This window comes from Henckelia pumila, chromosome 2 (genome assembly GCF_033568475.1).
Source record: "Henckelia pumila isolate YLH828 chromosome 2, ASM3356847v2, whole genome shotgun sequence".
Classification (NCBI taxonomy): Eukaryota; Viridiplantae; Streptophyta; class Magnoliopsida; order Lamiales; family Gesneriaceae; genus Henckelia; species Henckelia pumila.
In genome coordinates, this window is record NC_133121.1 from 34971623 (window position 1) to 35043711 (window position 72089).

At 37.2% G+C, this 72089-nt stretch overlaps 5 protein-coding genes across 12 annotated transcripts; 3 read left to right on the forward strand and 2 right to left on the reverse strand.

Moving 5' to 3' along the window:
- Positions 1–18888: 18888 nt before the first annotated feature.
- LOC140880615 (inactive protein kinase SELMODRAFT_444075-like) lies at positions 18889–24310 on the forward strand. Of its 5 annotated transcripts, none has more exons than XM_073285204.1 (10): positions 18889–19063; positions 19630–20662; positions 21221–21375; positions 21494–21588; positions 21669–22711; positions 22796–22956; positions 23053–23129; positions 23208–23355; positions 23434–23583; positions 24042–24310. In XM_073285204.1, exons 2-10 carry the CDS (start codon positions 20479–20481, stop codon positions 24270–24272), a joined length of 2244 nt encoding a protein of 747 aa, XP_073141305.1. In that variant the 5' UTR covers positions 18889–19063; positions 19630–20478; the 3' UTR covers positions 24273–24310. The 5 variants fall into 5 exon arrangements, with proteins under 5 accessions (XP_073141305.1, XP_073141310.1, XP_073141307.1 ...); XM_073285209.1 differs by having other exon boundaries at positions 21678–22711; XM_073285206.1 differs by lacking the exon at positions 18889–19063 and adding an exon at positions 19127–19250.
- A 147-nt stretch (positions 24311–24457) lies between these two features.
- LOC140880616 (polyadenylate-binding protein 2) lies at positions 24458–28847 on the reverse strand. Its single transcript, XM_073285210.1, has 10 exons — positions 28515–28847; positions 28291–28353; positions 26470–26551; positions 26259–26333; positions 25865–25937; positions 25705–25750; positions 25177–25274; positions 24946–25015; positions 24745–24827; positions 24458–24644 (listed from the first exon to the last, which is right to left on the reverse strand). Exons 1-10 carry the CDS (start codon positions 28719–28721, stop codon positions 24614–24616), a joined length of 828 nt encoding a protein of 275 aa, XP_073141311.1. The 5' UTR covers positions 28722–28847; the 3' UTR covers positions 24458–24613.
- Positions 28848–31687: 2840 nt separating this feature from the next.
- LOC140881913 (phospholipase D alpha 4) lies at positions 31688–34897 on the forward strand. Its single transcript, XM_073287589.1, has 4 exons — positions 31688–31849; positions 32290–32838; positions 32935–34132; positions 34449–34897. Exons 1-4 carry the CDS (start codon positions 31763–31765, stop codon positions 34880–34882), a joined length of 2268 nt encoding a protein of 755 aa, XP_073143690.1. The 5' UTR covers positions 31688–31762; the 3' UTR covers positions 34883–34897.
- On the reverse strand, positions 32108–45836 carry LOC140881914 (protein FLX-like 3). Of its 4 annotated transcripts, XM_073287591.1 has the most exons (8): positions 45701–45836; positions 42433–42967; positions 42165–42310; positions 40636–40718; positions 40350–40533; positions 36803–36856; positions 35063–35187; positions 32108–32531 (listed from the first exon to the last, which is right to left on the reverse strand). In XM_073287591.1, the coding sequence occupies exons 2-5, from the start codon at positions 42954–42956 to the stop codon at positions 40450–40452; spliced, it is 837 nt and encodes a 278-aa protein (XP_073143692.1). In that variant the 5' UTR covers positions 42957–42967; positions 45701–45836; the 3' UTR covers positions 32108–32531; positions 35063–35187; positions 36803–36856; positions 40350–40449. The 4 variants fall into 4 exon arrangements, with proteins under 4 accessions (XP_073143692.1, XP_073143691.1, XP_073143694.1 ...); XM_073287590.1 differs by lacking the exon at positions 32108–32531 and having other exon boundaries at positions 34995–35187; XM_073287593.1 differs by lacking the exon at positions 32108–32531 and having other exon boundaries at positions 34995–35187; positions 45647–45761.
- A 10479-nt stretch (positions 45837–56315) lies between these two features.
- LOC140877488 (uncharacterized) lies at positions 56316–61654 on the forward strand. The gene is made up of 7 exons (XM_073281023.1): positions 56316–56591; positions 56754–57636; positions 57745–58603; positions 58692–58800; positions 58905–59387; positions 61297–61410; positions 61535–61654. The coding sequence occupies exons 1-7, from the start codon at positions 56316–56318 to the stop codon at positions 61652–61654; spliced, it is 2844 nt and encodes a 947-aa protein (XP_073137124.1).
- Positions 61655–72089: the final 10435 nt, after the last annotated feature.

Below are 72089 nucleotides of genomic sequence, written 5' to 3' on the forward strand. Positions count from 1 at the left end.
ACGACGCCAAAATTTGATAGCGCTTATCGCGTACGCCCAAATTACCCGACTCAATCAGATAAACAAATAATTCAGTAGCGTGAGTAGGGATCGTTCCCACGAGAAAAGGTAAATTTAAAAGTGTTCTTTAAAATAAAAGGGGGTTTTGGAGTTGAGATTAACTACTAAAAATCTTAGCAATTAAATAATTAAATTATCACTATAACGCAAGATTAAAAATTAACTGAGGAAATCAATAAGAAATAAGACTTGGTATCGGTCGACTACACCCTTGATATTCATTCATTCAATCATCGATTCACTAAAATAATAATTAATCTTATCAAATATTCATCATCGGAAATTTAATTCCTGTTTTCCTTAATTTTAGTTAACTAGACAACAGCAGTCTAAGTTAACCCTTACCCCATAAACTAACCCAATACCAGCGATCAGATTTAAATTCACGGTAGCATTCAAACTAGTAAAACTGACAAAACTAGACAACACAAACACCAGCGGTTGTATTTAGCCTAGTCAATTATTATCCCTAAGAAATAATAAATTCAACAGCAAAAAATATTACACGCAGTTGCTTCCCAAATTAGAGGTTTCAAACAATTACGGATTTGAATTCTAATTTAGCTTTTGTTTGTATAATGAAATCCTAAGATGGCCAATCTAAAAATCTCATACACAAGCATATCAATCAATTCAGAATAATTCTTGATACTTGATAAAAATCAAACATTGCAAATCAAAATCTCATGAATAAACTAAATCAAGGGTTTTGTCTTCCTCAACCAAGTACTAAAGTTTAGCCAACAATACTCATGAATTTTCTACAAAAAATCATGAGAGAAAATAAAAATAAGAAAAGATAGATGAAAACCTAGCCGTCCACAGAGAGTTCTTCCCGTTCTAAGCGTGTAGAATGGTCTGGAAAAATCCCTAAAACCGACTTAAAAATCAAAAAAAAAATCTAGAGCCTTAATTAAAAGAGTTTCCAAAATTACAATTTTTTCCGCAACAGACTCGCGCGCTCGATCCGGGAAAATGCTAGGATCGAGCGCGCACAAAATAGCAAACTTCTGCCTCGAAAATTCCTTCAGCTCGCTCGATCCGGGACTTCCACCTGATCGAGCGCGCGACCTTGAGCATCCTACTTCCTTCAGACTTCCTTGGCCGCGCTCGATCCTACAACTTTCCCGGATCGAGCGCGCTACTTGTTGATGAAAATTTTGACATCTCCTATTTCCTTCGACGCATGGACGCGTTCTAATTTCTTTAACCAACAAAATATCAATTCCTAGACAATAAACCAATAAAACATTAGGAAGCTAAATGCACGACATAAAATAAAACTAGACTAAAACATAAATAATGACACAAAATGCATGCAAAACACTAATCAAAACGACACTAAAAATGCAAACAAAACACTACTATCAAAGTCTCTTATGCTTCAGAGAGTATCTGGAATCTTTCCTTGTTTTCGATGGTTATTCAGGGGGAGGCTACCTCAGTCTAGTAATTTGCAGCAGCCTCAGTAAGGGTATATCGATATTGGGAATATCTTGTGAAGATTTAGTTGATACTAAGATTTAGTATCTAAGGGAATTTTTTATCATCTGATTTATTCAGTGATGTATATATCGAGAAATTCTGTGGTCAGAACATTCTTGGAAGGAATTTCTTTGACAGTTAATTGTTCTGAGAAAATAATTTCTTTGGCCTTTGAATTGGGATTTTGGGATTTTTAATCCAAGTGCTTTAATTGTAGCGGTATTCAATAGGATTAATTGATAGATGTTTTCAGACTCGGGATTTGAGTTGTGCTTTATGAAAGTTTTTCTTGACCAATGATTTTGGTCCAGATAGGAATGTTTCTCGGTAATGATGGAATTCATCAGAGACTCAAGAATGAGTTATGCCAGGGTGCTGATGACTGTCGGGTTCCGAGATGGTATAGTAAGTGCGACCTTATGCCATTGTACTCTGGAAAGATTGTTCTGTTCGAGTTTTACATTATAGGAAGACTTACCTCAGTTTCGATGTATGCACAGTCATAACAATGGGTATAACTACCAGGAGAATTTTTAGATTTTATTTGAGTCTTCTTTAGATTATTCTTGGTGTCGGGTTTGTACCGAAGGATGAGAAGAGTTATCGTCTGACTTCGTCATAAATACAGATTTTTAATTTCTGTTGATAAAATAGTCTTGGAAAGAATTCCTTGACAACTGTTTATTCTGGACGGATAGTTTTCGCACGTGATACTGGGGGAGAACCAAGAGGTTTGACCAGTATTGTCTGATTCTATCAAGAATACAAATAGTGATCAAGGACATGATCATCATGATGAATTGAGATTCTAAGTTATGGATTTACTTAGATAAGTTTTCCTGTAAGAATTGGAATATGATTTTTGGGTTGTCAAGTAAAAACAATTTTTCATCAGAACACCGAGATGAATTATATTGGGAGACGTGAACTGTGATCAAGACTAGGCATGGTAAAGTATGTTTCCAATACTCTGGAAGTTTTTTGTAGTTCTTAAGGTTATGGAAAAAGGTACTCAGTCTAGAGATAATTACAACAGTTACGTTAAGAATAACCTATTGTCAGTGGTATTGAATTTTATTGTTGGTGGATAGAACCATGTTAGGATAAGTGTTTCTTGACTAGGAAAATTTTGCACTGTAAGATTTTGGATCTATCAGATGATCGATCCAGTTAGTGGATGACGGAATGTCATGAACCTGCTAGGTTACAGCAAGAATTTGACAGTATGAGAATCCACTGGGATGATGAAAGAGTGAGCACTTAGTGTTCATGTTTGATTGGAATAGTACAATTGCAAGTAGTTAGATTGGTGCAAGGTTAGTGTCCAGTAACTACTCGTGACTATCGTCTAAATTAGTCAGAGATAAACACTATAGATTCCAAGATGAATATTAGATATTGTAAGATCGAGTATTTGATTCGAGACAGTGATTAAAATGTGATAGGGTTGTGAGGATGGTTTAATTCTAATAATTACATCTACATGAGTAGATTGGTGTCATCAAGTTTTTAAGATCTAGCATCATGATTAAGAGATATATGTAGTTTTGAGATATGATGATACAAGTGACAGTCCAATCTCTAGAGATTTGACTCAGGATCTGAGTATCAGATTAAAAGTGTAGTGACCCGTATCCGAAATTATTAATTAATGATAATTAATCAAGTGATCATGTTTAGATTAAGCAAAACATGATTAAAAAAATTTCAGATGGATTAACATAGTCCTGAAGTGGATCAAGAACACTCGAAATAGTCGAGAAGGTTCCAAGGGATCGGACGATCCGAACCAGGTTTGGATGATCCGAATAAGGAACGGAGCCAAGTTACTTGGATCGGAAGCTCTGAAGAGTTCGGACGGTCCAAACTCAGATCGGAGGCTCCGATCTTGTATTTCTAGCTGTCCGAGAATAATAGGTCATTGATGACATCACCAATGGGACTTTGGACGCTTCGAATGTGGATTTGAGGCTCCGAAATTGTGTCGGCAGGCGTCCTCTAGAATCTAGACACGTGGTTGGCTAAGGGAGTTCGGACGGAGGTTCGGACACTCCGATCAGGATCGAAGGATCCGAATTGCGGATCGGATGGTCCGATCGTTGTTTATACAAAGGGCGGCCGAGATCATTTCTCCTCGCACCTTTTCCTCTCTTCTCTCTCGTTCCTTAGCCCTTTCTAGTCAGAACTAGGGATTTCTAGGCATCCTATTGGGAATCCGGAAGTAGCAGAGCGATCCCGGCGTCGTAGCGGAGCTGTGCCTAAGTTTTGAGACAGTCGCCATCAGCGGGCTGACGACGGATGTAGGTATAGTTATGGTCTCCTTAAAATTATTTAGGAATATCTATTAGCTTAGTTAAGGCTTTTATAGCTTAAATAATGATGCATGGGTATTTGCATTGTAGAGCTGATGATACGCTTGTGAGCCTAGAGTGGGACTGCTAGGTCTACCTGTAGTAAGGTACGTAAGTACTGGCTGAGATAGTCAGCGGGTATGCATGCTTATGTGTTGCATTTATGTGCTATGTTTTGCATGGATTATTATGCGTCATGTTCACATCATATTGAGCATGTACATCTTTTGAGATGATCTATGTAGGGCCGCTCAGCCATGTTCGGACGATTGATGTCAAGCACCCCGCGATCGACGGGTTAGCCGGCACTGACATCTGTAGGACACGGTCCACGTTCGGTAGGAATGAGTAGTGTACTCAGTGGTTTGATTCTCGGGTTGTACCACTCATGTCCTAGGCGTCATTCTGAGCACTTGTATACAGTTATCCTAGATATGGATACCCTATCATTTGCATGCATTATGTTTGTATGTTTACCCGTACTTTCTTATTGAGCGTAGTCGCTCACGTATAGTATTTTTGTACACCCCATTTGACTGGGCAGATGCAGATACTGGTGTACCCAGTAGCTTGGACTGGCCAGTAACCGTGGAGGCAGCAGGATTGGTTGTAGTTTTTATTTGTCTTTAGGCTTAATAATTCGATTGGGTTGTATATCGAATTTGTTTAGTTGGTTGTATTCTACCGACCCACTTTTATTTAAGTCTTTCGTAGCTATTTATTTTAAATGCATGCTTAATTATTCTCTAACTCTGATTAGGTAGTGGATCCGGGTTGGGTCGCTATATTTATTGGTATCATAGCAGTATGCAAGAGACTTGGGATATAATACTGAGACTTTGGGTTATCCTTGTAGGATTGGTGATACCTAACAAAGGAATATTTTGTTCTTCATTGCCGGGATTTGTGGCAGAAGTATTTTTTATAAGGAATGCAACAGTGATTAGAACACCAGTAGTAGCATATCGATAGATAGGCTGACTACTCTGGGCGGTTCATCATTTGAAGCATTGGACAGCTGATCGAACAACATATGGATTCCAGTCGGAGAAAACTGGAATAGAAGAATGATTATCGCGCATCAAATACATCTAAGGACTTTTTGGAACGAATGGTGTGTAAAAACCCATGTGGTTTCAGTCCGAAGAGATCCTCCAATCGTAGTTGGAGAGATTGTCATATAGACCTTCACTAGGGAATGCCTCGAGTGGCTAAAGCATTATTCGGTTCGAGCGTAAGGTCATTAAATTCATACATGACATGATCCTACATGTATGCTTGTATCGATGCATTCGGTAGGCACACGGGAAACTTCATGTTCAAAAGCAAGAGGTGGATGCAAGAAGAACTCTGACGTTAGATCATGAGCAGAAGAGGTCGGCTGACATGCACTGATGCAGAGCATAGCTGGTTAGAAAGCACGTACCATTTCTCCGGATGTCTTTGCAGGAAGACGAGTATAGAGATTTGGTCAGGAGTACGCTAACATTGATGCGTGTGTCGATGAGAAGCTTCATGCTCAAGAAACGAAGATGAGTACGATGATTTTAAATACTGTATTTTTTATAATTGTAAACAGTATTTCAGTGGTAATGAATCATCAGAATCTGGTTGTATCATTTCAAGTTATTGGTTGTACATTTTCGTTGTATTGAAATACTGAATTTGTATTATTTGGGATTGTAATAACGAATTGTACATAAACTTGAAACAATGATACATGCATTACTTGAGATTTGTCCAACGCTTCGTGAATAACTGCAAGTGATCTTGCTAAGTTTGGGTTGGTGTTAGTTGATTAGTGTTCAAATATTGTAACTCATAGGTTTTGAGTAAAGCCGATTGTAACTGTTTGTCATGTGGTTAGTCTAGGTGTTATTAGTCTAGGTGTTATTCCTAGGATTGACCTAGTAAGTTGTTAGACTATGCATAGTGTCAGTAATGAGGTGATTCCTCGGGAGGCATGGGAATATTGTTCAAAATTGTTTTATTTAGAACGTTTGGTTTTGTTCTAGGTTGTTTCCTTAGAAAAATAGTTGTTTTACCTCTTTAGGTTGAGACCTTGTGATGATGGGTTTTCATTAGGGTGCCAGGTCGAGTAATACCAAGAGTTGTGGACTATGACCATGATTAGATGTGAGGTACCCACCTATGCCGGTGTACCTGGAAGCCTTTGCGCTTCAGGGGGTGGTGGTGGGAAGGCTACTCAATCTAGAGTTTTGGTAACAGTCACGACGGGATAAGACCTTGGATTAGATACCCAGTTTGGTATCAGGATATATATATCATCTGACTTGTGTCAGAGATGTTTGTTTGAGTGTTCTGCTGTGAGAACCAGTCTTGGAAGGATTTCCTTGACGATTGAATGTTCTGAGCAGGTAGGTTTTGACCTTTGAGATACTGTTATACTAGTCGATCTAGTCGGTAGTCGAATTTCTACCAATGATGATTGGGAATATCATTTGACTAAGTATCATATTAGATTATACGATTGGGCTTCCTTTCCATAGGGTTATCCAGGATATGGGATTGTAGGCTTTGACCTAGAGATGGGTATTGCCCAGTGATTATAGTTTTCTTTGGTAGTGGATTATATCAAGGGATGAGTACTGTATAGGATTATTTGAGACGAGAGGAGAGAGTGGCCTATGCCAGAGTACCCTTGGTGGTTGTTCCAAGTGGACATCTGGTAGGCTACCTCAGTCTTGAATTTTTGTACAGTATTAGCGAGGGATATAATCAGGAGCGTGTCCGAAGATTGTGGGAATCTTTGGGATTCATTAGTTATAGTTTTTGGACTTGACGAGCCATGGCGTTCATCCTAAATGGACGAGGAAAGGGATAGTGAGTTCAGTTATTGCGCTAAGTATTGTCTGATATTTTCAAAATTAAGCGTAGGATTTTCCATGAGATGGAAATAATCTAGGTTGATAGATCGCGAAAGTTCTTGGGGCTAACTCTCCTTGGTGATCGCTTTGAGTAAACAAGGTAGCGATTGGTAGTTCTTGGATAGCGCAGGACTTGTGCCAATAGACTACTTTTAAACTTTTATCTGACACCGTCAGAAATGGATGTAATATATCCGTTGCAGTTATTTCAATTCCAAATTTTTGGAATAGTTCACTTGTGGAAGTTGAGTCAAGGTTATAAATCGGACCATGTAAGTTTCTACAATTAGTGGTTGTCTGATTTGACTACCATTTACCAGCTAAGTGCGAGCCACGTTAGATCGACGAGTAAGTTCAACCAGTGATGGTTTGGATGTAGTAGATCGAGAGGTATTCGAGATAGTACTTTGACTTAGTGTGCTTAAGAAATTGGTAGTTTCCAAGGATAGTATTTCTTTGTTAGGAAGAAGCCGAAATTGATCTAAGCTATTGCTTAAGTATTAGCAATAGTATACTCAGGATTGAGTAAGGATAGGGTCGAGTGTTGCTCCATGGCGGTGATGGATAGCAAAATGGTAAGGACTATCAACCGAACAATTGATGAAGTGTTCCTATGATGACGTCTAAGGATACCGTTGTGTTTGGGCCTAACAAGTATTGGGCAACGCTAATAGACATTACCGAGTAAACATCGATGATCGAGTGAAGAGATGTGACAATATCTAAGATCTAGTTCTCGGGATCTAGCAGAGTGTTGTCACTAATCTTCCAGCGTGCGATGTCATTGAGATGATTGAATTGGTCGATGATTGACTTAGCCGTCAACAAGATTGCCGTCGGACTTGAAGACTTCGTAGGATCGCGATGAAGTAATTTTGTTCCTTCCAGCTAGTAAATCACATCTGTGCGGACTATTTTCCAAGAATATTGTGTTTTAGCAAAAAGGAAATAGTCAAGAGTGTGATGTGTGACAAGTTACTTCAAGTGTGGAGTATTTTCAAGGGTAATTCGGTGACCAATATCTTGTGACAATTCCAAGGGATGCCGTGTTCGTTGGAATTAATTGGTCAGATCTCGCAAGGATAGAAATAACGATGATGATTGTCATCAGGGACTCCGAGGTGAGTTATACCAGGTGCAAATGACTGTCGAGTTTCGAGACAGGTAGGAAGCGTTTCATATTCTAGTGCACTGTGGAATGTCCCAGTAGAGAATTTTGGTGGAAGCTTGCCTTAGTCTTGATGTGTGTACAGTGATTGCAAGTATATATAAATATCACGAGGATATCCAATGATAACTAAATCCTGAAGAGAGATTTGACTAGCCTACCGATTGAAATTCATAGGTAAGTAACCTATGGTCGAGACGATGTAGTACATCAGATATGTTACTCTTACCAATGAGGCGTATGCGTATAGCTTTGCAGACCACGGATTAAGGGAGGATTTCGTGACATGATTGTCATGTGACGAGTCATCATGACACAGTGTTGAGTTATAATGTGGAATGTACTAGATATGATGGTTTGAGTTCCCAGTATTGCTTGGAAAGCTTGTTATGCTTCAGGAGAGCGTGAGAAGGGTAGCCAGTCTAGAAATTGCGTTAAGAATTTACGTTGGAATATAGCTTTGTGTCAACTAGATTCTCTTGAGGAGAGATTCATGATATGCTGTGTCAGGAGTAGTGTTGGGATTAGTGTTAGCTCGAAAGAAGAATCTCGAGGAGATGCGCCTTGAGAACAAAAGATGTATCAGTGATATGATACATTAGTGCCAAGGAAATTTGACTTTCGTCAAGTAGCGCAGTGGCTTTATGTTTCTGCGAAAGCAATCTAAGGAGTTTAGGGATTTCTAATGCGGTTCAGCATTGATAAAGTTTGCAGGGATTGTGACAAGAGTCTAGATTGTCGAAAGTCATTTCGACCATTTGTTCCAAATCAAAATTTCCCATAAATGTGACAATAAGATGTTGAGATACATTCTCACGTATTTCTTAGATTTCGGGATGAAATCTTTTAAGGGGGCAGAATGTAGTGACCCGTATCCAGAATTATTAATCAAGTGATCATGTTTAGATTAAGCAAAACATGATTAAAGAAATTCCAGATGGATTAACGGAGTCCTGAAGTGGATCCAGAACACTCGAAATAGTCGAGAAGGTTCCGAGGGATCAGATGATCCGAACAAGGAATGGAGCCAAGTTACTTGGATCGGAAGCTCTGAAGAGTTCGGATGGTCCAAACTCAGATCGGGGGCTCCGATCTTGTATTTCCAGTTGTCCAGGAATAATACGTCATTGATGACATCAACAATGGAACTTCGGACACTCCGAATGTGGATCGGAGGCTCCGAACTTATGTCGGCAGGCGTCCTCTAGAAGCTAGACACGTGGTTGGCTGAGGGAGTTCGGACGGAGGGTTCAGACGCTCCGATCAAGATCGGAGGATCCGAACTGCAGATCGGACGGTCCGATCGTTCTCTATATAAAGGGCGGCCGAGATCATTTCTCCTCGCACATTTTCCTCTCTTCTCTCTCGTTCCTTAGCCCTTTCTAGTCAGATCTAGGGATTTCTAGGCGTCTTATTGGGAATCCGAAAGTATCGGAGCGATCCCAACGTCGTAGCAGAGCTGTGCCTAAGTTTTGAGGCAGTCGCCATCAACGGGCTGACGACGGACGTAGGTATAACTATGATCTCCTTAAAATTATTTAGGAGTATCTATTAGCTTAGTTAAGGCTTTTAGAGCATAAATAATGATGCATGTGTATTTGCATTATATAGCTGATGATACGCTAGTGAACCTAGAATGGGACTGCTAGGACTGCCTGTAGTAAGGTACGTAAGTACTGACTGAGATAGCCAGCGGGCATGCATGCTTATATGTTGCATTTATGTGCTATGTTTTGCATGGATTATTATGCGTCATGTTCACATCATATTGAGCATGTACATCTTTTGAGATGAGCCATGTAGGGCCGCTCAGCCCTGTTCGGACGGTTGATGTCGAGCGCCCCGCGACCGACGGGTTAGCTGGCACTGGCATCTATAGGACACGGTCCACGTCCGATAGAAATGAGTAGTGTACTTTGTAGCGAACATATTCTTGGGTCTGAGCCTTCGACATCAGCAGACGGACGACGGACACAAATATAATTCTAGAATCTTAGTAGCCATTGGGAGTAGCTATTAGTCTATTTAAGGCTTTTAGATAAGTTATAGTGATATGTTATTCACTTGAATTGTAGGCTTGGACTGTAGATAGTTGTAAAGCTAGACTAGTAATTGAGGTACGTAAGTACAAATTGTGATAGCTAGCTGAGTATGCATGTTTATGTATTGCATTATTTTATGTCATATTATGCATGATTATATTGTTCATGTTTTTGTATGCGGCATTGGCATATCATGTTGAGCCCGTTATCCTTTCGAGATAACTAGATGTTTCTAGGGTCGCTCAGTATTACTGTTTTCTTGTACGATTGGGTACCATGTGATACCCACTGGACCAATGGGTCAACGTATGTGGTTTATCTAGGATAGTGATAGTCCAAGATCGGGTTCAATATGTGTGAAACACACTGAATCTTCGAAGAAGCGTGCGTATATTGGAGGTGCCTATGTTCTGAGCATGATATTCCAGATCTTGATCCTAGTGTACCAGAGCATTCATATTCCATGTTTCATGCATCACTTAAACCTGTATACTCATATTTATGTTCTGAACGTTAGCGCTCATGTTCTTGTTTTTATCTCAAACACCCCATTTGACGAGCAGGTTTGCAGAGGACTAGGAGCAAGATCAGTGGTTGGTCAGGTGACCAAGGCTTGGTATCAAGGGTCACCGGTGGATTCTAGTTTAAGTTGTTTCGGTACACACTTTAAGTTTTATCGCATGCTTAAAGAATCTGGTTATTAGGTGATTCTGGAGAGGGTAACTACAATAATTCTCAAACTTCTGATGTTGAGTATATGATAAGAAAAATACGATTCACTATAAAACCTGTAAAGCTATGTGCAAACCGAAATGCATGGGTGGATTGGGTTTCTACACCTTGAAACTTTCAACAAGGTGTTTTTGGCTTGGAAGATTTGGTGCATCCTTGTCAACCTATAGTCACAGTTAGCACATGTCCTCAAATCTCGGTATTTTATCCATCAAGATGTCATGGATGCCCTTGGAAGTAACCTTTTTTACATTTGAAAATAACTCTTACGGATTCATTCCCTCTTAGATAAAGGAAAATGTTGGCATGTGGAGGATGAGGCCAAGATTGCCAAATCTAGAGAATTCTGGGCGCCTGGCTCGATGGCACAGGTAACTTCTCAACTGGAGCGTGAGAACTATAAAACAGTTAGTACCCTTATTGAGGATGGTAAGTGGAACACATTGACGATGCATTAGATATACTCGCCTCATCTAGTAAAGGAGATACTAGTCATTCCCACCGCTACTACGCAGCAACATGAGGACTTCCGATTCTGGTCTTTCGATCCAAATGGACATTACTCAGTGAGAGATGGGTACAAAGCAGAATTTGGATTCTACGAACCACCCTAGTACATTGCGGCAATCATTCAAAATGCTGGTGGTAATTTCTTTGGGCTCTTTCGATCCCACTGAAAGTAAGGATATTTTGGTAGAGAGTATTACATAAGATAATTCCTACAGAAGTTAATTTAAAGGCTCACCATGTTCCGATAACTGGTAGTAGTACATTGTGTAGGTTTAGCTTTGACTCGACCACCATTCCTCGCTCTTGTTCGGGGTTGTTAAACCCTTCTGGAAAGGGACTCACTTTTAGATGATCTTAAGATAAGTACGACATTTAGATTCTTATATATATTTATCTGGATAAAGGAAAATCTAAGTATAATAAAGTTTGAGCTCTTTGCGATATGTACCTGGGCAGCTTGGAACAAAATAGTCGGGCTTGTACATGATATGGATTGCAAACTTCATGAAATTAGTGCAGATTGGAGTGAGTTCTGAAAGAATTTCAAGATGCACAATTAGAATTAATATAAGGATTTGGTAGCAGAATTTGTGTAGTGACCCTTACCCGGATCACCTACTAAACAGAACTTAGGCATGCAATTAACTTAATAAAACAGATATCAGAATAAAACTGCGGAAACCAATAACATTATACAATCCCAAGTAAAGGAATCTGTAATTATCCAATATTATACAACCAAATCGAATAGCTGTATAAACCCAAAACAACAGTAATAAAACCTAGACGAAGCTCCAGCTGGCCAACCACTGACTAGCCCCTCCTGGATCCACCCTCCTCGTCCAATCGCAAACCTGCCCCATGGAATAGGGTGTCCAGAAAATATAAAGTACGAGACGTGAGCATAAAACGCTCAGTACGAGAGTATGAGTATACATGCATGCAAAGTGAACTCCCTATAGACTCGAGGTCAAGGATCAGATAACAGAGACAGACCGGGCCCTGGTATGTAGCACGCTGTGCCGTCGCTTCAGGAGGTGGCTCCCATACCGAGATAACCGTGGAAACGCCGGACCCAAATCGATGGAAGTCCATCCACTAACAGGATAGGGTACAACCCTACTACAGACATCTCGAAGGAGATACAGCAAGATGCAAATGAATGCAGCATAATATCATGGCATATAAATCATGCAGTCACATAATACATGCATACTCAGTCAGGATATCTCGAACAGTACTTCCGTACCTCAAAACAGTGCAAGCTCTACCAACTCTAGGTCCACGCCTATAGTCTGCTCTACACTGCCAAATGATACTACTATCATCAAAGTGCTCTAAAAGCCTTAACTAAGCTATTGCATACTCCTAAATATTTATAGGAAGCAAAAGCTATACCTTCGTCCGTCGTTAGCCCTTTGATGTCGATGCCTCCAGAACTTGGGCACAACTCCGCTACGACTACCGAACGTCTAGACGACTCCCGGTTCAAGCCTAGGAAGGCTAGAACAACTCGAATATGACTAGAAATAGAGAGGAAATCCGGAATTGGTCAAGGAGAAATGAAGCCTCGGCCTTCTATTTATAGACAACGATCGGAGCTTCCGATCCCTGATCGGAACGTCCGAACCTCGATCGGAACGTCCGATCCTGTCATCGGAGCTTCCGAAGATCCTGATCTGCCACGTGTCAAAATATCACTTGATGACTCCGGATAGGGGTGATCGGAACGTCCGATCCTGATCGGAGCTTCCGATCCAGCCACACGTCATGGATGACGTAATATCATCGGTGCCTCCGATCCTTATCGGAGCTTCCGATCGTCCCTTCGGAGCTTCCGATCCGTCCGATGCCCAATTCAATTAATTAGCATTAATCCTTTAATTACTCAATTAGGGCACGGGCTACTACATTCTCCCCCACTTAAGATATTTCATCCTCGAAATCAGATCTTAAGTACCGAATGCAAATACAGAAATCAGAAACATTCTTTATTCAATCAAACGTTTACAGAGTTTGCAACTGAATACAACTTAAAGAATGAAATCAAAACAACTCAGGATGGTCTTTACGCATCCTGTCCTCAAGCTCCCAAGTAGCTTCCTCAGTGCCTCGGCGCTGCCACTGAACTAAAACCAAAGGAATGACTTTGTTCCGTAAAACCTTATCCTTATAATCAAGGATGCGAAGAGGTTTCTCAACATAAGTCAAATCCTTGTCTACCTGAACCTCAGACCGATGCAGAATATGAGATTCATCCGCCACATACCGTCGCAATAGAGATACGTGGAACACGTCGTGAATACTGGATAGATGCGGTGGCAAAGCTAGTCGATAAGCCAAATCGCCAATGCTCTCCAAGACCTCAAACGGACCGATAAATCTGGGAGACAACTTGCCCTTAAGGCCAAATCTGAGAATCTTGCGGAAAGGTGACACTCTCAGAAACACTTTCTCCCCGACCTCGAACTGCAAAGGCCTACGCTTGATATTAGCATAACTGGTCTGACGATCCTGGGCAGTCTTAATCCGTTTCTTGATCTGATCAACAATGTCTATTGCCTGCTGGATAAACTCCGGTCCTTCAGCCTGTCTCTCCCCCACTTCTTCCCAGAAGAGTGGAGTACGACAACGTCGCCCATACAACGCTTCAAAAGGTGCCATCCCAATACTAGTGTGATAGCTGTTGTTGTAAGCGAACTCGATCAACGGCAAATGATCCTGCCAGGCTGAACCAAAATCCAAGACGCACGCTCTAAGCATATCCTCTAACGTACGGATAGTGCGCTCTGACTGACCATCAGTCTCCGGATGATAGGCTGTACTCAAACTGAGAGTAGTACCCATCGCACGCTGAACACTCCCCCAGAACCTAGAAGTAAACCTGGGGTCCCGATCGCTGACAATGCTCACAGGCACTCCATGAAGTCGAACGATCTCCTGAATGTACATCCGTGCCATGCGATCCACAGAGTACTCTCGGCTATAGGCAATGAAATGCGCTGACTTGGTGAGTCGGTCCACCACAACCCAGATAGCATCACAGTTCCTCGGGGATACCAGCAAATGGGTCACAAAGTCCATAGTGATAAACTCCCATTTCCATTCAGGAATAGGCAGACTGTGAAGCAATCCTCCAGGTCGTCGGTGCTCTGCCTTGACCTGTTGACACACCAAACATCTCGAAACAAACTGATAAACACTGCGTTTCATTCCCTTCCACCAGAAACGAGTACGTAGATCCTTGTACATCTTGTTGCTCCCAGGATGAATACTCAACTTAGTGCGATGTGCCTGAGATAAAATCTCCTCTCGCAACTCTTCATCCTGTGGAATCACAAGCCTACCAGACAAACACAGAAAGCCATCTGACTGATAATGAAATCCAGACGAGCTACCCTCGTTAGCTAGACGAGCTAAACGCTGGGTCTTTGAATCAGACATCTGAGCATCTCGGATCCGCGAATACAAGGCTGGCTCAGATAATACCATAAATGTAGTGACCCTTACCCGGATCACCTACTAAACAGAACTTAGGCATGCAATTAACTTAATAAAACAGATATCAGAATAAAACTGCGGAAACCGATAACATTATACAATCCCAAGTAAAGGAATCTGTAATTATCCAATATTATACAACCAAATCGAATAGCTGTATAAACCCAAAACAACAGTAATAAAACCTAGACGAAGCTCCAGCTGGCCAACCACTGACTAGCCCCTCCTGGATCCACCCTCCTCGTCCAATCGCAAACCTGCCCCATGGAATAGGGTGTCCAGAAAATACAGAGTACGAGACGTGAGCATAAAACGCTCAGTACGAGAGTATGAGTATACATGCATGCAAAGTGAACTCCCTATAGACTCGAGGTCAAGGATCAGATAACAGAGACAGACCGGGCCCTGGTATGTAGCACGCTGTGCCGTCGCTTTAGGAGGTGGCTCCCATACCGAGATAACCGTGGAAACGCCGGACCCAAATCGATGAAAGTCCATCCACTAACAGGATAGGGTACAACCCTACTACAGACATCTCGAAGGAGATACAGCAAGATGCAAATGAATGCAGCATAATATCATGGCATATAAATCATGCAGTCACATAATACATGCATACTCAGTCAGGATATCTCGAACAGTACTTCCGTACCTCAAAACAGTGCAAGCTCTACCAACTCTAGGTCCACGCCTATAGTCTGCTCTACACTGCCAAATGATACTACTATCATCAAAGTGCTCTAAAAGCCTTAACTAAGCTATTGCATACTCCTAAATATTTATAGGAAGCAAAAGCTATACCTTCGTCCGTCGTTAGCCCTTTGATGTCGATGCCTCCAGAACTTGGGCACAACTCCGCTACGACTACCGAACGTCTAGACGACTCCCGGTTCAAGCCTAGAAAGGCTAGAACAACTCGAATATGACTAGAAATAGAGAGGAAATCCGGAATTGGTCAAGGAGAAATGAAGCCTCGGCCTTCTATTTATAGACAACGATCGGAGCTTCCGATCCCTGATCGGAACGTCCGAACCTCGATCGGAACGTCCGATCCTGTCATCGGAGCTTTCGAAGATCCTGATCTGCCACGTGTCAAAATATCACTTGATGACTCCGGATAGGGGTGATCGGAACGTCCGATCCTGATCGGAGCTTCCGATCCAGCCACACGTCATGGATGACGTAATATCATCGGTGCCTCCGATCCTTATCGGAGCTTCCGATCCCGATCGGAGCTTCCGATCGTCCCTTCGGAGCTTCCGATCCGTCCGATGCCCAATTCAATTAATTAGCATTAATCCTTTAATTACTCAATTAGGGCACGGGCTACTACAATTTGTTCTTCTCTGTGGAGTTGTTTTGCACCTCCACCTAACCAACTACGAATGGATATCGATGCAAGCTTCAATGAGAGCAATAATGCCTATGAAATTGGAGTAGTGGTAAGAAACCAGAGGTCCAACCAGTGTTGGCTTTTGTATAGAAGATTGACAAACCCCTATCAGTTGTCTTAATTGAGCTAGTTGCAATCGAATTCGGCGTGCAGATTACTCGGAGATGTAGCCAACTAATCCATCAAGTCACTTGAGATTCTCTCCTTGCAGTGCAAGCAATCACAAGGTTAGAAGGTGATATTAGCCATGTTGGTATATACTCTTGTGATAGATGTTTGACAGTTATTGAATCATCATAGCAGCATGATACCGAGTCATGTTGAAAGATCAGCTAATGCAACAACTTACATGATTGTCTCTTTTGTTCCGCGCCATCGTAATACCAGTTTCATGAAAAGTTGTGATGCATTTTTGAGTTTTCTGCATCCAAATGGCTACTAATTTGATGGTTTTTGTCAGTTATTTTGAACTAAGAGACACACCACATGATGAAATATTTTGTCCCTTCAGAAAAACAACTTAAATATGAGAATTAACCATCCATTTAAACATAGATTCTTAGAATTTTTCACAGCATTCTCTGAATACATCTTGCTTGTTCTTCTTTATTTTACCAAAGAGAGTTTACAATATTTCTGGTTAAGAAATTTGTGATTTACAGTACTGTAAGAACAAGTTGAAGTTGTTGTATCTTGGGAGAAGATTTTCGAATACCGTTAGCACCAAGAGCGGAACAAAATCTTCTTAAGAAAATCGTATTCAACACGAGCTTCAACTAATGAATTCATTTATGTTTCTCTGCCATATTCAAGTTTCCTAACATCCATATTCCACAAGATATGTGTGATCGTTTCACAAGAGACCTACTTTAGATCTGATGATCAACATTGTCTCGAAAACATTGTTTTAGTATGTGATCCAGTATAAACTCGATATACTTGACGATAATTGATTTTTAATGAACGTAAAACTCCTATCTAGGATCTCATCAACGAGGTAAAGGTTGCCCTTGGCTTTATCAAAATTCGAATACTCTTCAAGCTCATTAAAAAACCTTAATTTGGGAAAACTATATAAATTAGTTTCATAAAGTTATGGCTCCTATTAATACTGCTAGCAAGTTTTACCATACTATCTCCCACAGGTTGTGATACTACTCGGATTCAAGTTTTATTGCTTATACGGTAAAGGTTATTGTTGTAATGATCAGCTATATCAATCCTCGTGCTATTCTCTACATCTCGATTATATAAACAATATTTTTTTTGTTTGTCCAAATATATAGGCATATTTAGTAATATTTTCTTACAATCATTTGCTAATGTACCATTAACTAAAAATTGTGCAACCATTTTTTGAAGACATCAAATAGAGATAAAATAAAAATTTTGTACATAATTTATTTTCCAATGATTTCTCTTAATCCGTGTGAAAAAAAGACTATATAATCGGGATGGAGAGAATATTTCAAACCTTGATAAAAAAAAGAAAAAGAAAAAGATGAATTGATTTATCTCTAACTCGAGTATTGTGAATTTGATGAAGCAGAGAACTCATCAAGGTGTGGTGTGCTTAAATTGAGGGATTCGAATCCGTAGATTCCAAATCCACATGAAATTGTTATGGACGAATATCAGATTCATGAATTGATTAACTTTTTTTTTTTTTTGAATCAAATTAATTAATCTTTTGAAACATAATGATAATTGTGATTGCAAATGCATTCTTAAATGTTGTTGAACTTGTTAATTTTTTTAACTCAAAAGTTAGTTTTTCACATAAATGAGCTTTGACCAAATATTTTATTTTTGACCAAAATTTATGAAACCTGTTTGTAGGTAGGGATGTCAATTTTTCCCCTGGTTTCAAGTACCCGCGGGGAAAACCCGAAACAGGGTGGGTATGAAGGAGTATTTTTGGGTATGAAATCGGGTTCGAAGATTTTTAAAAATCCTCGAAACATATTGGGGCGGGTATGAGGATGTTATCCTCATCCCCGAACCCGCTCTGATAATAATAATAATAATAATATATAAATATTTTAATTATCAAATTTTATTAAATCTAAAATATTATTAAAAATTAAAATTAAAAGTATTATTATTATTTCGTTTATATATATTTTTATACATTATATATAATACATTCGTTTATGATAGCGTAGTTTTTATAACATAAAAATATTATTTGAATCTCATTCATATTACGTACATATATAAAGTATTTATATTAGTCTAAATATATATATATATATATATATATATATATATATATTATTTATTTTGATAAATTTAGAAACAATATATAATCTTAATAAATTTTTGATACATATTATTTTCTTTCAAATAATAATTTTGATTTATAAAAATATTTTGTATTTATAATATTTTTATTAATTTTAAAAGTTAATATTATAATAAAAAATTTGACCCAAAATATTTTAGTTATTTTATTATAAAATTGAATAATTATTTTTATATTCTTATATAATAAAATTTATTAATTCATATATATACATATATTCGGGTACGGGATGGATATGGGGAATCCCCCATAAGAATTAATGAGATCGGGGAGGGTAGATCGGATTTGAATTCGAAAAGTATTTTGATATTTTTTTTAAAAATAAACATAATTTTATGAGTTTAGAATTTTTTTTTACAAGCGATTAAAAAGGGGATAAATTTATTTACTATTAAGAAAAAACCCAAGATCTCTTATAAATCCAAGATGAATACTTACCGTTCCAAGAAAAAAACAACAAATGCAAAGTGGAAGGCGACGTTTTCTGGAGACTGTAAAAATCAGCAGAAAGAGAGACAGTGGTGAAAGAAACTTGAGACCTTCATTTACATGTGCACAGATTTTGGGAGTATCATCTCTTTCTACTGCATCTTTACATGTAAAACGCAAATATGTCACTGTTACAAATGTGAGCGCATCATTGCTCTTTACCGAGTTGTCCCCACCCTTGTTTACGCTATGCGGATGTCTGCCTTTTATTTTTGTGCTAAGAATTTTGGCGTAAAAAAGGCGATCTTTTTTTGTTTTTTGATCTGGGTTTTGTGTATTTGATGTTATCAGTATCACATTACATCAACAGGGATCGAGTCGTTGAGGTTGTTCAAATTTGAAAGCTCTGTCCATTCCATGCCATATCTCATTTCATCCCCTCTCTTTCGAGCAAACACACAAATTGTGTGAGCCATGACTTGGGAAAATGTTGCTATATTTTTCTTGAGATGTCATGTTCTTGTTATTTAGGTGTATCTTTTGAGTAAGTGGCAAGAAAAGAAAAAAATTTATGACAAGTATTGAGATTCAAAGACAGCTAAAACACAGTATTCTCCTTTATGAATCTTGATTGCTTATGTGTGTAAATACATGCATGTTTTATATTGTGTGTCTGGGTTTTCTACTGTTTTCTCGTTTCTTTCTTTCTTTTTTTATTTTTGTGTTTATTGTGCTGATTGGTTTGTGGGGTTTTTTTTTTTTCAGGAGTGAAACTGTTGGAGATCTGGGCTTTGTGAGACAAGATTGAGAAGTCATATCTGAAGCAAAGATACTCAACTCTCCTGTCATTTCAATGATTATTTTGATTCCCTTTTGTTTGTGACGTTGGATGGATGTCAATATCTTTTCAGTGTGAGAAGCCAAAAGTAAAGAAACAAAAGCATTATCCGATTTTGGAGTAAAAAAATCTAAATTTTCGAAGGAATCATAGTTCCACGTTTACCAAGCTTCCGATTAACCCAAGCCCTTCACAATTCTACCCCATTCTTTTTTACTTGTCTGATTTGAAAGCAGCCCATTGTTTGCTGGCATTTGAATGGTGGTGGTGGAGCATTGAGTCGGAAGTGTTTCTCTGTCTTTTTTGTGGTACCTAATCATGTGCCAAACAGTGACTTTTCGTTCTTGAAATGAAATCTCTCTGCAAGAGATCAGTGCGAATTGGCATCTTGATACCATTTTTGGAACCTGAATTTGTACTCATCTCTGGTTAATATCATCACCCCCTCTCTTTGATTTCAGTGCTTTGACTCAAAAACTTTTATAAATTAAACTGCAAGTGAAATCTTGATTTCTTCGTAAAAAAATCTTGTTCTTGGTTGAAAGGGTCATCTTATCTTATTTCCATTAAATATCCCCTTTATTTAAAAAGCTCGAGTTCAGCAAAGTCTTAGGTGCAAGGTGTTCGGGAAAAACTTTAGTAGTAGTGTGACAGAAGGCAAAATAATGCTTAGAATATACTAGACTTGTGGCAGTTCGTGGAAGGAGAAAATAGTGTGCTGTCTTCTCTTGGAAATTTTTGAAAAACGAAAGTTGGCATAATTTTCAAGTGGGAAAATGAGTAAAGACTTGAAAAAAGGGGGGAAGCAAGAAAAGAGTTGCGATGTGGCTGAAAAGGTAGTAGTGGCTGTTAAAGCATCGAAGGAGATTCCCAAGACTGCTCTTGTTTGGGCTCTGACTCATGTTGTTCAGCCTGGGGACTGCATTACTCTTGTTGTGGTCGTCTCTCCACATCATTCTGGTAACATTTTTGTGACCATCTTTTTTGAAATCTTGCCATTTTTAATGAGAATGTAGCCTTCTTTTCGATTGAATTTTTCTTAGAGAATACAATTGAAATTTTCTTAGTGGCACACTAGGATTTGATTGAGTTTTTCGACTTGATAAAGCATGAGTATGTCGCTAGATCAAGAACTAGCAGTTTAGAAATAATGGTTTCATGTTTGTAGCTAATTTGAACACGCTGCATACTGCAATCTTCTGGTTTGTATTTTATTTGTTTCTGGATTTCCCTTACTCCTTCGTGCCAGTACATTGCTCCTTTTTGGCTGGATTTAGTCAGCGAAACTGCTCGATCTATTTTGCTGTGTTGGAATTGATGCGTTTAGAAAAGTCTAAGCAGACGCTGAATTCATCTTCTGTACTGCTTCTAGTTTTTTTGTCCAGCTTGGTGTTTTTTGCAGCTATTCTGAAGAATAGAGCTGTCTTGGTTTTTGAGTTCTCTGCTGTTTCTTTTATTCGGTATAATGAGTCAAATTCAAATATCATAAAATTTGAAATTTTTGCTCACCAAAATCAGGTAGAAAATTATGGGGCTTCCCAAGATTTGCTGGAGACTGTGCTAATGGTCATAGGAGGTCACACACTGGCACAAGCGCAGAACAGAAGTCTGACTTAACAGATTATTGCTCTCAAATGATTCTTCAGCTTCATGATGTTTATGACCCTAACAAAGTGAGTAAAACAAGTTTTGCATCTGGGAATTTTGTCGAGCAGGACCGACTTAAATGTTTTGCATATTCAATGCGTTATACCATGATCTGATGTTTACTTTGGTTGATAATGATTTCAGATCAATGTGAAGATTAAAGTCGTATCGGGGACACCATGTGGAGCTGTGGCAGCCGAGGCAAAGAAGAATCAAGCTAATTGGGTTGTTTTGGACAAGTAATAGCTACGGTCCTCAGTTTAAGGTATCTAAAACTAGTTGTAAAAAACTCCCTAAAATTAAATTCCTGTTTTTGAAGCTCTTTTAGACACCTCAAACACGAAGGAAAGCGCTGCATGGAAGAGCTGCATTGCAATATTGTAGTAATGAAGCGGTCCCAACCGAAGGTTCTTCGTCTGAACTTAGTTGGATCACCTAAAAAGCTACCAGAAGTGAACTCTGACAAAGATCAATCGTCTAAGAAACAAGAAAACAAGAATGATCCTCTGAATACAATTGATTCTTTTAACACAAATGATTCTTCTTCTTCGGCTCATGGCCCAGTAGTTACACCATCAAGTAGTCCCGAGACATTTACTGCCACTGAAGCTGGAACTTCATCAGTTTCAAGTTCTGATCCTGGAACGTCACCTTTCTTCGTTGCTGACATAAAGGATGGCCTGAAAAAAGCGGAGATATTAGTTGCAGAAACAAAAAGGGGACATGATGAGTCCAGTTCAGACACTGAGAGCGAAAATTGGTCTGCCTCCTCAAGTTTAAGATTTCAACCATGGATGGCAGATATTGTTAGTGCACGTTGCCAGTCTTTTGAACGTATTGGGGAGAGCTCTAGACGATCTGATAACTCGATTAACTCATTGGCAGAAAAACTCTCGAAATTAGACGTAGATGCTGGGTTTGAATCGCCGAGCTATCGATCTAATCTTGATTTTGGTGGCAGTTTGAGGGAAATGATTTCACTTAGGAGTGCCCCTCCTGGTCCCCCTCCCTTGTGTTCTATATGCCAACACAAAGCTCCTGTATTTGGTAAGCCTCCAAGGTGGTTTACATATGCCGAGTTAGAGCTTGCCACTGGAGGGTTTTCACAAGCTAACTTCTTAGCTGAAGGCGGATTTGGATCCGTTCACCGAGGGATCCTCCCTGATGGCCAGGCGATTGCTGTCAAGCAACACAAATTTGCAAGTTCTCAAGGGGATCAAGAGTTCTGCTCGGAAGTTGAAGTGTTGAGCTGTGCTCAGCAACGTAATGTGGTTATGCTGATTGGTTTTTGCATCGAAGATGGCAGGAGATTGCTTGTGTATGAATATATCTGCAATGGATCATTGGATTCTCATCTTTACGGTATGATCTCAACTCTTTTGAATCTCTTTCAACTAAAGGGTAAATGTCCATTTGACATTTTGCAAATTTTCTTGGAAATTTTAGGGCGCCGTAAGGACACACTGGCATGGAATTCACGAAAAAAGATTGCTGTTGGTGCTGCGCGAGGTCTACGGTATCTTCATGAAGAATGCAGAGTCGGTTGTATTGTGCATCGAGATATGCGACCGAACAACATTCTGATAACCCATGACTTTGAACCCTTGGTACAAAACTGTACCAACAACATTAGCGTTCTTGTTTAGAAATGTTTCTGAGAAATTGGATATGATTCTTGGTTGATCTTACTTCTAATATGCAAGGTGGGAGACTTTGGTCTTGCAAGGTGGCAACCAGATGGAGAGACTGGAGTTGAAACTCGAGTTATCGGAACATTGGGGTAAAATTTCATATTATGCACTGCCTTTTTCAAGTCACCCCCTCATCCAAAATTCTCAAGTTTGATTGATTTTATCAGGTACTTGGCCCCCGAGTATGCCCAAAGCGGTCAGATCACCGAAAAGGCAGATGTTTACTCATTTGGAGTGGTGCTTTTGGAGCTTGTTACGGGGCGTAAATCACTCGATCTTAACAGGCCTAAAGGCCAGCAATGCCTTACTGAATGGGTATATCTCTTTCCACTGTGCATTCCTATTTATGCTCGATCCACCAGTTATTTTATGCTCTGATACAATGCTCGACAGGCACGCCCCTTACTGGAAGCATATGCCGTAGATGAACTGGTTGATCCACGGCTGGTAGGCAACTATGCGGAGAATGAGGTTTACTGTATGTTGCACGCCGCATCTCGATGTATACTCCAGGATCCTCAGGCAAGGCCTCGCATGTCACAGGTAAGTGCATTTTTGGTTTGCATCAATATATTATATATCCCATGCCTTCAAATAAGGCTCAAGGCACATACTCCCTCTCCTAGCTTTTATGTCCCTCTTTACAGTTTTTAAGATGTTTCTATTTACACGCTCACTTGCTAAAATGAATAGATTTCTTCACAAAATTATCTTCATGTAAAATCTAGTTAGAGCTGTGTGCATTTTTAAAAGCTCAAAAAAAAAATGCCAACTATATATCCAACTCAATGTTAACGTAAAAATATTCGTTTGAAAAAGGTTGGGGCATGCACTTTATCAGTGATCGAAAGAAAAATCCAATTTGGCCTTTTCTTTTCACAAAAATGACCTTAGTATTTAAGAAAGTTAAGTTCTTAGGATGATTTTCTTTCCATCATCCTTAGGTGAGATTCAAATACTGAGATATTTTCACTTATTTGCTCATATTTTCCCAATAACAGGTACTTCGGATACTTGAAGGCGATGTCATGAATTCAAGTCAAATATCCAGTCCACGATTCGATGCAGGCAACCGGAGTGGTAGGATTTGTTCATCAGATCACCAACAGGAACATTGTGTTGGCCCTGTTAGGGACGAGGAATCCATAAGTTTTAGCTCAAGGCTTTCTGTTAACTCGAGAACAAGTTTTAGGGATGGAGAGGGAGCCAGGGTCGTGCGCGAAAACAAGTAGTGGAATCTGCTCCTAACTACTATGTTTACTACCCTTTCATGTTCTTCGTTTTTAAGATTTTTCCTTCTGTATAGAACTAGCTGTATTGCGTTGTAATCCAATGAGAAATGAATTCCATGTGTAATCTTCAGTGTGTACTTGTTTGCACTTGAATTAACCGGTCCATCGCAATTTGCAAGCTGCCCTGGTGAACTATACTTTAATACAAGGAAAACTGAAGGTTGTCTAATGATTTCTACACACAAGATTGTGCTATTACAACATGAAACCTAGGCAGTGGTGGCATGGAGTATCGATGTAACGTTCTTCCTATTGCAGGACCAGCGATTACGTTTCTACACTCAAGGCTTCCTCATTTTCGATCTAGCATATCTGGAATAAATGAAGAAGATACAAAAAGTTCAATATAAAATTATGAATTGTAAAAAGAAAGAACATGATTGCAGTGGTCATTATTGAGTAGCGAGGGTACTCTATATGCATGCCGCCTCGGTCCGAGGATGGTAACGAGCTGCCTTGAATTGCATTCATTGCCTCGGTTGCTTGTTCAACTTTCTGCAAATACATGAAAAGTAACTCCAATGTTTTAAGCACAGTTTTCTTACAAAAACAGGCAGCTGGTTCAACGATTTTGTTCAAAAGACGTGATTTTGTCCATGAAACAAGCACGTACCTCAAAATCAGCAAATGCAACCGGCATTCCACCTCGAGTGCGAACCTTGAGGCCGTTGAATCCCGGGTATCTAAAAATACAAAGGAATGAACTATCATCATTCTTGTCAAATCCATTTTTATATTTGAAGAAAGAGTTGTCGGAAAATCTGAATATGCCGAGTCTTCAACTATTATTTGGGTCCTTTGTTATGGCTATACAGACAAGGTTCAACGGTCAGGGGCAACTTACTGAGAAAGAACTTGCTTCAGTTCCGCATCAGTACAGTTGGGACCCAGATTAGCAACAAACAGGGTAGAGCATGCACCATCTGTTGTCTTTTCTCGATCCTAAAACAACCATTTACACAGAAGCTAATCACAATATGTCAACCAAAAACAATAGCGGCAGTTACAGATTAATCAAATATGTATATCAAAGAAGATGTGAATGTCAGACAGATGGGCTATATAACCGATGGAGGATGAACCAACAAAAGATGACACATTTATGGCTGTCAGCAATAACGGCACATAGCAATTATCAGTTGAATTTAATCACAAACTTAGCAATTCAATGAGAGAGAGTATTGTTGCACCGAGTAGAAAATTCTCTGTCGAACAAACCATAAATTTTTCATAAATACCACATAATTTCTTCCTTCAAACATTATAAAGAAGTATTCTCAGTCAGATAAAGTGGGTGTAGGGCACTATCACTGCAGCTCAACAAGTTCCAATAGTAGAGCAAACAAGATAAATATAGGAAGAGTTAGCTTACATTCCGAGGAGCAAAGGAATCATTATCATCAGCTGCTTTTTCAGTGCTGTAAAATGCAAGATGCTGTTTTATTAGATCCATGGTGGTCAATCCACAATAATTGGGGAAAAACAGAACATTGTCATGATCAGACATCATTTCTGTGTTAAATATGTATAACCTATTTTCCGCTGCTGAACCATGATGGTTACCAGAGTCGTCATCGGTGGTTGGATCATCAGAATCACTCTCTCCTGAAAGTCGAAAACTGTTAACTTGTGTCACGCCAAAGAGTAAAATTCTGGTAAATCTCTAATCAGCAATGTTATCAGGAGCTATTCATACCACATTACAAAGACTGATAACAGTAAAAAGACCAGCATACAAATTGAAATAAAGAGTTTTCTCTGTTAATCCTCATTTCTTTCCACGTTCTTCCAGAACCACAACCCCTCCCCTTGGGCCAGCTCACAGGACCCATGTCCAGGGTTGAATTCTAGGGAAGGATACATCCAAAGACAGAAAAGAAGGAAGGATATTTTGCAGTGTTTCTAATAATTTGCACACTATATTACCGTCATCATTAGATGATTCCCTAGCATGGGTACCAGATGTTTTCCTTCTGTCAATAACAACATATGGACCACTTCCTGCGACAATGAGCATTTTTTATCCACTGTCAAGGATTAATAAAGCCAAATAGCAACTAAACAATCCATCATTGATCGACTAGATACTATAAGACCTCATAAGTGATCATCAGAAACAGAAACAAAACATTATTACCTGGTTTAATTTTTCTAGTGGAATTTGATCTTGCCAATTCGATGTGCAAAGTTGAACCAGTTTGAGGATCAAATTTTACACCCTGTATGATAGACCATGCACGAATACAAAGTAAGGAAGCACCTAATAACACTTGAGCATAATATACCAAAGCATGATTATCCTCACCAAAGTACAAACATAAGATCATGCATACATGTCTAATTGATGCACGAAAAAGGGAAATCAGAATAACGTAGAGATTTGAAATGTTACTACCAGGAATAGAAAAATAACAGAAATTTCCCCTTCTTCCAAATGTTTCTCCTTCGTTTGGTTCTGTTTCTCATTTTCATTTTTCATCCACCATAGTAAAAACAAACATTATCATCCATCTTCATTCTCTATAGCAAAATAAATTTTTCCTCCTTTTTACACCTTCCAACATTTTCATTACTTTTAATTCAATTTGTTTACCGATTCCCAGAAAATTTAAATTTATTATAATATATTCAGAGTGAAAACAATAATATTTTAATTTTAAATAAATATCCTATTATGTGGCATTACTACTAGATAAATTATGCGACTTGGCATCTATAATGACAAATATATCACGGAACACATATTTTGGCATACAAATTATTTCCACAAAATAATTACCTCAACTTCTTAAAAAACCAAACAAAATGTTCCCCGATCTCCCATTTGCAGAGTAACTAATAAATTTCATATGAAGAAACTTAGTCAAAGTTCTAACTTCTAATCTCGAACCGGATTTACATTATGTAAATTAGAATCGGGAAAGGTGATAAGAGCTATAATTAATGCCTTTTTCTTCTTTCTCCCTTCTATTCCCTTCAAAGCAAGGGAAAGATTTTGCATTCCTGCAACGTCCAATTTGATAATCCAGATTACATATATGGAGTATGCTCTTGTGAAATAACACTAAGAAACCAATAAAAGTCCATTAACTAATCCACAACCATATGCCTAGTGAAATATATTTCAATTTGGTGAAGCATACATGCTTGTAACCCTAAGCATTTTCTCATCAAACTTACTGAATATTCTATTTTTAGCAACTGCATACAAAATAACAAAGCTCAAATAACCACAAAAAATGACAATCTTGGGTTCTTTAAGCTACTCCAGCACCGTTACAATATATTTAATATATGCAATATAAAAAATGAGATATTCTAGCCATTAATTTCGCAACTCTTTCACTAATCAGAGGGTAGCCTGGTGGTCAGACAACCACATAGGTTCTTCGGCCACAAAAGAACATATCTTGTGTGTGCTTAAGCAGGGTGTAATAGAGGACTTTTGCACATGCCTGATGGGTTCAATCGCTGCATGCTCAAAGCCCAAAGGGACACGATGTAGCTTCCAACACTCAAGTCAAAGAAAAATGAAATAATGAGCCCGTTTGGATTTTGTAGAGATTTTTTAAAATAAGTGCTTTTAAAAGTTACAATTTTTGGCTTTTAAAAAAGCTCTAATTTTGACTTAAAAAAGTGCTTATTTAAGCACTTTTTTAGTCAACCAAACACCTTGTTAACTGAAAAGCACTTAAAAAAATGCTTTTTTGGCCTGACTTTTGAAACCAAACGGGGCCATTGTAAACAACTTCCAAATCAGTTTCCTTTACTTCCATCAAATAATTTATTGCTATTCATTCATCCCCCTAGTTTACAAAAGCACAGGCATGAGGCAACTACCAAAGAAAAGTAGTTATACAAAAGACACACCAGAAACTAGACAAATGCATTCCCAATCTATATTTAAACAATATAAATCAAAGGAATTAACTAACGATCTGTTACAATACGGACTAACATTTAGAGAATGCAAAGCTGACATTGCTGATTGATGATTAACAAAGGTGGCAAAAGCAACAGCCTGCAAGTGGAAACCAAAAGGTTACCATAGTTAATTCTAGTTTCAAGGCTTTGAGACTCGAGAAGAAACACAGTAGCTAACAGCTTTAGTACTTGACTTGAGATGAAATGGATTATAAAAACAACAAAATTGGAAGGCGAAAAGGACTGGAAAATTCAAACCTGATTACCGCGGCCAGTGTATTTGAGCTGGCAATAATCAAATCCAGGACGTCGACGGAAGAGATTGTGAATCTCACGGGCCTTCACGTCCTCGGGAAGACCGGAGACAAAAAGCGTGCTGATTCCATCCCTGTCCTTGGAGGCATAGCCGTATTCCAGTGGAGGAGCTGCCAAGTAGTACGGTTCATACGGCGGCGGAATGGCCATGTCGCGACGGCGATGGATGGAAGTGTGGGCTTCGTTGCTGGCGTCGACCCAGTAATTGAGTGTTGAGTGTTGTGGGCTGAGCTCAGTTCAATCCCATCTCACAAGTTGGACTAAATTTTAGGCCCAATTCTACCTGGTCCAATTTCGCTTTTATATATGAGTTTTGACGTGATTATTGGATGACCATATATTATATTATATATAATCAGTGGTTCACTTATGCTGATGCTGACATTGAGTATATAAATTACAAGAAAAATATTCATATACCCATGGATCTCAATTTTAACATAACTATTAACTACTTATAAGTTTTCTAGTTCGTTTGTCGAATCTAAATTTTATTGAACTTAATCTCAAATATTATTTTATTTTTTCCGAAATAAGTATTTTTTTTTATCATAGCTATTATTTTTATGAATTTTTAATAAATTGTTGCGCACTAACATGATTTGACTTCAATTAAAATATTTTAAATGTACAGTTGTCTTCATGTTTACGGAACTTCATCTATTTCATGAAGAGTCCCTTTTCCCCGTCATGTGACGCAGTGTTTTAAAAAGCTCGCTTAAACGACGTTTAATTTCGCTTAAGCTTAATATGTTTAAGCTCGATTAAGCGACCGCATTTTAGAACGGAAGATTTCATTTGTTTTTTTAAATGAAAACATTTTTATAAATATGTATATTTATAGTTTAGAACTTGAATTATCTATTAAATCATATATTTATGGTTAATCTAACATTTTATTTAATGTTTATCTTAAAATAATTAAAATTATAGTAAAAATTGAAAACGTTTTTTCACGCTTAAGCTCGTTCTAAACTCGCTTAAGCTTAAAAATCTTGAAGTTTAACCTCCGCGCTTCGACGCGCTTCACGCTTTTTAGAACCTTGATGTGAAGTGAAAATTGACCCATTCATATTTTATTTTTATTTTTATTTTTTTATGACGTGAAAATTCGCAGTTGCTACCTTTTCGGTGCGTATAATAGCCTGCAAACTACACTAGTCAGGTAAACCACACTAGACAAGCCCTATGTGACAAGCTAGTCCACGAAAGTATTGGTAGGGGGAATTGAACCTCTGATCTCTGGCCAAGAGTTCACCTACTCAATCAACTTGAACACCTCTTTCAGGACAATTCATCTTTTATTGTTTTAAACTTGGCGTGTGAGCGAAACCTGGAGCTGAAGAAAACAAATGTTAAGTCTCAAATTATATATACTCGAGTTTTAGGTCAATTTGAAGATCAAATAGTTAACAAAATGTTTAATCAAATTCGGCTCAAACTAGAGATCAAGTTTGAGTTTGTCTCAAAACATTCGAATATTTTCATTAGCTACTTTAATAATTGCCCAAAATACATACTCGAAAGACTTGAAATATAATTATCAGATATATAATTATATAATATAATGAAACAAGGTATATTTAGATCGAATCACGAACTATCAAACACTGCTTAAATATGTCGTACGAAATCAAATCTGATGCTAAAATTTAACCAAGGAAGTTTTCATAACTAATTGGATTTTGTATTCTCTTAAAAATGGCACCAAAACGAGAGTGGTGGTGTAACATAAACATAATTTTTTTAGTCACAAATATAATAATGGCAACCACAACTTTAAGAAAAATAATAGTTATATCTATCTCTGTTTTATATATTTCACACGCTACTTATTATTTTATATATCCTCTAAACGACTAGTTGTCCCCAAGTCTTTGAATATCTTGGAATAAACATGCCACCCAAATCTAAGCCGAAAGGCAAATTTCTGCCATATAACACAAGTTTTATTATTATTATTATTATTATTATTATTATTATTATTATTATTATTATTATTATTATTATTATTATTATTATTTTAAGTTGAAGATGAGTTTATTACAATTTGCTCTCGTATTTGAAACCTCTTTTGATACTTTAGGCTTTGATACCATACTTGGTACAAATTATCCGCAATGAACACAAGTTTTACATGTCTGATATGGCAATATATATTTACAAATTCATCATTTTTAAGTATTTGAAAGGGCACAAGTAATTGATTGAATGCCGCTTTGCACGAGGTTATCTCCCAGTCTCTCATAGAGCTAGGGAAAAATACTGAAATGCCGTCATACCGCATATAGCGTACCGAAAAAAAATTGTATATACCGAAAATTTTGGTATACCGAAATTTAGAAATTTTTGATATCGGTATAAGATTTGCAAAATTTTGATATTTCGGTATATCGAAAAAAATATTAAAAAAATCGATATACACGATATCGATATACACGGTATCGGTATACCGACTTTTTAAATTTTTTTTAAACTATTTTTTTTAAAAAAATATCGATATACACGATATCATACCGATACTGTACTGAATTTTGGTATACCAAAATTTTTCGGTAAGAACGGTATGAATTTATGTTATACGAAAATTTCGGTACCGAAATTTTCGGTACGATATGCGATATTCGTTGAATACCGCGGTATACCGTACCGAACCAACCCTAGTCTTCCACGTACTTAATTCCATAACCTATATATTTAAAATGAAACGATTATAAATAGAGAAGATCTCTTATATATTTTTATCTGCAAGACGATCGATTCGATATATTTTCACAATGAAAAATAATACCGTTGATATATAAAAATAATACTTTTTTCTTGAGTCCAATCGGTTCAGAGATTTGTCTCACAAAATTAACCCAAAAGACGGTCACAGGAGTTTTGTGTTATAAATATTGGATATTTTAAAACTTATGCTTAAAGCAAAAACAAGAAGCCATACTGTTGTTGATTTCCCTCTAAGATTTAAAATACTAAGCTTCACACGTTTTCTTCGATTTCTTGAATTTCAATAACAGCTTAAACAGAATTTATTTATCACACCAATATATACACACAATATGGACTTGTAATGCTCATCTCATTGCATTTTTAAGGACAAGACATCTCTTCATTCCACTCCTCTCTCCATTTTTGGCGATCCAAAAAATTAGATTCAAGAAATCAAAGTTAAGAAGATAGATTCGTCTATGGAGCACAAGAATACATTCTTCCATGGAACACTGGAAGTAACCATCTTTCGCGCCACCGTGAAGAAACCATCCATCCCATTCAAGGTACGTACATAATTTAGTTTCATTTTCAGAAAATCATATGGCATGTGGAATTGAAACAAGGATGATTATTTCAAGGATAAATTATACAAATTTTTAGGAAATAACTTTACCTCAAGAAGATACTAAGCCAGCATACCATATAAAATCTTGAAATATGCATATGTATGACTAGCACTAAAGACACACATGCATGGAAATGCGAAGAAGTTTTTTTCCAAAATTTTTATGAGTTCATTAGTCTGCCCGAAGTGAAGTTTTGGGTAATAACATGCAACTCATTTTGAAGCAATAGCTTATAGCTAAGCAATATAGATCATTTACAAAACATCCCAAGATTTTGCAATTGTAGGAGCAATCAACCCCCTGAAAAGAAAACTTTGCTTATGACACGAAAGTTTTTTCAAAATTGAAGTTTCTTCGACTTATGAAGTTTCTTGCAGTGCATATCTGCGAGTGGAAAGCCTGCCTATGTGTCAATCAAAGTAGACAACAAAACAATGGCGAAAACTACGCAAGAGCGAGACCGTGTTTGGAACCAAACCTTTCAAATCCTATGCGCCCATCGATCAGATACGATGATCACAATTACCTTGAAAAGAAAACGTTCCATCTTGGGAAAAATAAACATCCAAGCTAACAAGCTTTTACATGAACAAAACTTAATCAATGCCTTTTTCCCACTCTGCAAAGCAAATGGAAAACCAAACAAGAAGCTCAAGTTACAATTTATTGTACGGTTCAAACAAGCAGAAAGTGCAAAAAATTGGGAGACAGTATTATATGAAGGGATCAAGAATGCAGCATTTCCATTGAGGTCTAATTGCAGTGTCACATTGTATCAGGATGCTCATCATCGTCCCACGTTTCAACCCCCGTTTAATCTTCGTGGGAAGCCAAGAAACTTGTGGGAAGATATTTACAACGCTATTGATGGCGCAAAGCATTTGATTTATATTGCAGGATGGTCATTAAATCCTAAAATGGCCCTAGTACGTGCAAAAACTCTATTAAAAACCTCATACTTTGCATCCATTATTTCATGTTCTTGATTCTGACACACCATGCATGTATATGCATTTACTCAGGTGCGCGACCCTCAAACAAACAACCCACATTCAAGAGGGGTGAAGCTGGGGGAATTATTGAAGCGAAAAGCAGAAGAAGGCGTGGCTGTGAGAGTCATGCTTTGGGACGATGAAACGTCCCTACCCATCATCAAGAACAAAGGCGTAATGGGAACTCATGATGAAGATGCATTAGCCTATTTCAAGCATACTAATGTGATATGCAAACTTTGCCCTAGACTGCACAACAAGTTCCCAACAGCCTTTGCCCATCATCAGAAGACAATAACCGTGGATACTGGTGCTCTTCCCTCCTCAAGAGACCGAGAAATCACAAGCTTTATTGGTGGTTTCGATCTCTGTGAGGGAAGGTATGATACAGAAGAACATTCGCTTTTTCGAACACTTAACACAGAGTCCCATTGCTACGATTTCTATCAAACTAGCCTACCCGGGGCTAGTCTGCATAAAGGAGGGCCAAGAGAGCCATGGCATGATACGCATGCCTGTGTAACTGGCCAAGCCGCGCGGGACATTTTAACCAATTTCGAGCAGAGATGGACTAAACAATGTGATCACAACTCACTAGTTCAACTTACTTCCATACCAGAATTATCTCAGCAGCCCACTGCCATAAGCAATTCTCCCCGAAGAAACTGGAATGTGCAAGTTTTTCGGTCAATCGACCATCTTTCCGCAAACCCTTCAACTAAAATTGTTACTACCGAACGAAGCATCCACGAAGCTTATGTGGAGGCAATCAGGCGTGCGGACAGGTTTATATACGTCGAGAATCAGTATTTCATTGGTGGTTGTCATCTTTGGGATACGGACATGCATTGCGGATGTAGGAACTTGATTCCTATCGAGATTGCACTAAAAGTAGCAAGCAAAATCAAGGCGAAGGAACGGTTCGCGGTGTATGTGGTGATACCAATGTGGCCGGAAGGAGCAGTGGACAGTGAATCAGTGCAGGATATACTGCACTGGACGAGGGAAACTATGAAAATGATGTATACAATTATAGGAGAAGCGATTCAAAAAAGTGGTGGGCAAGGACATCCAAGGGATTACTTGAATTTCTACTGCCTAGCTAATAGGGAAAAAGAAGTCAAAGGAGAGTTCGTTCCCCCATACACACCTCATCAAGGAACACAGTACTGGAATGCACAGAAACATAGAAGATTTATGGTCTATGTGCACTCCAAGATCATGATAGGTACGGAAGTGACCCTCAACTATCCAATTTAATTCAAGTACCCAATCGTTTTCATTATGATGTGGGTTTCTTTCAGAATTCCACAATAGCTCGACTTGAAATTTGAAAATCCGAAAACTTTGTGAAATTGTGAATTCAAAAACCCATTTAATTTTCACAAACATCCATTCAAAACCTAAATGATTCAAGCTTCAAGACCCAAGCAAGGAATAATCGCTCCATCACTGGGTTAATAGGTTGGCATGCCTTTTTAACACAGCTGAAGATGAATTTTGTTCCCTAGAAGGTATTTGACTGGTCATTTGTTTGTTTTCAGTGGACGATAGTTACTTGCTAATCGGTTCTGCTAATATCAACCAAAGATCGATGGACGGACAACGAGATACCGAGATTGCGATAGGATGCTATCTGCCAAGAAGTGAGGAAACCAATTCAGACAACGATCACATTCTTTCATTTCGCATGTCATTATGGTATGAACATACCGGAAGAGCTCAAGAAGTTTACCGGGAGCCTCAACGTTTGGAGTGTGTGCAGAGTGTACGGTCGGTGGGGGACGACATGTGGGAAATTTATAGTCGGTATGAGATAGAAGATATGGGAGGTGCCCATTTGGTGAGCTACCCTGTCAACGTCACCAAAGAAGGTCTTGTTGAGGATTTAGCAGAGGGTGATGCCTGTTTTCCAGACACCAAAACACTGGTTAGAGGGAAGAGATCCAAAGTTTTATCACCTATATTTACCACATAGCAACAACTGTTGGCTTCGGTTTTATCACGTTTGTTGATTTATTATCATTCTTTGGTTCTGAAAAAAGTTTGTAAAATTTCTGTAAGCCATTTGTGATTCATTATCCATATAACGTGGAAATTTCCCTCGGTTTTTAGTGTACCAAACACATCAAACTGCTTCGAATTTTTCGTTAAGTACCGAAGAGCAAGCTCCAGCGAGTTCTGATTGGCCAACAATCTTCTTTTTTTCGCGAATGGCACAAGATTTTTATCTTGTAGATTTCATCATTTTCCAATATGAGCACAGAAGGTGCTACGCGAAATCTGCACAAAGAAAGCAATTAGAAACTTAGAATTTCCTCACCTAAAAAAAAAACAACAAAATAATAATAATAATAATAATAAATAAATAAATAAAAACAGAAGATCGTTTTCCAACCAAAAAGACAGCTCCTCGGTTCTGTGCAAAAAAAAAAAAAGAGAGAGACGAGCCAACCCATTCAAAAGAAAAAGTTTATGGATTCGCAATTTTTCCACAAAAAACCAGTTTCTGACCCCTCTGCTCTAAATACTATACGTTACACCCCTAACTCAGCTGGCCTGACTAAAATTTGAAGTTCGCCCCTGGCCAATTCCACCTTGTGAAAACCTAAAGTTGTGTTTGGATTGAAGGATTTCAAATCCATAGATTTCAAATATACTCAAATGTACTTTTGTTGTTTGGAGAAACAACACCATAAACTTCTAATTCACTCTTCTCATTCTTATATAATATATGTTAATTAAGATAGATTTCAAGTTCACTTAATAATGAAGTCATTTGAAATCCATCATTGATGTTTGTTTCATCTTAACCATAAAACACAATCAAAATCCATGGTTTTGAACTCCTTCCATGCAAGGATAACCTAAAAGAACACAAAATCCTATGCATCAAATTAATGATCTTTTACAACGTTTTTTGAAAACTGAGGCACAAAACCCCTTGCATATTCAGTTGAATTTATATGCACTTCATAAGCAAATATTTGTGTTTCAGGGTGTATAAAGCGCATGTAAATACAACTGAAATGCCAAAGGTTTTGCAGTTTACTTTTAAAAACACGGGGACATACAAGACTATTAATTTAACATAGGGGGTATTATTTATGCCTTCTTATATTTTCACAGGAGTGGGTATAACCAATTACCCTACTATCATCCATGATAAACAAATAAGGTAGTTTTTTCACAAGGTAAACATCAGTTTCGTGCTAAGTTGTGACAAAGTTAACTAAAGTATTGAAGAAAAAAAGAGAGAAGAAATTTAGGTTTGAAAACCTAACACCCTGGTATGAACATTTTTTTTGAGGCAAAAAAGAAGAGAAACCTCATGGTCGTCCTTTCTGAATTTAGTTGCGTGCATTCAAAATCATCAAAATTTCTAGGGCTTTCTTCAATTCAATTATTCATTCAGCACAATATGACAGATATCTCAAACTGCAATCTCAGCTATATTATGAGAATTTAACCCATGTAGTTTTAGTTAATTCAGTGCGCCCCTAACAGAATTTTAGTACGTCAAATTAGAATAAAAAATATTCGAAATGCATTCATTTGCCCAAAGTGGGTGACTGAAGGAGTTTGGAGAATGGTTTATGTTGGGCCGTTGGCGCCCTAACATTACATCAAATGATTCAATTTTAATTTGATTGTGTGGGGGGGTCTATATATTTTTATGAACCCCATATGTCCAAATCAATTTTGAACCATTATATTCAGCAGAATATCAATACATGAACTTTATTTCCATATCCTTTATCAACTTTACAGATCAAAAAAAACATCGCAAAACTGATTTTCAGAATAGAAACATGACAGACAAAATGAATCAACAATCAACTACTAAAGAAATTCAATTTGCAACCTTTATTTTGGAACCTATTGTCAAAATATGTACCTGATCCAATTGCCTTGTCTTTGTGGAAAATTTCGATAAAAGCAATTTCCCAATCTGCAAGAAGAGCAAAACGAAAAGGCAGACCTATGTTAGAGAAAACAATGACATTTGTAAAGATAAAGGCAAGACTTCGTAAATACATAACAAAAAAACTTGATAGCCAAAACAATCATTTGATTTCCTCAAATATCACTAGTAATTCGATAAAATAATCAAAACAGAAAGCAAGAGCCAAGCCGACAATCCTACATAAACTCGTCTAAGTATCCACAACAGAAACAGACATGTCTGGACGCAACGAAACATTACCCTTGATTCGCCTAGGAAATTCGGAGTTCAAACACCAAATTTGGTAATACCTCAAAGAAAATGTATTCCTTCTCGACCAACTTCCTAATGAGTTATAATTCAATCACCACAGTAGATTATGCTGCAAAGTCATCCCAAAACAAGCTACAACACTGAAAAATTTGTGGCTTGCTTCACCTGGTATTGTGGCTTGCTTAACTTGTCTCCACTAAAAATGTTAATAGAAATAACATTACACCAACAAGAATGCTTTCACCTAATATTCCTATGGGTAATATTGACACTAAAGATAAAGACTTCTCCAAAGTCCATACTCTAATCAATCTGCCCCCTCCAAGGGATGCTGGAACAAGCATGAGACTACCAAAAGGTCAATTACGCCGAACCATAAATTCAACAACTGATAATAATAAAAATAGGGTCGTAAACTACAATTTCTCTCACTCATAACTTCATGCACAGTATCTTATTGCAGTGTTGAGAATCGCATTCGATTCAATCCATATAATCTCCTTTCTATAGACAGCGAGATTGAGTTTTCATTGTCTCATCCAGGAGAGCATTAGAGCTTGTATAGTCACTGATTGAATTCTATAATTTCTTTTAATGGTGCAAGCTGAAACCTCAGAAAAACCAGACTGGTGAAAATCACACAGATGGTCAGCCAAAATAGTTTATGCCGTTTTAACGATGAGGCCCATTGATTATATGATGAAATGCTGCATGGGGATGTTCTAATTCAGTCACCTATCCAAACATATCACAACTTAGTGGAATAGATATCCCGTATTAACACACCAATCTGCTCAGATATTCTCACATTTCCCAGCCTTCAAAAACCTAAGCTCGCATTTCCTGGAGGAACACCGCACAGCTGCTTGCTATCTCCATGCCTTACTGTTTCCTCATCAATCTTGGAATAGAAAACAACACGAGAGAAAGGGAACCAGAGGGAAAAAAACCATATAATTTGGAAAAAAGGTAATACTATGCCCGCACTCAACTATCAAACTGCTCAGTTACATTCAGCATGATGAAAAAGTTATGCATTAAATTAAATCAGATCAGGACAAATAATTCAAGAAGGCTTGAGGCACTCTTTATTAAGAGAGGGCAATCGTATGAGACTGACAGGGGAAGGGGGAGGCAAAAGCACCCGAGCACATTTATATAGATATAAATATAAATTACAAACTAGTTATGACACATTACCTATTTAACAGAGGATACTTGCCTATGTAGTGAAGCCAGCTTCATCATACAGCAGCCATCATCACTTCTTTCGGCTGTTCCACGATCATGGTGACTTATAGGGCACCTTGTTTACCGCAGAGATGGCAAAAACTACTACTTGACTACATAGAACGAATTCACGGGAAAACAAAAATGGCGACCAAATGGGGATTCTCGCTCTATTGCCAAAATCTGGACAGGCCGAATGATGAAATGACAAGAGTCGAATAAATAAGAATAGATTTGACACTTGCAGCAGTAAGCCTATATAGGCAGTTCCTAAGGAAGTGAAATTTCCACATTCCAGCGAGCAAAATTATGACTAAACCATGAAAATGTTTAATTCCCCAGCTTCTCAGATGTCAGTATTCACTAAACAAGCTCTCAATGAGCCCTACAAAAGTTCTAATCAGAGCGCCATATCAATACAACAGCTCGCATAGGTAACTCCAGCACAAGATATTTGATCTCAACAAGTATTATACAACTTTCCCGAGCTTTCTTTGCAGCAAATCAGCAGCACAATGAAATAATCACTCCTAATCGCAGCTTTTACTGACATATAACAGTAACTCATTCTCATTCCCAGCAAATATCTTCTTCCGCCATAACATGCTCGGAACAAAATTAAGACATGATCTCGGTGGTCAAAGTGCAGTTGTGGAACGGGATAAAAAAGGCAGCGGCAATCTTCCAGTGGTAAACTAAATTTTTTAATAGATGACATAAAAAAATATCACAAACTTCAACATTTGCACAAGTTTACGCTATTGTATATGCTGCTAAAGCAGTGCTATCAGATCTGCTGACATAGATCTCTTCTCCGTCTTAACAAGGATCAAATCCAAGCTCCTACGCCAATGAAAAGTAACTCACAGCACAATGAATTTTAACCAGTTAGATACAGAAATTTGATCTCCATTAGATCCTCTCCAAGCATTCAAATGGAAAATTTTAACATCAAATTTAGTTACTCGGCAACCTTCTAGGTGACCTATCTATCTGCTACAACTTAAAAATACACAACTTATAACTAACTCTTACGAAGCATCTAAGGACATTCTAAATCGACACGATTCCCTGAGAAGACAAACAAGCTACTGACTCCTTATCAAAATCACACCATGGCCGTCATCTTTTGTATAGTTCAAAATGGACTAAATATGGAGAAAAGTCATAAAAAGCTTGAAAGCAACCTCTGCCGACATATCAATGTTTGGCTTTTTCACATAACCAAATTCACTAAAAAAATATAAAGTACATTATGTCTGTGGAACATTTTCAGCACCAACCAAATTATTTCAACTTCATGCGCCCGACCTCTGGATGGAAAACTATCCCATTATGTCTCTTCTCTCAACATAACTTAATTTCAACAAGAAATCCACCCTTAACCTCCATCAATAACATCTAATCTAGAAACTAACCAACCAAATGCAGAGATGATTTAATGATGTGATATGATAAATATAATAATAATAGAAACAGTGACACCACAATTTTGAGGAGAAAAACCAGTCGAGGCAGTATGAAAATGCTCTTGAGCAGAATTATAGTCACATAAAGACGGATGATGGAAAGATAGAAGTGTTTGTATGCGGTACATTTTCACCACCAAATCATGTCAACTTCATTCGAGTGACCTCTGGACAAAATACTCTCCCTCAACCACAAAATTATGCCTCTTCTCCAAACTGTTTGATTTCAACAAGAAACCACCCTGCAACTCCATCGATAGTACAACATCTAGTCTTGAAACCAACCAACCAACCAGATGGAGAAATGATTTAATGATGCAATGATTTTATAAAAAGTAATAAAAACATCAAAACCACAATTTTGAGGAGAAAAACCTGCCAAGGCAGCATGAAAATGATATTGAGCAGAATTATAGTCACATAAAGACGGATGATAGCATAAGATAAAAGATAGAAGTCTTAATCTCCTATACAGGTTAGTAAATGGCATAAACACATATAATTAAACTACAGGTCTTAGTACGCACAAATTCATGAAATCACACTCTTTCCCTTCACTATTGGGCCTCAGAAAACAAGATCGTGATTTGTGCTCCCCAAGAGGTTTTGTTCATATCCATCTGCGTCTCAACGTCGAGTCATCCGCGGTTTTTCAAGGCCACCCCAGGAAGCAGAACCTGAACCATATGGACCGACCTTATTTATAGCACCCTGTAACAAAACACTGAAGGTCAAAAAACAAAATAACTCACACAAAATGGTTTAAGCCAAAAAAGAATGAAAATCTGGTGCATTTGATCATTAAATCCAAACCTGACGAATTCCGTATCCATTGTCATAAGGAGTTGGGAAGCTAGAATTGGGATTTCTGAACTCCATCGCTCCAAAAGGTCCACCTAAACGGCCAGATAGGCAAAAATCAAGACGATAAATATAACATCATAAGCATGAAAATAAGTTAAATTTAGTGTCAAGCAGACTAATTGACTGAATAGACTTTATGCCCCGTTAGTTACCTAGGTTGTCGGAGTAAAATAGTCCAGATACATCAGAAAATGTTGTAGAGGAAAGATTGATAAAAGGGGGGAGGATGATTTCCAGAATACCAAAAAATTTCAAAAAAAGAAGTAAGATATACCCTTCCTCTCAAAAAGAATTAACTCTTTTCCAAATCAATTGCAGTTGTGCCAGAAAATTTCATTTAGCATATTTCAGGTAACAGAGGTCTACCCACCACTAAGATAGGTCTTAACAAACAAAACAAATGACAAAAATTTCAGAACAAAGGAGGTGGTAGGCAATCATTTACACTCGCCTTATGTCAATCATAGAACATTCGAGGCTTGCAGAAGACACGACCAAAATTAACTTTTGGGATGAACCATCTGCATGCCATATGTATATTTATAACTACTGATACTAACTTATAATTGAATATGCAAGAAGACAATAATCTATTATCGACAAAAATTCTGGGCCAAATTAAGTAAAAGTAATTTTTTTTTTATAAGAAACTTTATATATTATATACGAGAATAAAGTCTTACAAAAGGCGGACAAGATATCCGCTAATTACAAAAGAAATTAGCGACTCCCTAATCATATCAACAAAAAACAAAAGACCAATCCCTTAATAAATCCGAGATTGCCAAATTCTGAAATTCTTTAAAAATTAAGTAAAAGTAATTAGTACCAAAAGCTGCACTAGCAACACCAAATTAAGCAATTCATAAAATAATGAACCTCCAGCAAATGGAAGACTTTTCAGAATTACAAGTTGCACTTTAGAGGCTAACAAAACCAAATAACAAACTTGATCAGCAACATGGTGAAGTTTACATTCTTAAATTCAGAATGAAAAAAATATGGAAAAGCACCAAGTAACATGAGAATATATGTACAAGAAAGCATAAGACAAACAGACAGAAATGTCTGATTTCTCAAAAGAAGTCTAAAGTACTTGATTTATTTCAAAACCATTAGAACAATTAACATAGAGATAAATGAAGAAAGTATCTGAAAAAAATATACGTCGAATTCTGACAGATATAATAGTTAATACACTCCACAATAGAAAATGTACTTACTGTCCTGTAACAGAATAAGATCAAACTGAACAAACACTTGTTATGAACAGGACAGGAGATGGACATTTTCATATAGCAAGTTAGCGATGGACCACAATCAGCATCTAAAAGCATTATCAAATTTCAATATGTACACTTCACAAGTGGAAAACAAGGAGCAAAGAGCTGAAAGTTTTCACATTTTTCATATCAAAAGATGAGTATCATACGAAGGATGAGAAAGCTTTGCAAAAACATGAATGAAAAAGTATCCACCTGAACTCCAAGCTCTAGCATCAGAATTTACCAGCTCGGAACGCAGCTTTTCAATATCACGTGCCATTTTCACCATGTTCTTTTCCATTGCCTGTCTCTGTTCTCTCAGCTCAATATTTGCATTCTTTTCGTAATCAATGGCATTTCTAAACATCAATAGTACTTGATTAAGCTGGTCCGAAGATATTATGAAGATATGAGGAAAAATTTCCTACCAAAAAGAGGTGAAAAAACTTTTATAGACACATGAAAAATTGCGAGAAGAAACCTAGCACGCAACAGTTCCTGATGCAGCCCATCGATCTCAGTCCTCAACACAGGAATGAGACGGTTATCAGTCTGCAGCTTTGCGAGTTCTTGAGAGAGGGAATGAACCTTCCCAGATAGATCCTGCTTAATGGTGCTCAGTCTTTGAACTTCAGCTCGAAGTTGTGCTGCTTCACTTTTTAGAGGCTCAGTTGCACGAAGATCAGCCTCCAGCTTCAAAACCCTTTCCATAAGCTCCCTGGATTGCAGGTCTTGTTCGGCGTGGATTTCAGCAATTGCAAGATTCATGCGGCGGACCTCTTCCTTTGCAGCAGTTAGCTCTCGTTCTAAAGCAATTCGATCCTCAAAAAGTCTACGGTTTTCACCCAGAAGTCTGCGAAGCTCAACATGTTGAATTTCAAGTTCTTCCTCCAACAGAGCAGGATGCGGTACTGGCCGGGCCAAAGGTACACGAACGACAGGTCCCTCCGGGGGATATCCACGCCTGTGATCGAATGATTCACGAGCACGATTTCTTCCTGCCATCTCAACTCGGGCTGCAAAGAGATATGTCTTTTTGAGATTGGAACAATAAGAAATCAGACAGAAAACAAGTTCCACACGGCAAAGCTAAAACTCAGTTCAGTAAAATGGAAGTAATACTTCAAGACAATGCTGCACTCTGCAGTGTGTTTTTAGAGTGTTGGTGCTTTAGTCACATCAACGAGAGCATTGAGAGGTAAACAACTTTTTGAAGGGACGCAGTCCTTTGATAAAAAGGAATAACTTGATTCAAAGGCAAGGCAAGATTCATATCGTTTCGTTTCAACAAACATTGTAACAAAGTCACGAGCAGATCCAAAATTTCACAAAATTACATATCCACATCTTCTAGTAGAAATAAGCAACCTCAACAGTCTAGCTCACTATCTAACGAAACTCAATTAAAGCACAAGGTTGACACGCATAGGTATGCATGGAGGTAATAGTGTTTTTCAGTTTCTTATCTGTGCTCAAGGAAAACGTTTTTTTTTGTTTTCCGAGAAACAACTAAATAGGTGTCTCTTTGGAAGTTAGAAATGTTTTTAATCGGGCATAGAAACAATTTACCTTCTGGGGTACTCCAACACAGTTTTTTATATGTTAAATACTAAAAAAGTAATAGTCAACAGGATATGAATATCACTTTTATGTGTACGTGATTATTTTCATTAATTAAATCACAACACCTACAAAACATTATTTTACGTAATCCAATAATATAAAGAGATAAAATCGATCATACGTTTAAATAACAAATAAAAAAATGTCTATTAAAAGTCATCCTGTTGTCTTGCAGTTGCAATAATTAAAACAAAAGAATAAGCAAACACAGCATGGTTAGCACCATGGTTAATATTACAAATTTAAATAATTTTTATCTTTACCCAAATGATTTCCAAGTCCAACTATGATCATCCACATTGTTTCAAATTTATGTCTATATTGTTTTTTATTTGCATTGTTCACAATATTCTATTAATTATAAACTTAGAATGAATGAGTGAGCTTAAAAATATTATTTTGTAAAAAGGAACGTTATTATTATAGAAACAACAACCGAAACCACCAAAGAACACAAACAAAAACAACTGAGTTTTATGATTATGCTAAGTTTATAGACTGAATCCAGAAACAGCACTAAAAATTGTGGGCAGCTACTAAAAGTTAAGTAATTAAATATCAGCTCGTCTTTACAAATCCTAACATATGACAGTTGGGACAGTTGCTAAAAAAAATTTTGTGCAACGCGCCGCACTCTAGGCGAGTTGAAACACCCAATCATCTTGAAGAATCTGGACACTGCAGCAGAGAGGTAAATACACGTGGTTTATATTTTTAAAGAAAACGACCAACTCTACGTCAAGGATAACACGCTTGGAACGTTAACCTTCTCATAAAGTGTTGGTGGTAAAAACTGCGATTTGTTTAGACTTGAATGCCAAGACAAAGCATATGATCAGTTGGCAATTTGGCTGCTTCGAAACTGAATTTATTACACCTACATTGATCCATACAGAGAATCAAACCACCGATTTTTAGCTTTTACTTTATTATTATTGATATTCAAGGACCTGAGGATGGATTGGTTTTCATGTAAGCATGGTACACACGGACCAACCAACAATAATATGCCATATCAGAATTAATTGCACTACTAGCCAAAAATCTCCATTTCGTGCATAAACAAAATTTGATCGTAAGAAAATCGGCTCACGAATTTCCCCAAATAGATCCAACAATCGACATGTTTGTTCAAAATTCAGTTTATTAAAACACATGTTGAAAACAAAAATGAATTCAAAAAACACCCATGAATTCATCGAGCCACAATTTACAACTCTAATTTGACCGCATTCTAATCCATTTTACCTCAATTTAAGGGAAAAAAATTTAATTCCAATTTAAGGCGTAAAAAGCAGTCTAGCACTTCCAAATTTTGTTATTGCTGATAAAAGTAATAGCCAATTGATAACCATCCCTTTTGAGAAACACCACTTGAGGAGTATTGAATGTGACAAAAACAAACATGGAAGTGGCAACCATCACAATGACACTGAAGTAGCACGACAAGGAACATAAACAGCAATAAATTCTGACAATGTTCTGATATCAACAAGATGGAGTCATGGAGATCCCAATAAAATTATTAGTGCTCAGTCTAACATGAAGGAATCCTAAAAACACAGTGCAGTATATCCTACATGGGGTAGCCAATTACAGCTGAAGGGACGAAATAGGTAACAACAAAAATTTTACATAGAAAACAGTGCACAGAACCACCAAACTAAAATCCAAACACACACATAAAAACCCATGCAATGTGTGGAAGTATCAACAGCCAAATACATATCTGTGATAAAAATAAATGTCACTTGCATTACCCACGAAACCATAAATCAATCATCAAAACAAAATTCAGTTAAATTAAGAAGAAAACAAAAATCAATCTAAGTGTTATCAAAACAAAAACAGAATGATGCATAAAGAACATAAACCCTAACACAAGAAAACCAAATCATTAGATACTAAATCTAGGGATAATAAACTACGATTAAATACAAAGATGTTCAGAGTACATGATCTTGATGATCCCATTCGATAGTTCGTCCAAAATTTAGAGCCTCAAACATATGGCTCGGCTACAAATAATTATTTTAGAGTAAAAAAAACAATCAAACATTTTCGTGAACCACCTCCAAATAATAGAAAATCGCGCAGGAAAACACGATTGGATTGAATTTTCGCACCTTTCACAGCAGAAAAAGGTCTTTTGCAGTGAACTCTGGGTGGAGAGGAAAATAAATTGAGGATTATTTGTTTAGGGTTTGAAGACAAAATTAAAAAATGCTTCGGACATGGGAAACGTTTTCTGCGCTCGTCAAAAACGACACCGTCTTCTGTTGAAATTTGGATTTACCATTCCTAGTAGAATTTGGGGAGATATGGGCCCACGACGAAGGCTAATGATTTGGGCCGGCTCAATTTGTATATTGTGTTATGTTTAAAAGATTAATTGATCGTTTTTCAAAAAAAAAAAAATGAAAAAACAAATATTGGTTGTTTAAGGCAGAATTTCTTCTGAAACAATTTTAAATGACTGTTAGTTAGTGACAATCGAATTGATGACAAATTTGGCAAATAAAACGTTTTTATGTGATAAATAGCATAATTGCTAATATATTTAGTTAAAATAACAACTGATATTTGTAGCAATAAATAACAATACAAATAATAATGTCAGAACGTGTTTTGTTTTCTTTTTTTTTTTGGTGACGTGAAAACCCGCAGCCGCTATCTTTCGGTGCGCTTTGGGTAAACCTCCGGACTAACGCAATAGCCTGCAAACTACGCTAGTCAGGTAAACCACACTAGGCAAGCCCTGTGTGACAGACTAGTCCAAGAAGGTGTTGGCAGGAGGAATCGAACTCCTGACCTATGGCCAAGAGTCTACCTACTCCACCAACTTGAACACCCCCTTGGGGGCGTCAGGATGTGTTTTATTGAATCAAAGAATAGATGAATAATAAAATATTTATTTAATGTTTGGTTAAATTTTCAACACAAAGATTTTTATAAGACGGGCTCACGAGTTAATTTGTTGAGACGATATCTACTAAGCCAAAAAATGTTTCAGAAGTAAGAGAACTTAGTGTCTGGAAGAGAATTTGTGAATAAATCAGCTGCATGTTGATCTGTTGAAATGTATTCGAGCTTGATCTGTTTCTTTAGCACGTGGTCCCTTATGAAGTGATGTCTGACATCGATGTGCTTTGTTCTTGAATGCATCACTGGATTGTGGGTAATTGCAATAACTCTTGTATTATCGCAAAAGATTGGAGCTTCACTCGACCGGATCCCATAATCACGTAACTGTTGTTTGATCCACAGTATTTGAGCACAACAACTTCCTGCTGCAAGGTACTCAGATTCAACGGTCGAGGTGGCTATAGATGTTTGCTTTTTGCAAAATCAAGATATCAACCTATCTCCAAAAAATTGACAAGATCCGCTGGTACTTTTGCGATCAATCTTACAACCTTAATAATCTGCATCTGAATAACCAATAAGATTGAAACTTGAATCTTTGGGATACCAAAGACCCACATTAGTTGTACCCTTGAGATGTTTAAGAATACGCTTAACAGCAGTGTAGTGTAGTGTGATTGTTTTGGTGCTGCCTGAAATCTAGCACATATGCATACTGAAAACATAATATTCGATCGACTGGCTGTTAAATATAATAGAGAACCTATTAAACCACGATACATTGTTACCTCGACCAGTATTCCCCCTTCATCTTTATCTAGCTTGATTGTTGTGCTCATGGGGTTAGATGCAGTTGAGAAATTTTCCATTCCAAACTTCTTGATTAATTCTTTGGCATAATTGGATTGTTTAATGAATATACCCTTGTCGAGTTGTTTAACTTGCAATCCAAGGAAGAAGTTGAGTTCACCCATCATTGTAGTGACCCTGCAATGAATCACCTACTAACTGACAACTAATATCATGTATTAAGCTTAATTAAAGCAATAATACTAATCAGAGAAAAACGTGCGGAAACAGAACCCCTAATTTACATATCAGCTTAGTACAAAAGTTTCAAGCTTATTTATCAGTAGTGATACAACCAAAACAAAAAAACTAGAAAGTAACATTATACAGCTATATCGAATCCTTCTGTATAAATAACTCCTCAAGGCTTCTGCTCCCTAGTCCTGCCTCGAGCTACCGGCTCCGTCCATCCTGCGACCTGCCCCATGGAATAGGGTGTCCAAGATAACAACTAGGACGTGAGTGCTAACACCCAGTACATAAACATGAGTAAAAATATGTATACGATGCATGCAACCGTGATGACTGGTAAAGGGTCATCTGATAAATCATGCTCAGTGCAGGCGCCAAATGAGTGTTGTAACCTCACGGATCAACCTCTGGGTACAACCACACTCGTCTAGTACACTAGAGTAGTCAAACATACATGTCCCCGCTGTCGCGGTACTCTCAGTGACAGACTAACAAGTATAGAGCTGAGCGGCTCTATAATCAGGTATAACAAGGTATAGGCTCAACGTGTATATGCACATGACATATGAATATAGAAAATGATAAATCATATACCATGCATATAATAATGCCAAATAAATGCAACATATAAACATGTATATTCGCTGGCAATTTCAGTCAATGTGTACGTACCTCTAGGCTAGTTCAAGTCTAAGTAGGATCCTAGGTTCCAAGCCTATATTCAAAAGTTCACCGTATCACTACATAAGTTCTATAAGCCTTAACTAAGCTAATAAGTACTCACAAAACTTAAATAGATTCCCGGACCATACCTTCGTCCGTAGTAAGCCCTTTGGAGCCGCTAATCCCGGATGACTATAACCACGCCTTGGTTATTCCAGAACTTCTATAATAACCGATAGGGCCCTCAAGTGTATATCTCACACTATATAACTGAAGAAGAAAACTCGGAATTCGTAATTCAAAGTGAATCCGAATGATCCCTATTTATAGACAAATTTCCGGTCAAGTTTGGACCCTCCGAACTCGGGTTCGGATCGTCCGATCTAGCTCAACACCTGCATGCAAGACACGTCGAATTTGGACCGTCCGATTGCCACTTTGGGTCGTCCTATGCATGACACTTGTCAAAATCATGGCTGAGTAATCATGCCTGTTTGGCATAAGGGAGTTCGGGCCGTCCAATCCTGGTTCGGATCGTCCGATCGTCCCTTAACTCCGAAGTCAACAAGGCACAATCGGAGCCCCCGGATTTCTGAGTTCGGATTGTCCGAAGTCCTCTTCGGACCGTCCGAACTGGCCCAAACTATGGAAGCCCAATTCTTTATTCTGAAGTCCGATTGAACCCTGGAATTGGTTAATTACTATCCCTTAATCATGTTTAACATATTATTATCTTAAAATGGTTTTGGATTACTACATTCTCCCCACCTTTAGATATTTCGTCCGCGAAATAAAATCTAAAGACAAATCAAGATAACAATATGAAACATCAAACCATGTTTTATTACAACAACTGTAATTACATCTTTACATGGTTATCAAAAGTACAAAGCAAACAACTCAGGATATTCTGCTTGCATACGACTCTCGGTTTTCCAAGTTGCTTCTTCAACGCCTCGGTACTGCCACTGTACCATCACAAGTGGTATATTCTTGTTCCGAAGAACTTTTTCCTTCCTGTCTAGGATACGGAGTGGTCGTTCAACATACGACAGATCTGGCTCTAGCTGAACATCAGTAGGCTGGATAATATGAGATTCATCAGCTATGTACTGTCGAAGTAACGACACATGAAAAACATCATGTATACTAGAAATATATGGCGGTAACGCCAAATGATATGCAACATCTTCGATCTTTTCTAGTATCTAGAAAGACCCAATGAAACGAGGTGACAACTTGTCTTTTCCACCGAATCTTATCACCTTCCTGAAAGGTGATTGTAAGGCCCTAAAAGATTAAGTTCTTAATAATATTTAATTTGAAAATTTAAGGATTTTGAGATTTAAATTCCGGGATTCTTAAATTAAAATATAGAAATATTTGAATTGAATATTTATGGAATTTAAGAATTAAATTCCGAGTTCCGAGAATGAAAGAGGGGTTAATGAGATGGTGAAATCCAAGCAAGGATCCATTTGCAAATATAAAGAAGTTCAAGGACTAAAATACGAGAAAGTCCAAAATTATTTAATTGTGATTCGAGATTATTTAATTTGAGAATATATGGAGTTTAGATTGAAATTCTAATATTTTTAAATATTTAGGATTGAAATTGAATTATTTTGTGTTTCCGGTGTCTGATTTGCAAATAGACCAAAGTCCAGGGACTAAAGTGAAATTTCCTTTCAAGTGGCCTTAAAAACGTGTAAAAAGCCTGGAAATCATCAGAATTCTTCAACCCTTATCAGAAATAAACAAGAGAGAGGAGAAATAAAGGGGTTAAGCCATTTTTTTACCTTTTAAACTTCGATATCTTTTGATCCGTTCGTTCGATTTCAGAACCGAGCATAGTTTTGGAATCCTTGCGACGAGAGTTTTGATTTGGTGTAAGTGGTATCTTCTTTCCAGCATGTTTTGATAGTTGGAAGTTGAAGAAATCATAATTGAGTATGAATACTTGTTCTTGATCTTATATATCTTGTGTATTTGAAAACGGAACGAAGAACGGACAATGATTGAAATTTATATTAATTTCCAGCCTATGTTAAAAAATTTATGCTTCTGATATGCTGGTTTATTGATGATCTACATGCTGATATGTGTGGGTTTAAGTGAAGAGGATTGCTATATTATGTTAATTTCGAATTGAGTTCTTGCTGATATAAATGGCTTGTAAACACTTCATTTCAGATTAGGAATGAAGGCTATTGAGCTCGAGAAGTTTAATTTCGAATCGGCCTTTCTAATGCCAAGGTTTGATGAACCTTATTTTTGAGTCAGATGTGACTACGATAGATGGATAACCATGTCAAGATCGGATACGAATCTTGATGGCAGAGATTTGATATGAATCAATTCTTAATGTAAGTGCGCTATATAAATATATTGATTTGAAGTCTTGATTGATATGTTTCTAATTGATATATGTGTTATATTACTCTATCCTTGAATTGAAATGGTTAAAGTTGACATGTTTATATTTTAACGCATGTATATGTCTTTTATACTGGGAATTATATTATCACCGGAGTTTATCCGGCTTTTGTCTTGTTTTGTATGTGTGCATGACAACAGGTGGGGCAGGAGCTAGTCGGAGACAACATTGATAGCTCGGGAGAGAGTTTTAGCACGTGGTGTCTCGGGTTTGTAGCAGAAATGTAGAGTTTAGATCTTGCCAAATATGCTAGAGGCGTATGACTTGATTAGCGAAGAACACTTGTTACTTCTTGCATTTTGTAGCTATTTTGATGTACTTTAAGTTACTTGTTAGATGTAACAAATGATTTGAAGTATGATAAGAACTTCTTGTATAGATCAATGCATGTTTTAAACTTGATAAACCATGAATTGAAATGAGTTGAAGGATCAAGTTTTGCAAGCTTATATATCTTGTGTATTTGAAAACAGAACGAAGAACGGACAATGATTGAAAGTTATATTAATTTCCAGCCTATTTTCGAAAATGTATGCTTCTGATATGCTGGTTTATTGATGATCTACATGCTGATATGTGTGGGTTTAAGTGAAGAGGATTGCTATATTTTGTTATATAGAAACCGGATCGAAGAACCAATGCCGTATGAACTTGTTATGAAATTTCAGAATTATCTTCGATCCTATGTCTACTGATGTAGCTGATATATGAGGTATTCTTGCTGGTTTGAGGTATACTTGAAGTTATTGGAATGATAGAGTTGATAGGAATGAATTACGATTGCCGAATTTTAATCGTCATGCCGTGGATATATGCCTGGTGGTCCAAGTTCGAATCCTGGGGAGGGCAAAAACTCTCCTTTCCAGGTGGAGAGAAGATCATGAGTATGGTCGCGGGTTTCCAGAGCTGAGGCCAGATGGGCCAGAGGCAGAGGGATGCACCCGGTCCATTACAGTGATACTCGCAAGAACACATATTCACCAGGCTCGAACTGAAGTGGTCTGCGGTGAATATTAGCATAACTGGCTTGCCGATCTTGAGCAGCTTTGATCCTCCGCTTGATCAAATCTACCTTGTCTACAATCTGCTGCACCAACTTGGGATCTTCAACTTGCCGTTCTCCTATCTCATCCCAGAATAATGGGGTACGACATCGTCGACCATACAATGCCTCGAAAGGTGCCATATAAATACTATGATGATAACTGTTATTGTAGGAAAATTCGATCAAAGGTAACTGATCCTGCCAAGACAAACCAAAATCTATGATAGAAGAACGTAGCATATCCTCCAATGTACGAATCGTCCGCTCCAACTGACCATCAGTCTCCGGATGATATGCAATGCTCAAATTCAGAGTGGTACCCAACGCCTGTTGAAACTACCCCAGAAACGTGAGGTAAATCGCGGGTCTCTATCACTGACTATGCTATCTGGAATCCCATGCAATCGCACTATCTCCTGGATGTATAAGCGTGTCATGCGATCATAAGAATACTCCCGGTTATAAGGAATGGAATGTGCTGATTTCGTCAAACGGTCAACAATGACCCAGATAGCATCACACTGACGTGAAGTCATAGGTAAGTGGGTAACAAAATTCATAGTCACGTGCTCCCACTTCCATTCAGGAATCTCAAGATTCTACAGTAATCCACCTGGTTGTAGGTGTTTAGCCTTGACCTGTTGACAAACAAGACATCTCGAAACAAATTGATACACACTCCGCTTCATCCCTTTCCACCAGAATCTAGTTCACAAGTCCTTGTACATTTTCATACTTCCAGGATGAACTGATAATCGACTCCTGTGAGCTTGAAAAAGAATATCGTTCCTGAGCTCAGCATCATTAGGTACAACTACTCGATTCGATAAGCACAATAAACCATCTGCCTGATAATGGAATCTAGATGTATTAACCCCATTGGCTAGACTTGCCGAACGCTGAGTCTTAACATCAGATATCCGAACTTTTCTGATCTGAGAGTACAATGCTAGCTCAGATAAAATAGTATACAACCGAATCTCATTTCTTCCTTTCTTATGCTTGAGCGTAAAACTTAGTGAACAACATTCCTGAATCATATGAGATAAATCACTAGTCTGAAGTGCAGAAAGTCTAACCTGCTGACTCAAGGCATCAGCAGTAAGATTAGCAGAACCTGGATGATATTTGATCTCACAGTAATAATCTTTCAGCAAATCCATCCAGCGTCTCTGTCGCATATTCAACTCCGCCTGAGTGAATAAATATTTCAGACTCTTGTGATCCATGAATATCTCAAATTTCTCGCCATAAAGATAATGTCTCCAGATCTTGAGCGCAAATACAATGGAGTCTAACTCGAGATCATGCACTGGATAATTCACCTCATGCGTCTTCAACTGTCTAGAAGCATAGGCGATAACATGTCCGCGCTGTGTCAAAACACATCCTAACACCTGACCAGAGGCATCAGTGTAGACAATATAACCTCTTGATCCAGAAGGTAGAGCTAACATAGGTGCAGTAGTAAGACGTCTACGCAGTTCGTGAAATGACTCCTCACAATCCGAGGACCATATGAAGGCAACATCTTTCCGTATAAGCTGTGTCAAAGGCCTGGCGAACTGTGCAAAATTCTCAATGAACCGACGGTAATATCCAGCTAGACCCAAGAAACTTTGAATCTCAGCAACCGTCGTCGGACGAGACCAGTTCAGCACTGCCTCTATCTTACTTGGATCCACATATATTCCTTCACTTGAAATCACATGACCGAGAAACACTACCCGATCAAGCCAAAATTCACACTTGCTCAATTTTGCATATAGCTGCTTATCTTGTAACGTCTACAATACAATCACAGATGATGCACATGCTCATCCTTGTCATGAGAATAGACAAAATATCATCAATAAAGACGATGACGAATCTATCCAGATATTCTCGAAATACCTGATTCATCAGATTCATAAAGACTGCCGGTGCATTCGTCAAACCAAATGGCATTACCAGAAATTCATAATGCCCATATCTGATCCTAAAAGCAGTCGTAGAAATATCTGAGTCTCGTACCCGCATCTATTGGTATCCAGATCTCAGATCTATCTTGGAGTAGACAGAAGTACCATGTAATTGATCGAACAGATCATCAATTCGTGGCAAAGGATACTTATTCTTGATGGTGACACAATTCAACTGCCTATAGTCAATACATAATCGCATCGATCCATCCTTATTCTTGACGAATAACACAGGTGCTCCCCACAGAGAAACACTCGGATGAATATATCCCTTATCAAGCAGATCCTGCAACTGCTTTTCAATTCCCTCATCTCTGACGGTTCCAGACGATAAGGTGCTTGTGATATAGGCGTTGTTCCTGGTACTAGATCAATACCAAATACAACCTCTCGAACCGGAGGAAAACCAGGAATCTCATCAGGTAATACATCAGGAAAATCGCTGACAACCGATAACTAATCAATGCCGGACTACTCGTGGACATATCAACTGCATAAATGAGGTAGCCCTCCCCACTGACTCTAAGACATGACATGCCTTTAGAGCCGATACAAGTGGCATCGGAGGTCGTGCTCCCTCACCATAGAAGTACCAGCTATCACCCTCATCCGGATGAAACTGTACCAGACGCTGATAACAATCCATAGTAGCGTGATACAAAGTCATCATATATATTCCCAAAATACAGTCAAAATCTACCATCGCTAAGATCATCAAATTAGCCGATAACACATGACCCTCAAACTCTAGAAGACAACCCATCACTAGACGCTTAGTTACTACCTCCTGCTCCAGCGGAGTAGATACAACTAAATCCAGGTCTAATGATACAAATGGTAATCTATGTCTCTTAACAAAGCAGCTAGAAATAAAGGAATGCGATGCTCCAGTATCAATTAAAACAAGTGCAGGAATACCACATAACAGAAAGGTACCTGCTAACATGCGATCGCTTCCCTCAGTAGCCTGCTCTTGAGACAGAGCAAACACCTGCCTCTGTGTGTGTGGACGGAAACTGGAAGAACTATGTGGTGCTTGCTGCTGACGTGGATGAGTAGAAGCCTGAGCTCCCATCTGCGATCCCGTTCCACTCGCTGCTCCCATATGCTGAGGACAATCTCTCCGCAGATGTCCCTGCTCACCGCAAATATAACATGCACTAGAAGCCTTCCGACAAGAAGCTGCAGAATGCTTCCTACCACAGTGACTGCAAAACTCATCTTTCTTCTTCTTCTTCCCGAACCGGAACATACCTCGTGAACCACGAGATCCAGAAGAAATAGTAGTAGAAGAAGACATAGGTCCAGATTGCACAACAGATTGAGCCCTAGGCCCAAGAGATCCACTAGGTTGTCCTGGCATCATCAACAGTGCTCGTCTATTGCTGTTCTCCACTTGACGGCACCGATTAACTAGAGTCTCGTAAGATGTTGGATCATCACAGGCAACAACCTGTGAATAAATATCCTGATTCAAGCCTTGCAGAAAAATATCATACTTGGATGCATCACTCTCATTGATATGGGGACTGTAAGATAGCAGATCAATGAATCGTTGCTGATACTCATCAATAGTCATAGATCCCTGTCTCATCGTAAGCAACTCCATCGATCGTGCCTGACGGACAGCTGGAGGAAAATATAATTTCTGAAACTTCTGACGAAAATCCTCCGAAGTCACCCGTCCTCTCTCAGTACGCGCCTGAGCTGCCTTGGCATCCCACCATAAGCGTGAACGTCCATCTAGTAAATTTGATGTTCGAGATTGATAAATATGGGATGACTATTGTTAATGAGTTTTATATCTGAAAAATTACTTAATTTTACATATTCTGCGGATGCAAATGTCTTAGAAACTGGGATTTTTACTACAAAAAGTAATGAACAGAAACACAACTCTTGTAATCAACTTTTGGTTATAAAAGTTGTTTGGAATATTTATATTTCCTTGCACACTTGGATTAAATTTTGCTCATAAAAGTATTTTTTAACAGAGTCTGAATTATTTGAATATTAGATTTATATTTCCTTCTTATGCAATCATCAACTTTTCCTTCTAATATTTGACTAAGTTTAATTCAACTAATTAAGTTCAAAGATTACTAATTACATAATCTTGTCCAATTTTTTAATATTTGACCATTACAACAGAAAAATAAAATAGTTTTAATATTGCACACTGGTGAACATTATAATTCATTAAAATTTCACCATTAGAGATGTTTTTACTATTTAATAAAGAAAACAATATTTGTTATCATAATTAAGTTGTGTTAATAATTGACAATAGTTAACAAAATTGGATGTACTATATGCGCAATTAAGTTATTTTTCCAGATTATTTAAGTTTTTATGAATATTTATTTTTTTGTTTGTAAACTTGTAGAAATAATTGAATTGGATCGAAAGATGAAGGAATGGATGACTTCTCCACATGGCAGCCTTGAGTATCGGGTGGGAATCTTATATTTTTACGTTTTGCATTTGGTGAAGCGACTCAAGAAGTCACTAAACCATGTCCTTGTTGCAAATGCATAAATTCATTGAATCATAACCGAGAGACCGTATATGAGCATCTGATGATAAACGGTATCTTACAAGATTATCGGATCTGGAATTTTCATGGGAAAAAACTAACAGTACGAGATCATGATAGTTTCAACAATGAATTTTAGGATTCGGTTCAACAAGTTTCTGAATTTATTAGCCATGAGCCCGTGGTACAAGAGATGTTATGTGATGCATTTGGAATGCACGAAGGTTCTACAAGTAATGAAAACAATATTGGCGCATCGACGAGTCATACATCAATGGAGTCTAATGTGAAAGATTTTTATCAATTAATAGAGGAAGGGAAACAACAGTTATATGTCGGTTGCACAGAGTTTTCTAAACTAACGTTCCTTGTTGAGTTATTTCAATTGAAAGTGAGTGGAAAATGGAGTGATAATTCATTTACAGCATTGTTGGACTTTCTTCGTCGAGTACTTCCATCTGATGCTCATGTGCCTGCGTCTTTTTATGAAGCAAAGAAATTAATTTCTAAATTAGGACTTCATTATGAAAAGATACATGCTTGTCCAAATGATTGCATGATTTATTGGGGGGAGACTGAGAATGAGCAAGCTTGCAAAGTGTGTCACCTTTAAAGATGGGAAAATTTGCAGAAACCGTCGAAGCAGTCATGTAAAGGTAGGAAAAAACGTATTTTGGTTAAAATTCCATCTAAGGTCTTTTGGTATTTTCCATTGAAACCAAGACTGCAACGATTATTCATGTCATCCAAGACATCTGAGAGTATGCAGTGGCATTTCAAGAAGCGTGTGTCTGATGGAACTCTGAGGCACCCAGCTGATTCTCAAGCATGGAAGGCGTTTGATGAACGAAATTGTGAATTTGCTTCTGATCCTAGAAACGTACGTTTGGGACTCGCCACCGATGGATTTAATCCATTTAAAAATCAAAGTACTGCGCATAGTACTTGGCCTGTTGTCCTATTGCCTTACAATTTGCCACCTTGGGAATGCATGAAGCCTCATTCTATCATATTATCCACACTTATTCCAGGTCCAAAAGCACCTGGAAATGATATCGATGTGTATTTACGCCCTTTGTTGACTGAATTGAAAGATTTGTGGGAAAATGGGATTGCTACATATGACGCTTGTGACAAGGAAATGTTTCAAATGCGGGCCGCATTACTTTGGACAATCAGTGACTTTCCTGGTTTGGGATGCTTATCTGGATGGAATACATATGCAAAGAACGCATGTCCAACTTGTGCTGATAAGACTGATGCATTGTACTTGAAGCATGGTAAAAAATGGTCATTCAGAGGGCATCGTCATTTTCTACCACCTGATGCAGAAATTCGAACAATGTCCAGTTATGGCAAGCCAGAGCATCGTGAGTTAGACTTGGTGCCACTATCTGGATCTGATGTTCTTAGAATGACTTTGAACAAGAATGTGGTTTTTGGTAAGAGTAGTGCTTCAAAACCAGCTGCGAAAATAAAAACCGGGTCAATGGAACAAATGTGGAGAAAAAAAAGTATATTTTTCAGCCTACCATATTGAGAATTTAATTTGATTCGACACAATCTGGATCCGATGCACATTGAAAAAAATGTTTGTGATAACATTGTCGGAATACTTTTAGATGATTCCACAAAGAGTAAAGATAATTATGCCGCACGTAAAGATTTAAAAATTTTGGGTATTATGAAACAATTATGGCCACGGACACAACCAGATGGTGCAAAGTATTTGCCACCTGCATGTTTTTGTTTGACCAAAGCTGAAAAAAAAATATTTTGTTCTGTATTGAAAGATATCCGTGTTCCTGATGGTATGTCTTCTGACATTTCAAAGTGTGTGGATATTGGACGTTGTAGGATCATGGGTCTAAAAAGTCATGATTGTCATATCATGATAGAGCAGTTCCTTCCAATAGCTCTTCGTCGCGTGTTGTCAAAAAAAGTGACCGCACCACTTATTGTTTTGTGTGAGTATTTTAGGGCAGTCTGTGCAAAGTCCTTACAAGAACAAGAATTACAGAAGGCTGAAGAGGGAGTTGTTTTGGCTTTATGTCAATTAGAGAGAATTTTTTCTCCGTCCTTTTTCACAGTAATGGTTCATTTGGTGGTACATTTAGCTTATGAAGCAAGAGTTGCTGGGCCAGTAAATTATCGGTGGATGTATCCAATTGAAAGGTATTTGGGGAAACTTAAAAATTTTGTCAAAAATAAAGCACGTCCAGAGGCCAATATTGCAGAAGCATATTTAGCAGATGAATGTGTTGTGTTTTGTTCTCATTATTTGGATGGGAACAATTCATTTAACAATCAAAGAACACGACACATAGAGACACTTGATATTGAGTTTCCTGCACTCCCAATGTTTCCACAAGTAGGGCGACCGACAAAAGGGCGTCAAATAGTTACTTTGGATGACAAAACTCGAAACCAAGCTCATAGATATATTCTCTCTAATTGTACAGCATTGCAACCATATCGTGAGTAAGTATCATTTGTTGAATACACAGTTTGTTTAGTTTTTTGTAAACAATATAATTTTCTAACTTTTATTATTGACATTATTGTATAGTGAACTGAAAAATGAATTGAAGAGAAGACATAGATATGGTCAGCATCCAAGTAATTCTCAATTAGATGACATGGTTAGACTGCAATTTCCAGAATGGTTTGCAAGACGAGTAAGTAACATATGTCATTCATTTATATTGCAAGTGTATTGATAGATTGATTACCTGTTGAAATTTTTATTTCTCAGGGTGAATGTATTATTTATACCTTGTAGGTTGATCGTGAAAATGAACAAATTGAAGACTTAGATCTAAGGGTATTTTCACGTGGTCCAAATCCAATAACATTTAGTTACCGTGGGTTCAACATAAATGGTTTTGCTTTTCGCACGATTGAATCTGAACAAAGCAAAAAAGTACAAAATAGTGGGGTCATGGTGCAAGCGATGAATGATAATGATGATCGTGAGTCAATCTATTATGGTCGATTAATTGATGTCATCTCGCTTGATTACGGTGGTCGTGGACGAATTGTTCTTTTTCGATGTGATTGGGTTAACACCACTGTAGGTTTGAAAGTTGATCAATTTGGATTTTCATTGGTGAATTTTTCACGCTTGATACATACAGGAGAACGTGAGGAACATGAACCTTTTGTTTTGGCTTCGCAAGCTCAAATGGTTTATTATGTTCGTGATCCAAAGGACGAGGATTGGTACTATGTCATTCGTCACACACCAAGAGATACATATGAAAGAGTGGGTGCCCGGTGAGCCAACTTGTGGCTAAGGGCTTTGATGACTCTTTGTATAAACAATCTTTTGTTTAATATAATTTACACTTTTATTAATGGCAATGACTTTATCTTTCTTCATATTGTTATATTGTGATATACTATTGTTGTTTTGATAAAGACCTTGAATATACTATAGTGTATGTAATATGTGGTAGAACATGGGGATGTCTATCATGAAACACATCTTATAGTCACTGTATATTCTAAATTGTTCCTAGTCGATTGAGCCGTCCGATAATAAGGATAAGGATCGCTCGAGTTTGAGACTAGCATTTGCGATGCAGAGTACCACGTTTCATTGGTAAGGAACATAGAGATGTTCGAAGCATGCAAATGGATATTCATACGATGAATGATCGAACTACCCTATCCGGACTTTCCAAGTGGTTATCACTTATCGAGTGGATAAAGTCCGCGGTTTTGGTTGTACACCATTAGTCCTTACTACTTGAAACATCATTGAGACTCTATATGCTAGTACTGTGCTTTGACTCATTTACCGACTCTATTGGGGTCATCAGGTGTCGGGATTGGGTACAGTTACAACACATATAGGAGTCGATGCTTTGTTGTCAAGGATTCACCACATACTTGCGAGTGTGGATATCCTATGCGATCTGAGGAGATATTAGTGTGACGAATCTCTGGCCAGAGTACATGATGTGTTTTAAGAAATGGTTTCTTAGTAGCACATGCGATGTCACTATTTGATCTTCAAGATGTATTGCATAGTTATCGAATCTCGAATGACTCTCGATTTACCAATGGTTGTTGATTCGATCGGGATATATGGATGAAGGGACCGTACTGTACGCTAACCAAAATCTATTGGTTCTTGCAGGCACTATCAGTGATACCTAGGGAATCATGGGGCGATGTTGCTAGGCGCTCTTACCATGATTCGATGGGCAAGTCGGAAATTGTTGTTCCGAGTCACAAGGAGTTGTGAGCCCATAGCTAGCTGTATCCCTGAACCATTGAGGGTCACACAGAGTAATGGATTTTTAATCCCCGTTGAGATAGTTAAATTTAAAGAGTTAAATTTAATGAACAAAGAAGTTGGACTTCTTATTTAAGAGTAGAGGAGTAAGATTTCCTAAAATAACATAGGGATGGGCATTTTTTGGAAATCACTGAATTCGGATTCAGAAAAATTTATCTTGACTTTAAAAGGTGCAGAAATGGTTTCTGTGCACATTGGTGAAATCGGTTTATCAATCGGAGTCATGATGAATTTTATATTAATTTCTGAACATGCGGGCTTTACTTGTCGGGCTTGAACTTATGACTAATGGGCCCTAAGCTGTTAGCGGCCTACATTATAAATAAGTTATTGCAGTACAGAAATTATACACAACAGGTCACAATTTTCGAAAACCTAGTTATTTTCTCTCTAAAGTGGCCGCTCCCCTCCCTCTCTACTCGGGAAAATCCAGCCTGTGAATTTTGAATTACAGTCTGGTTTAACGGATCAAATTCGTTAATTCTCTTCGTAGAAACTTCTGAGAGATTTTCTAGTGCAATCTATCAGAGGGATTGAATATCCGTTCGTGGACCTGATTGAAGAACAGTTCGTCCATCAGTTCCAGGGATATACAACAAGAGCAGAGCAATCTGTTGGTGTCCATAATCTCGATTCGAGATTGGAGGTAAAAATTTATAATTGTTATTTAATTTTTACACACACAATTTAATCGTAAAAGTTTTGATACCCATTATGGAATCGTTCCATATAAAATTTTTAAACTTTCGCTGCACCGAGTATCAATTCTGATTGATCTGATCGTCGTTCTCCAACAACATACAATATGGGTGATGAAGATGACATGGATACAATGCATTTTATTCATAATAATGTTTCTAATATGCAGTTGATATTAGGTGATGTAAATAGTACAGATGTTGAGTTAATTAGAGATGATGTAGAGGGCTCAATGGTTGATGTTCTTCCAGAGATGGAGAATGAAACTGATGATGAAAATCTTGTTTGATCTTTGGGTTTTTTTTTTTCATAATATTGAAACTTTCAATACAATTTTTGGCAGATGTGAGATAGTGCTCTAATTTTTTTTTATGGCTTATTACTGTATTTTTTGATTTTCATTCTAGTTGGTTTCTGCATTTGATCGTGTATTTGGCTCTTGGTTTGGTATTTACTTTGTCAACAAGGATAGATTTAGAGAGGTGGAGACAAATCATGTGTTGATCCTTTGTTCTTTTGCATTGTGACTGTACTATTTGGTACAGAGACATAACCCTTTATAGTATTTTAACTAAGCTCTTTGCCATTGCATTTTTTCTTGTGGGTTTATTGATATTTTGTTATCTGGGATGGTTAGTTATGTGCCGGATTTACAAGAGGATTGTAAAGTGGCATAGGAGGATGACAAAGTGGGTACATGTTTGGCCAAGATATGCAGTAGCTCAATTTATTACTGCTGATATTGATAACAATAGTTTTGTGAGGTAGTTCTCAACTATTTGTGAGCAATTTAGGTCTTATCCATTTTGAATTGGAGCGAATAATTTTATGTTCACAAGGCATGTATCTCTGTTCTGGTTTTGATAATGATTTGCATTTTATGATGGTTTAATTTTTATACTATTTTGAGTTAGGTGTGTCTATGCATATTTCTAGCCACAGTATTGAGATTGGTTTGGAGAGGGGAAGATAAATTATTATAGCAAATTAGCTTTATTTCTAGCCACAATCTTTGCTCTGTTTTTTTGGAAGGACATTTTTTATTTCTATATAGTATTTCGATCTGCACTAAAATTATATTGCATTTGGGCTTCTTGCTGTTGTCCTCTTGCACGAATGACTTGAATCATTGAAAGATTAATTAATCTCAATTACAAAAGAAAATGACCCCAAGAATTGAATATTTATTTCTTTGAGTTGGTGCAGTGCAACGAGCCAATGTTATATAGATTATTTCATTGCACCATTATTATTTAATAATGATTTCAATCAAGTTTTTTCTATTATCTTCCAAACTCCTTTATTTGTGAACATGAGAACTACATGTGGGTCATATAATTTCTACTTTCGCTGTTAAACCATCAGTTTTGCTATAATATTTTAATTAATTTATACATATATATATATATATATATATATATATATATATAACTTAAACAAATACGTAGAAGTAGAATCAAGGTTCTAAAAAGCATGAAACATTTTGAAGCGTGCGAGCCAAGCTTCAAGCTTTTTAAGCTTAAACGTGATTACTACGATCTTAAACGTACGCTTAAGCGCAAAAAAACCATTTTTAATTTAAACTATAGTTATAGTTATCTCAAACAAATTAACGGAGTAAATAATAAATGAATATAATAAGTTCAAGTGTAATGCATTAATTCTTTGTTAGATTCTAATTCAATTTATTTAATCATTCATTTCATATCTTTTGTCATCAAACATAAACTAAATTAATTGGTCTAATTTAAAACATTAGCTGTAAAATCCCTCAATATGTAATGCATTCACATAAACGCTACACTGAACTATACAATATTGTACATTTCTAACATTGCTAACAATCACTCACTAATAAAATCGCTAATTTATGATCTATTTTTATCTTATTAATCAATTTTGATTTTAGAAAAGTCACATATATGCGTATTTAACGAGACTTGACATGATCAACTTATGTCTAACCGCTTTTGGGCAAAACAAAGCGTTTTGGCGAAACTTCAAGCTTAAGCGAGATTAAGCGATAGCGAGACTTAATCAAGCTTTTTAGAACAATGATTAGAAGTAATTATTTTCATACACCATGTCTTGAAATAAACAGAGCTATTATTTTATGTTTTTTAGAATGCAAGACAGTTATGAAAATCAAAACATTAATTTTTAAATATTAAAATGTTTATACATGATAGTTGTCTAAACAAATATTTAATACATTTTATAATTTAAAAAATAATATTTTATAAGTACATGCTCAAACTGAATCATAATGTGTTAATGATCATCAGGATATAATAGAAGTAACCCCAAAGTTGGAGAAAATATTTTATTTTTAATTAATTAATTTTAATTTAATACAAAATTTATCATAATATATTTTTTAAAAAAATAAATTTCAAATGTAAAGCCATTTACCCCGAAACTGATAGAGATTTCTTTTAAAAAAAGGTTATGTTTATATTATATAAAAGTAATATAAATAGATTTAAATGTAAAAACATATCTCTCCTTATACATAAAAAATATCCCTCTTAGATACCATTTTTTCATTTTTTGAAATTGCCTTAATGTGATATAAGTATTACAATTTTATTTTTATTTGTTTTCTTCAAATTTCAATAATTTTTCTCAACTAAACATTATAAATAAGATAAATTGATAAATAAATTTAAAATTTACTTTTATATTATATTATAAATAGGAAAAAATAAATTTAAATATAATATTTATATATAACATACAATATTAAATATATTATATGATTTTATACACACGCAACGCGTGTGTGTGATTATGCTAGTATTTATTAAAATTTAAATCATATTAGATAATAATCTCTATAAATAATAATGACTTTTTAAATAATTTGATTGGTTTTTTTTTTGTGAAATTTGATACAGATCACGATTTGTTTCGGAAATTTTTGAAGTTACCTTATTAATATATATATTTTTAAAGTAAAGTTACCATATTTTTATTAAGAGACAAAAAAAATATTATTTACTTCCCTTCACACTTACACTCCCGCCCCCGAAATTCCACTCTCCCGCTTCATTCATGTCGATTCATCTCCCTCCCCCATTTTCCCCTTGATCTGCTTCTACCCATTACCTATTTTTCAAAAATCGTTTGCTACCGTAAAAAAAAAAAAAAGAAATCGTTCGCTTATTGCCTTGTGAGCTTGATTTGCCACTCCATTCTTCTCTCTTATTCGTGCAAAGCTGAGCCGCTGCTTCTGGATTTGTAAGGTAATTGATTTATGTCTCGCTTTTTGAAGCATTTCCTTCAAACACCTATGCAACGGTTTTCAATTATCTGACTTCCCAATTTCTGAAACTGGATCGTCTCATTGACACACTCAGATTTCAACTGCTCTCTCCTATGTTTCACCGTTTTGTCGTTTCGTTGTATGTTACTTTGTTGTTTTTGCTTCTTTTTTTTTAATTAAATGACATACGCTAAATGGGAGAATATATAGGAACTTCGAATTCTAAATTGGCACGATAATATACCTTTTTATATTTCTTGTATCTATTCACGGTTTTGAGTAATGTATTATGGCCAAGTTACAGTCATTTCTTAGTTTAAATTGTTTTTCTGTTTTTTTTTTTGTGGTTGTAAGTTCTCTCCATGTCTTTACTACTTGCAAACAGAGTGTTTATAAAAATTCTAATTTCTTGGATTTCCCAGGGAGAAATAAAAGATATTCTTTTCGTTTGTTTGCCATCAATCATAGTTTATGATGCTGAAAAATTTTCATATTCAATCTGCCTGGAGAATTCTTTTTGTGGTATGATAGCTTAATGTATAATATTAGTTTCCTTAACCAAAGTAGATAATTTTAATTTTTTTTTAGTTTTTTGCAATGATTGATAGACTGAATATAATTGTGTTGTAGGTAAGTTTAAAAAATGACAAACAAAAGAATGCGGAAATTGATTCTAAATAGCCGAAGATGATCTAGGGGAGAGGAATCAAGTAACAGAGGCGCTAATGATGAAAATGAATCACAAGACATAACATCAAACGAAGGGGTTAATGATGACCAAGGTAAAAATGTCACGAATGTTAAATTATATTTACAATACCAAGGGAAATCATATTTTAATAACATTTTTCAGATGAGAATGAGGACATGCCTTCATCCGAAGCGCAACAAAGAAGACGTGGAAAGACTGTTATGAGGGATATCCATGCATTAGATCCTGGTCGTTTGCTAGTAGTTAAATTCAATGAAAGGGGACATCCTTACGGTGATCTACAACCAACTCTTGCAAATTTTATTGGGACTGTTGCACGGAATGGGAATGCATTGCCACTACACTATTTAGATTGGAGAAAAATTCCGAGAAAACGTTTGAATGATGCATGGAAGGAAGTTATTGTAAGTTTGTCAAAGTGTTTAAGTTATATTATGAATTTCAAACATTAAGACATTTCATTTTACGTTATAGGCACACTTCGATATCCCCGAACGTCATAGGGGTGTTATAATGCAAATGATGGGGGCTGCTTGGAGACGGTGGATGACTGAAGTGAAAGCTACATCTTATGATTCGAATATGTCGTTAGAAGAGCTTGTTCAAATACAACCCATTCCTCAAGGGCTATCACAACAAACTTGGGAGACTTTGTGTGACTATTGGAAAAAAACCGAGGTAGTAGTTGTATTAATTGCTTTTGACATGTGTTGTGAATATAATTTTATTACAAACTTTTTTGTTAGGATATTTCAAAAATCAATAGAGAAAATGCAAACAAAAAGAAAGGGACTCATGCACAAGGACGCACGAGTATTCCATCATTGGAACATAAGTTTGTAAGACATTTTTCCCTTTACATCTATTTTTATATTGTATATTTCATGTCATATTTGCTGCTCTACAGTTTAATGCTATTATTATCTATTGAAATTTTTTAATGAGATTTTTAAATTTAGTACAAGAGATACGGTATAACAATTAGCTTTTATATATGAATTAACGTTGTTAATACTTGGTGTTAAATGTTAATTTGTTATTTTAGTTTCAAGAGAATGGCAGAAAACTGTCTCGTATTGAAATACTACATTTGAGTCGCCGAAGTAGCAAGAAAGGAGGTGCGCATGTTGACGATGAAGCAATACGAGTTGAGGTAATTATATAATACCTTTCAAATGTTATTTTTGTTCTATTAAAAATTTATTTATTTTTCTTAGAATGAGCTTCAAGATGCTGTGCATCGTCACCTCGAAGATAAGCCCGAAGGAACACAACCAATAGAAGTGCACGAGGAGGCATTTCGGTAATTAGTTATTATTCAATTTTTTTTCTCATAAAAACTATTATATATTGTTCAACATTAATTATATTCTTTCATATAGTGATGTTTTTGGACTTGAGCATTCTGGTCGGGTTCGATGTTTAGGAGCTGGTGCACTACCTAGTCAAGTGTTTCCAAAGCAATGCAAATGCAACTTAGTTTATAGGCAAGAGTGCAATCCTACCTTCGCATTCACAGAGGAATTTAGATTAATGACTGAGAAAATTAAAGAAATGGAGGCACGAGAAGCACAACGACAGACAGAAATGGAGCAAATGAGAAGACAAATGCAAGGAAATCAAATTCAAAATTTTGGACAAATTATGCAAAGCATGATGTCTGGAAGTGCTGGAGGATCTCGTGGACCAGAGTCATTACCGTCACAGGTAATATTTTTCATAACTTGAAATTGGATAATTGTATGATTCAAATATGAAAGCAAATTTGTTTACTTTTTTTTTTTGTAGATGGCAACTATGTTGGCAAATATCATACAATAATGTATTAATGCTCCATCAAATGCAGAAGAAAATGCTTGTGGTTCCTCCCCTCCAAGAGAACAAGATTAAATTTTCGCACTGGATCGGTGAGGTTAGTTTTTTGCTAGAGTCTTGTGCTATTATATCTTGATGTTTAATTTACATGGATTTATCATGCGTATTAGAATAAAACTTCGAACAAATTTGCAACATTATCTCAATCATGTGTTTTTATATTATCGTAATAGTGACACTTATTTATGACATTTTTTTTCCAAATTGTGACTCCTCTAGCAATTTCTATTAATTTTATGAGTTTAACTTTCATTTTGCAATTATTATCAATTAACTTTTCTTTTTTTTTTTTATTGTCTTCATACATGCTTAATCAATCTATTGTGCTGATTTTTGAATATATTTGGATTATACAGATTCTATTTTTCTGCCGCTTGGACCAAATGCAATGTTCATGGATGACTGATGTGTTGAAGATGTTTGACATTTTTTTGCATAAACTGCGGGTTCAAACTTAAGAAAGGATTTGTTTTGATGCGTGTCTTTTGCATAAAATGTTTTGTGGATAGAAACAAGAAGATTTTGAGTTGGTTGCATATTCTGGATATTGTCAATCGATTTGGTACTTAGAATTATTATTTTCAAAATTTACTTTTGAATGTTTTACATATTTGATAACGTAAATATTTTGTGAGTTATATAAATTAGTTTTGATGAATGAAATGTGAATATCATAAACTAATTTATGAAATACGGAATTTATTGATTGATGCGAGCCTAAAAAAAAAAGGCTTCCAATCGTATACATAAAATAGAAGCGGTTTGACCCGATGCAAACACATCTTATAGATGCGGTATCTAACCGCTTCTAATAAATTTCATTCGTATCGGGCCAATTCTGCGGCAATAGGTTTGCATCTAGAGCGGTTACAACTGTTTCTAAATGTGTCCAACAGAAGTGGTTTTTAACCGCTCCAATAGACACGAAACAGAACCGGTTACAATACTTGCTAAACGCATATTTTCAGCAGCGGTTAACAAGCGTTGCAAAATGCATATCCCAAGCGGCTAAAAACTGGTTCTGTTAAAATAGAATTAGAAACGGTTATAACCAATGCTGTAGAGGCGTTATAGAAGCGGTTATGTCCGATGCGATAGCTTAACATCCGAAGCGGTAATTAGACTTTCACCACCGGTGATTAATACCGACTCTATAAGAATTAGCGCCGGTGAGTACCAAAGCGGTTGTCAAACCGCTTCAAATAATATGGCAACGGTAAAAAACCGCTCCTAAAGGATATATTTAACCGCTTCTAATGCCATTTTTTTTGTAGTGTGATGACCACCTCCCTGGCCAACACTACCATGGCTCTCGTTACCTCCATCAGCCATTATCTGAAAAGAGTTGCACATTAAAATCCCAAATGCGCCATAATTACTCACAACTAGGTTAAATCCTAAGTACTAATCCCAAAATCTATGCATGCTCTGATACCAAAAATGTAGTGACCCTGCAATGAATCACCTATTAAATGGCAACTAATAGCATGCATTAAGCTTAATTAAAGTAATAATACTAATCAAAGAAAAACATGCGGAAATAGAACCCCTAATTTACATATCAACTTAGTACAAAAGTTTCAAGATTATTTATCAGTAGTGATACAACCAAAACGAAAAAACTAGAAAGTAACATTATACAGTTATATCGAATCCTGCTGTATAAATAACTCCTCAAGGCTCTTTCTCCCTAGTCCTGCCTCGAGCTATCGGCTCCGTCCATCCTGCGACCTACCCCATGGAATAGGGTGTCCAAGATAACAACTAGGACGTGAGCGCTAACTCCCAGTACATAAACATGAGTAAACATATGTATACAATGCATGCAACCGTGATGACTGGTAAAGGGTCATCTGATAAATCATGCTCAGTACAGGCGCCAAATGAGTGCTGTAACCTCACGGATCAACATCTAGGTACAACCACACTCATCTAATACACTAGAGTTGTCAGACATACATGTCCCTGCTGTCGCGGTACTCTCAGTGACAGACTAACAAGTATAGAAATGAGCGGCTCTATAATCAGGTATAACAAGGTATAGGCTCAACGTGTATATGCACATGACATATGAATATGGAAAACGGTAAATCATATATCATGCCATATAATAATGACAAATAAATGCAACATATAAACATGTATACTCGCTGACAATCTCAGTCAATGTGTACGTACCTCTAGGATAGTTCAAGTCTTAGTAGGATCCTAGGTTCGAAGCCTATATTCAAAAGTTCACCGTATCATTACACAAGTTCTATAAGCCTTAACTAAGCTAATAAGTACTCCCAAAACTTAAATAGATTCCCGGACCATACCTTCGTTCGTAGTAAGCCATATGGAGTCGCTAATCCCGGATGACTATAACCACGCCTTGGTTATTCCAGAACTTCTATAATAACCGATAGGGCCCTCAAGTGTATATCTCACACTATATAACTGAAGAAGGAAACTTGAAACTCGTAATTCAAAATGAATCCGAATTAGCCCTATTTATAGGAAAATTTCCGGTCAAGTTCGGACCCTCTGAACTCGGGTTCGGATCGTCCGATCCAGCTCAACGCCTGCATGCAAGAAACGTCGAATTTGGACCATCCGATCACCACTTCGGGTCGTCCGAAGTATCCTATGCATGACACTTGTAAAAATCCATGGCTGAGTAATCCTGCCTGCTTGGCATAAGGGAGTTCGGGTCGTCCGATCCTGGTTCGGATCATCCGATCGTCCCTTAACTCCGAAGTCAACAAGGCATAATCGGAGCCCTGGATTGCTGAGTTCGGATCGTTCGAAGTCCTCTTTGGACCGTCCAAACTGGCCCAAACTATGGAAGCCCAATTCTTTATTCTGAAGTACGATTGAACCCTGGAATTGGTTAATTACTATCCCTTAATCATGTTTAACATATTATTATCTTAAAATGGGTTCTGGGTTACTACAATCATGCTCATTTCAAACTGTTCCTACATCAACATAGAGAATTTGTCGCATAGATTGAGGTTAGTTGACCCAAACATTATGTCATCTACAAATATTTGTACGAGCAGTATATGCTCTTCTTTAGAGAATTTGAACAAGGTATTGTCGACCGTTTCTATTTCAAAATCATGTTCAAGTTAAAGTTTCAAAATAGTTTCATACCATGCTCGTGGGGCCGGCTTTAACCCATAGAGAGCTTTATCAAGTTTAAATATGTAGTGACCCGCACCGTGATCACCTACTAATCAGAAATTGAGGCATGCAATTAAAAAATAAATAATCAAAATCAGAGATAAACTGCGGAAAATTAAAACAACTAATACCAGCATGGTAAAATCTAGTGGCTGAATTGCAATCTAGTGGCTGAATTGCAATCCTACCTTGGTCACCACCTAATCTCCAGACCTCTAGAAAAACTACCTGCAGCTGCCCCGTCGAATGAGGTGTCCAAAAACAATAGTACAAGGATGTAATAAAAAAATGCTCAGTGCGAGAGTATGAGCATACAATATTATATGTGCATTCAAGCAAGTGTACGGGTACCAAGACACGAGGTCAAGAATATCTGATCAAGAACAAACTTGGCCCCTGGGTATATAGCACGATGTGGCGTCGCTTCAGAAGATGACCTACATACCCAATTGATGGTGACCTGACACAAGTCCATGTGTCCAACCATCCACTAACAAGATAGGATAAACACCCTATTACAGGATATCACAAGGATATATGATCAATATGTTCATGGTTGCAACATAATATCATGACATGTATATGCAGATAAAATCATGTCATATAAATCATGCAACACATAATACATGCATACTCAGTCAGGGTATCTCGAACAATACTATCGTATTTTTCTTAAGGTAGATCCTAGAAGCTCCCATCTAGGTACCAAACCTACCATGCAGCACTACAAATCATATAACCAAACATCATCTAACATGCTCTAAAAGCCTTAATTAAACTATATCATACTCCCTATTTACTATAAAGAGTCAGAGTTATACCTTCATCCGTCGCCAGCCCGCTGATGTCGAATGCCCCAGAGCTTGGGCACAGCCTTGCTACGACCCTTGGACACCTCGCCAAAGCTCCGCTGCTTGGCCACTACTACGGAAACTGTCTGTTAACTATAAAAATACTACTACCTACTAAAAATTTCAAATAAAGAGTCCTGAAGCCCATAAAATAGAGCCATATGGAAGAGGGAAGATTTCGAAATTGGCAATCAAATGAGAGCCTCGGACCCCCTATTTATAGGTAGAGATCGAACGCTCCGATCTGTGCATGGATGCCACGTTCCGATCGGCCAAGATCAGACACTCCGATCTCCCTTCGGAGGCTTTGATCACATGCATGCAACTACATATTCAATTTTTGTTGACACGTGCATGGCACTACGATCGGACGCTCCGATCTCCGTTTGGACACTCCGATCTGCCCCGTAGCTTTCAAACTTCATCGTTGGCTCCGATCTGGTTCGGACCCTCCGAAACCTATTCGGACCCTCCGAACTTCTCGAGTTTAATTAAGCCCATTAATCATTTTTTGGGTGTTTTGGACATAATACCTTGGTCCGTTAGATTATATTAAAATTTCTTAACTATGTTTTATTAAATCTAAACATGATTTGTAAAATAATCTTGTAAAATGGAACCGGGCTACTAAATTCTGTTGGAAAACTGTGTTCAGATCAATTAGAATTGATACCCGGTGCAGCGGAAGTTTAAAAAATTTATTTTATTAATATGGAACGATTCCATATCTGGGTATCAAAACTTTCACGATTAAATTTGTGTAAGTAAAATAAATAATCATAATTAAATATTTTACCTTAAAATCTCGAAGCGAGATTATGGACACCAACAAAATTTAATCTGCTCTTGTTGTATATCCCCGGAACTGATGAACGAACGTTTCTTCAATCAGGTCCACGAATAGAAAACAAAACCCTCTGATTGACTGCACTAGAAATCAATAAGAAGTTTGCGTAGAGAATAAACAGATATGATCTGTTAATTTAGATTGTAATTTTTCATAAAAATCACAAGCCGAATTTTCTCCGAAAAGGGACAAGGATTTTCGAAAAACCCTTAGAAAATAATATGTGTGTGTTCGAAAATTTGAT

Bases quoted from the DNA above. Each gene is read 5' to 3' on its own strand.
- LOC140880615 (XM_073285204.1), top strand. From the start codon at position 20,479: ATGAGTAAAGACTTGAAAAAAGGGGGGAAGCAAGAAAAGAGTTGCGAT. The intron at 21,589-21,668 runs GTAATAGCTACG...CTGTTTTTGAAG, and splicing joins AATTGGGTTGTTTTGGACAA to CTCTTTTAGACACCTCAAAC. The intron at 22,957-23,052 runs GTACAAAACTGT...CTAATATGCAAG, and splicing joins CCCATGACTTTGAACCCTTG to GTGGGAGACTTTGGTCTTGC.
- LOC140880616 (XM_073285210.1), bottom strand. From the start codon at position 28,721: ATGGCCATTCCGCCGCCGTATGAACCGTACTACTTGGCAGCTCCTCCA. The intron at 26,334-26,469 runs GTAATAATGTTT...TCATTGTCGCAG, and splicing joins CACTAGAAAAATTAAACCAG to GAAGTGGTCCATATGTTGTT. The intron at 24,645-24,744 runs GTACCCTCGCTA...CATTTATTCCAG, and splicing joins CGAGGCGGCATGCATATAGA to ATATGCTAGATCGAAAATGA.
- LOC140881913 (XM_073287589.1), top strand. From the start codon at position 31,763: ATGGAGCACAAGAATACATTCTTCCATGGAACACTGGAAGTAACCATC. The intron at 31,850-32,289 runs GTACGTACATAA...AGTTTCTTGCAG, and splicing joins AACCATCCATCCCATTCAAG to TGCATATCTGCGAGTGGAAA. The intron at 34,133-34,448 runs GTACGGAAGTGA...GTTTGTTTTCAG, and splicing joins GCACTCCAAGATCATGATAG to TGGACGATAGTTACTTGCTA.
- LOC140881914 (XM_073287591.1), bottom strand. From the start codon at position 42,956: ATGGCAGGAAGAAATCGTGCTCGTGAATCATTCGATCACAGGCGTGGA. The intron at 40,719-42,164 runs GTGGATACTTTT...CTGGCCGTTTAG, and splicing joins TGCTAGAGCTTGGAGTTCAG to GTGGACCTTTTGGAGCGATG. The intron at 40,534-40,635 runs GTTTGGATTTAA...GTTTTGTTACAG, and splicing joins ATGGATACGGAATTCGTCAG to GGTGCTATAAATAAGGTCGG.
- LOC140877488 (XM_073281023.1), top strand. From the start codon at position 56,316: ATGTTATGTGATGCATTTGGAATGCACGAAGGTTCTACAAGTAATGAA. The intron at 58,604-58,691 runs GTAAGTATCATT...ATTATTGTATAG, and splicing joins GCATTGCAACCATATCGTGA to TGAACTGAAAAATGAATTGA. The intron at 61,411-61,534 runs GTTTGATCTTTG...TTTTCATTCTAG, and splicing joins AAACTGATGATGAAAATCTT to TTGGTTTCTGCATTTGATCG.